The sequence below is a fragment of the Raphanus sativus genome, chromosome 4 (genome assembly GCF_000801105.2).
Source record: "Raphanus sativus cultivar WK10039 chromosome 4, ASM80110v3, whole genome shotgun sequence".
Taxonomy (NCBI): domain Eukaryota; kingdom Viridiplantae; phylum Streptophyta; class Magnoliopsida; order Brassicales; family Brassicaceae; genus Raphanus; species Raphanus sativus.
In genome coordinates this window covers 50,745,591-50,816,780 of record NC_079514.1, presented here as the reverse complement: position 1 = coordinate 50,816,780, position 71,190 = coordinate 50,745,591, and the positions used below count along the sequence as shown (strand labels likewise).

Below are 71,190 nucleotides of genomic sequence, written 5' to 3'. Positions count from 1 at the left end.
GATAAGTTACGGATGTTAACTAGAAGTGTGCATGGTTGTGTATATTTTGCTCTTCGCAGAAACTTCTGTATTCACCAATGGGGAAAGTATTTATTCTACAGCCAAGTGAGAGTGTCTCACCAACGCACCCTTGGCTACCGCCGGGAAACGCTCTCTACGTTTTAGACACGAACAAGGAAGGCTACTCTCCCACAGCGTTGCGTGGGTTTCTAAACCGCCCACACCCGCTCGAAACGCTGAGTCAACGCGCAGCATATGGCTCGGAAGGTTCGGTGTTGAGAGACCACGACTCTAAAAACTACGTCAAAGCCGTGAACGGAGTAATCAGGCAGCACACGAAGGTCATCGTTAGGAAAGTGAGGAAACAGAGGAGGAGTACTGTCTGGCCGGTGCTGACGTCAGCTGAACCGAACTCTTCGGTCAATGACTGGAATTTGACAGCGACTGAGGAGATCATGACACGTGCCTAGTAAAGGGAAATCGACGGTCATGCCTCGCTAAGTTGTGTATATAATAAATGGAATCGCTTTTGTTTATGCGTTTGTTTACATTTCTTGGGAGACACGAATAGAGTTAATAAAAATGTTGTAAAACCGTAAATACCCTTTTCGTTAGAAATATATAAAATCTAGAGCTACATGTTGTCATCTATAATCGGAAAAACTTCTTTGAATAGACAAGAGACTCATGGGGAGTCTATGGTTAATGATGTTCTAATATGATTACATAATATTAAAAAAGGAGCACAAGATGTTACCATGCATAGGCAAATACGAAACGTAGCTATTTACTCTTTTCGAATCAATCGTACAACGTCAACTAGTCACAAATAATATATACCTTGTGGACTGTTTCGACAAATCGGGCAAGAACTACGCAACTGTAACCAAGTATCGATGCATTCGACGTGGAAGCAGTGTTCACATCTGAATAAGCACGCAACGATCTCACTTCTCTCATATTCTGATAAACAAATTGAACATATGTTGTCATTTCTCCCTGGGAGCTTCATATTTTTCTCTACCATCACTTTCTTGTACGGTCCAAAGATCGGAGATCTAGCACGACCTCTAGGCGGCTTGAGAGTGGCATGCCGTGCCAATGATCGTCGTATCTGAGTAGGGAGCCTCTCGAAACTGAACGTGACATATACCACACATGTAGTTATTCCGAAGAGAAGTGTCATTAGGGAGAGGCAGATCAACTTCATCATTAGTAAAACGAAGTTGTGGATTCCTGTATTAAAATAAGAAGGGGTGAAGTAATCAGTTTGGCTTTTATATATGCTTTAATAATCAAAGTCACATATTTACAGATATTGTAAGTTTATAGATGTGTTTGATTTAATCAAAAGTCAACAACATGATCTGTTCTTAATAAATTTTATATGTTTTTTTGGTAGATAATTTTTTAAATGTTTTGTTATTATTTAATGAGTAGACAATAACCATTTCCCGGTAGCTAAATCATCTATGATTCATCTGATTAATTTTTGAAGCTTGATGATGGATCTCCTAAGAGAAAGTACTTGACATATTGAATTGGATGTGAAGGATAAAGAATGAGAGAAGTAACTTGGGTTTCGTACCAGATTTGAAGGAACTGAACCATTTGACTTCAATAGTAGTATTGTTTTCGAACCCACGTAAGGAACGATTATTCTCACAATCTCTGCCACTCGGCGAGTCCCATTTCAGCCAGAGGTCTTGATCGTTGAGGTCAACGGCGATTGGTGAAGAAACAGGAAGGAGTAATGTCTTGACCATTTGACAAGAGGATGGCATCGAACTCGCGAAATCAAAAAGAATGGCAAAGAATGAAGACGTGGAATTACCAAGACAACGGATAGGTTTGTAATGAGAGGAGGATTTGATGTCCTCGTTAGGATAGATCAAGATGGTGTGGTTGAGAAAGTGGAGAGGAGAGAAAGGAGATCCTGAAGCGTCGAAGCTGAGGAGTCGTCTGGCCATGCAGTTGTTAGGGTCGTTGAGGCGGAATCGCTGCTTATCATAGTAGATATCTCGGACAAGGAATGGTTCTGTGTCCGGAAGCTTTAAGGCTGTCTCGTGGCGATCGGTGCATAGGAGGTCGAATCCTGTGTGGCCACAGGTCGAAGATTGCTTGGGGAACAGCCAGAAAGGGAAACGAACGTCGACGTTTCTATATCCACATGAGGAACTGGAACATTGGCTTGCTTCTGAAGCATTTAGGAGAGGCAAGCAGAAAATGAACATAAAGGTGATAAGTTGTTCTGAGAATGTCATGATGTGGTTTGGCACTAAGGGACTTTGTTAGCCCTTATAGATAATAGAAAAGTCAAAGAATCAGTAGACATGTGTGTAAACATTGAGTATAATAAAGAGGATGAAACTTGGCATACCACAAACATTGATCATTGTATAGAAAATGTTCAACAGACTATTCTTGCAGAAAACTGTAAAGATGTAAGACTGTATAATAAAGAGCTAATGTAGATTTTTTTTATTTTATTTTACTGAAGAGGAAAAGAATTCTGCATACCAGAGATACTTAAAGAGGGGTCCTGTGTGAGTGGGATATATAACACATTGTGATCAGGAACTCAGAGTAGCTGCTGGGAGATTCTGATGGAAACTATGTCACCCTCAGCTCCTGCCTTCATCGTGTGATACTTCACAATGATTCCTGCAATTTTATATGTGTACAAGAACTACTGAGTATCTTTTCTTCATTTTTGTTTCAAGATGGATTGATTATACAGAGTTTATGAACAAGTATAAACCTTCGTTTTCTTGTAATCTTGTGTGAACAGCGACTGCGAGGGGTGCGACCATTGCTTTGGGTTGGGAATCATCTGGCGCTCCAGTCCAAGACTTGAGGTTGAGAATACCTGTAAAGATTCCATTTCATGAAAAGGTGTGAACTATACTCTAACAGCAACATAAAATACAGAGTGTAGTTGAGTTTAACTTACCTGAGGATGAAGAAGCTTTAAGGTGTTTGAGATCGAAAATGGCTCCACAAGCTGCAACTGCGTCTTTCTGCAACTTATGAGAAGCAATAAGATTGTACTCCCAAGTTCCATTTTTGTATCCTTCATTCAAGAACAGTTCAATATGCCTAGCATCCAGTGTTTGCATTGTTCCTACACAGTTAAACAAAAAACTCTTAGTTGCAGTTTTAGTTACTGCAGGGACTACTAATGCACTACTACTTTTACCATCACAGGTACTGAGGTCACAGACAGGGCACCGAACAAGCTGTAAATCTGTACATAAGATAAGCCAAGATTACATCTTTTTCGTTTGTGAACAAGTTCCAGAAGATAATGCTTTCTTTACCTGCAATCCAAATACCGCTTCTGATGTCTTTTACAATACATGAACCACTTGATTCCAGCATCTGTTCTATGGTACCTTCCCTTGGAACTTTCAGTGGAGAACTCAACCTCTCAGTCAGAAGTGACACTCTAGAGTCAAGAGTAAAAGCACCAAATCGCATCCAGTCTGTAAAAAACGAGAGTGACAGTGATCAGGAAAATGAAGTAACTTCAATTTCAAACATGACAGTGACTGACCAATATGATTTTGCTGCTGACGGAACAAGTAAGAGTGACTCCCATCTGCATTATTATCCAATCCATCATCTCAATTCTTTAGTTTACCATTTTTGTTTTTTGGAGACTACACAATCTTATCCGTTACTTACCAAACGCTGAAGCGTAGATCTTAATCCAGCTTGAAGAAACTGAATACGGTTTTGGCACCTGAAGATCACGCAAGCAAGCGAACCTCCAAACAGCATCATCCTCCATCACCATCTTGTTAAACCATTTGCTCGTTGCTCCCAGCTTCACCAGTGACCTCCCATCCAAAAACCTCGCAATGTGTGTCCACACATCTTGCTCATACCTGATTCCGCAGAGAAAACAATAACAAACAGATTCGTGAATCTAACGAAGAGACTTAGATCTAACCGTAACGATCCTGATTCGAAATCGGAGGCAGTTGAGTTATATAACAATCGGTTTTCAAATTCAGCAACCACCACACACAAGTCGATGTTCTCATACAATCCAATCGATTCCGAAGATGATCGATCGAGTTCTATATCCTAGATCCATATCAATCTCTATAAAATCGAAACTAGGTGCGATTCGGGGAAGAAGAAGAAGAATACCATGAGAAGGTGGAGCGGTGAGTAGAAGCAGAGCACCGAGGAGATACGCATCCATGGATTCCTCTGAGAATCGTTCTCTTCGGAGCCAATCTTCTATCTATCCGAGGAGAAGGAGAGTTCTTCCGTTCGTCGCTCTTCTGCACCGATCGTCTCTTCCCTCTGACGTTTTCGTCTCCCTCCGGAGCTTTCCTCTTGCCTCTGTTAGCTACTTGTGCTACATCACTGGATCTCGTCTTCATCCTCTCTGCTCTCTCGGTATCTCACTACTCGATCGTTTGTTAAGTTTTTTAAAAAAAGAGATTCAAATATTTTGTTTTAGCTCTGAATCGCTTCTTTGTGAGTATACTACTACTACATACACCCCCGCGGAGGAGAGAGCGAGTTTTCGAAAATTTTGAATCGAAATGACGTTTCTGCCCCTGTAACAAACTTTCTGGGACCCGCCTCTCTTACGATTTTAAAATCGTTTTTGAGTATTGGACCCGGTTTAGCATCACACGAGTCACGATCCTTAACCGATTTGGTAAGCTATTATTAATTTAGGGGGTGTTTTGTCCGTACTTAAACTATTATAGTCAAATAAATATAAATATATGAAAATAAATAAAACATTTCAATAATACTAATTATAAACTAATTTTAGTAAATTGAAAAAATATTTGTCTATGTTATTTAACTATTTTATGTAATCATCTAAGAAAATAGATAGATATATACAAATATTTCTATTATTTTAAAATAAATAATATTTATTTTCTAATATCAAGATTATCTATGTAAAATTTTCTTTTATAAAATCACATTATATACAAATATATAGTTTTCATCTAAAAAATAGATATAAATAAAGTATTTTATTACTTCAAAAGTATATTTTATGTTATTTTTTTAATGGAATGTTACTATTTTGTGAACTTTCCTTTTTCATGAAATCATATTATATATGCATATATTTTCGTTTTTAAATTTGTTTTACACTTTATAAATGTTTCTTTTTTATTATATATGTTATTTGGAAAATTTTAAAAATGAAACTAAATAAAAATCAATAAAAATATTTAACTGTAATAATTTTAATTCATTAAGGGTAGTGTAATCAACCATCATGATAGTTAACGTGAGCGCGATACATAAGAAACTGACTTTTCAAATAATATTATAGAGATCATGCATTTGCTTCCAAGTTTGTAGGAATGTGTAGTTTCAATTTGTATCAAAAAGAAAAAGTAGAGAAATTTGGCTGAAGTTAAAGTGTGTTCCAAGTATTATTTTGCTAGTGTTTCTTGATCAACAATTATAACCTTCAATAGAGGTTTATCAGATGATTGATAGATGACATGTGTAATAGGGTTTAAGGTCTCATCTTAGCTACATAAGCATTCCTATGTAACTAGAGAACTTATGGCGCAAGCAACAAACATTCTAAAGCAACATATTTGTTTTTTTTTTTTTTTGTTTACTTATCAACGAACATACTAATGCAACAGAATTTATGAAAAGTACTTCACTTATGTAACAGACTTGTAGGAGACACGAATCAATGAGAGTTGTTAGTGAAAAAGGAGATGAGAGAGAGAATAACATTTTCTTGTTTGGTGTTCATGACGACGCACTGCAAAGATGAGGACGAGGATCACCGCTATAAGTGATTAAACTGTTTTCTCGTGAGGAGAGAAGGAGTTTTTTTTTTTTTGCTCTGGTTTGTTCTTCGGTGGTTCTTCTTCTTGCCTCTCCCAAAATTCGATTTTCTTTCATCATCGTCCAACATGGCTACCAAATTTAACGGTGCTCCCCTTCCACGTTTTGAGATCAAACCTGAAGCTAAATCTCATGATGATGATGAGGTAACAGTAACACTTAAATCTAAAAATGTACATGTCGTATGGGATTGGAAGAGTGCCCGGCTTCCCTCTGGATACGACGTGTCAACTTTGTTTACCAATATCCAACAAGGATTGCAGAAGCTTGATCCTGCTCTGACCATCAACACCGTGGTGGCTTCTGGTGACCTCTACACGTTAGACATCAACGAAACAGAGGCTGAGTCAAGGTATCAGATCCTCGAGAAGGATGACCGTGTTATGACTTTCAAAGTTCCATCAAGACTCAAGAGAAGTAACCTGCAACACTTGTCTGAAAAGTTTTACGCGTTGCAACCATGAAGATGATGATGAATATACAAGAGTTCATGCGATTTTAGGGAGGGAGATGAGGATTCTTAACTTCGATCATCCACCACCTTCTTATCTTCTCATATCTGCCGATAAGAAATTTGATACTTCTTTGAGTTTCATGGCCACCCGTGGATATAAAGTTTTGCTCTCATCGCCAGATTGGCAACACTTCCCTCCGACAACATTCACACGAGTTTTGGTTGTGGCAGAAATTGATCCTAGGAGAAGGGCCTTCAGACAGAGAACAAGAGAAGATTTGAAACTCATCTGACAGCAAGGGATTACTCTATGTAGTTATCGTTTTAGTTTTCTTTTATGCTTTGATTTGTAACTGCATCTGTGACACAGCGGCAAGTCAGTAAGAGTTTCAAAAAATTATTTTTTTAGGACAAGTTTGGGATACAAGCTCCTCCTCCTCCACGAGCTTCAACACCACCTTGCTGCTGTTCTTTCCATATTCTTCCAGTGACTCGCAGTTTCAGCTCTTTCCTGTCTCCACCTGAGAAGAAGAGAGCAATGTTCCTCTGTATGATTAGCCCATCATGACTGTCTCTAACTTTCCTGTGACTGTCTCTCACGCTTCTCGGTGTTCCTTCCCAAATCAGCTTCCGACCATAACCTCCCACTTCCAAACTGTAATTGTAGCTCCGAGCTTCTGTCTCGTCCCCCATGAAACGCAGGAACGCCATGTAAACTGGAGCCGTTCCGAGCTGGAATGCCTCAAAATGAAGACAAAAGTATTCACCAAAGCAGTGAAAGACCTGAAACAAAGAAACTTTTGATAAGCATATAAGATTTTTAGCTATAAACAAATGAAAATCATATGTGTACACATACAGTTAACATCCACGTGGCGTTTTCGACTTCACGAGGATTAGACTTGACATAACGGTGGTTGAAAGTACACCCAGAATGCATATCCACCTTGTGGTCATCCCTCAAATGAGAAACTAAGAAAGGGATATCACCCATGACAGAACACTCCGAACCAGCGTACGGACAGTTATAAGGCCTGAAGTCACATACGGTCTCGTGTTCGAGTTTGCTGTAATAAGGGAATATCTCCGGACAGCCAAGTGACATGTACTTGCAAGGTAGCTCAAGAGACTCGGCTACTTTTTCGAGTGCTAAACAACGGATATCACCTAGCTCTTGTCTACATGTAGGGCAGCGATTGTGAACTCTGTTTTTACAAGATGAACATATAGTATGTCCGTTTTGACACTGCAGGAGAAGCAACATCATTGTGTAAGTAAAGAGAGAATCAAAAAGCTTAGCACCCTAAAACCAATCAACAGAGCAAAGATCCGGGAACTGTAAAGAACAGGGCAAATTCAGACAACAAGAGATTGAAACAGAGTATGTCCACAGTGTAAGTGTTTTGTCCGAAAATTCTCTAAAGAGACAATTAGAAAAAAGGCTTTTAGCTTTGGCAATGTTTCTCAAGAGACCAGACAAAAACCCTAAAACCAATCTACAGAGCAAAGATCAGGGAACTGAAAAGCAGGGAAAGTTCAGACAAGACGAGTTTGAAACAGAGTATTAAGTGTTTTGTCCGGAAATTCTCTAAAGAGAAAATAAATAAATAAACTTATAGCTTTGGCAATGTTTAGCACCCTAAAACCAATCAAGAAAGCAAAGATCCAGGCAACACGAGATTGAAATGGACCTGGTGAATCGGAGGGTACATGGAATTGGTGCAGACAGGACATTCGAGAAGCTCATGAACACTAGTGGTTGTCGGAAAAAGACCAGAAGCAGTATTCGCGTTGTTGTTATTAGTACTATGATGCTTTGAAACCGATGCGTAGGAATGGCGATCTTGATGGATCTCTTCGTCATCTGTTAAATCAATGGTTGAAGTGCAGTCCATGCTATCCAAATCCATCGAAAGGTGAAAACTTTGATCGAATCCGATTTAATTGCAACAGGTCAATTCTCGTGAAGTGTTGATTTCAAATAAAGAGAGATGCTTTTCTTCATGAGTTGCCGTCAAATGAACCGGCAACGCAATCGGACGGTTGTATTGTATATAGAGAATGTTCTGGGAAGAAGAGAGATTCAGAAGAATTTTTACAGGAAATGGAAATTATAATCATTTAATAATTAATGCTGTATATTCTTACACAATGATTTCTTTCTTTTTTTAAATTAAATGTAAAGTTTATTAGAGTTTACTAATAGAGGGCCATGGTCCAGTAAAGATGGGCCTAAACATGATTGCATTTTTGAAAATTTTATTTTTGGAAGATTCCATAATATGTTACATGGAAATGGAAGCGTAAACGCGGAAGCGGAATCGTGTGAAAACGTAGAAGCGATTTTTTTAATAAAATTAAAAAGCGGAAACGTGTCGGAAGCGTATATTTATATATGTATATATATACATATTAAAATATAAAAGATTACAAATGTGACTAACAATTATAGGATTCAAATTAAAATAAAAATATCAATTTATAATAATTTAAATGATTTCATGTTAAAACCGTGAAACTATGCATAAACTAAGTTTATAAAATATTATTATACTAATTATTTTTTAACATTTCGTAAATAATTAACACAGTATATTTAAATATAGACGATATATCTCTAATAAACTTTCAATGCATAAAAAAATATAGTATTAGCTTTAATGCTTGAATATTTATATTCTCTATTTCAGTATTATATAAAAACAATGTTTCTTCTATTTTTATTTATTTATGATATTGTATTTTAAAAAAACGGAAGCGTGATTCCAAAATGGAATCGTAAGCTTCCAAAGTGTTTTTAAAGATGTATTTTTGGAAGCGTATTGGAAACGAGATTCCGAGAGCTTCCACAAGCTTCCGATTCCGATTCCGGTTCCGAAGCAGGAAGCGGACATCCGACAAAGCTTCCGTGCAACCTAGACTCTAACTAAATTTTGTTAAACTTTTTAATAGTCAAACTTTTTTACTACATAAATACTTAAACTAATTATTTTGTTCATTTTAATATACTTAAATTTAAAATATGCTCATTTTAATACCCATCATTTTAGTAATAAGTTTCAAAAAAACTTAAAAATTTTCTAAAACTAAAAAACAAATCTAGTAAAATTTTCAAATTTTATTTTAATTTTAAAATTAAAGGAACTAAATTTTGTATGATCTTAATTTTTTTATAATATCTGTTGTAGTTTAGATTTCAAATTTAGTTTGTTTCTGAAGTTTAAAAATTATTTGTTTATTTAATTCATATTTAAGTTTTCATAAAATTTAAAATATTATACAAAATTTAGTTACTTTTAATCTTAAAAACTAAAACAAACTTTCAAATTTTAACTACTAGGGGCTGAGCCCCGCGCAAGCGCGGGGTCATTGACAGAGTTGTTTCTCTATCTCAATGTGTGCAACTGAGATACCATATTTGTGAAGTTTGTGTGTTTTGTTGTGGTCACTGATTTACTTACACGCTTGCACGCAGGTATATTTGTGTCTGTTTTAAGCCTTCTAGGTATTGTATACCATTCTTGAATTTTCCGTTTTATTATTGATTTACATTTATATATTTTTTATTATCTGAATTTCTTGTGTTTTTCTTTGTGTATTTGTATTAGGTGTATTGATTTTTGTATATGCCCATGTTATACTGAAAGTGGTAATTCATATCATATGCTTTATTGCATCCTAAGATGCATTTTGCGTGGTTTTTCAAAAAAACAAAGAATAGGTTTTACTTGGTTAATGTTATTCATAGACTGAGACTGGTTTGAAACCTAAGTTTATATGAATTCAGTTTTTACTGGATCAGCAAAAGTATGTAAATGTAAATCAATAATAAAACTATTGATTTGTTTATATGAATTCAGTTTTTACTGGATCAGTTAATCCAGATTACACGCTCCTACACAGAAATTTAGTTAACTACCAAGGACATACCTCATAAATGGTTTCTTGTTCAGTCTTGGAGAACTTTTCTTTGCAGAAAAAAAAACGGATAACCTGCAATAGAAAAGTAAGTTTATATATAAGCACACATGACAGCTACTGGGAAAAAGTTTATCAAGTAGGGGAAAGCAAGTCCTATTACTTTAGCCAAGTAGACAGCTTTCAAGCAATGAATGTGAAAGTTGCAAGCCATAGAAGAATACCATTACAGCACGACTCATGGGATTTGGGAGCTCTCGAACAAACTTCTCAAATGCATCTTATCTGACTCTACCCTTGATCTCAAGCAACATAGGCCACTCTTTCGTAGTAGTCTTTTCACCACTGTCCAAGAAAAATATCAGATTAGGAAATATGATATCAGTGAGTGTATATACTTTTACATCAAATCAAATGTCTTATAATGCGAATAAGAAGCTTATAACATCTTCCATGCAGCTCAGAAACGGTGTAATAGTATAACATCTTAGATTAGTCAGCACAACAAAAATGTTTAAATATGCAAACCCAAATTTGGAAATGTAGATGAAATAAAGTACTGAGCTAGGTTTGCTATCACTAATAGAACCATTGATTAATACAAACCTTTTCAGAATAATGACAGAGATCATAGAAGAAACACTCAAGTGGAGTGGACCTTCCCATAGACGTTCACCTGTAGGTATGCAAACAGATTACAAATCAGAATGAGGCATTAAGGATACTAATTCATCACTCTCGGCTTTAACTGGTGATGTACCAAGATCGGTATTTGCTTTTTCTTTGGGTGACATAAGAACTATAACCGCCTCTGCACCATTATTATCTGAAACAAGAGGTCTTTTTTCAATATCTGACTCAGATGGAGATTCTGAATCAGTGGATGACATGAATTTATCAAGAGAAACAATTGGAGGAAGAGATCCAGTGGCAGCCTGCAGAGCCCTCACTATAGTTGTTCCACTCATTCTCGACTCCCGAGAATTTTCTTCTTAATATTCTTTGGTCGAGGCCAGTTAAGCGAACTTGATCCAATAGAGATCTCTATGGAGCCACTATCCATCGGCTCCACTTCCAATTGGAACTCTCCTTTGTGTGTTTTCCTTACCAAGCTTCTGATATCCACCTCTGTGTCATGCAGAACAACAATTTAAGCCATCTCGAAAACAAATCAGTATAGACTAATATACAAAAGACTACAATAATGCACTAATAATACTGAATCAAACATGATCAAATTTAGAGCGCAACCACTTTCCAAGAAAATCACATAAAAATTGTAGATTAATATATACATTAAAACTATACACATATACATAAAGAATATACCTTTGTCATCTCCAATGAGCAGCTGCACGATTTGTGATAAAGAGATATCTTCATCATCAAGTTGTATGGTTATGACTAATTCTTGATAGTGTTTTAAAAGACTTGTATGCTGCCGCATTCCCCATCTCTATCTCTTTTAAAGCTTCCTGCTTCCTCTCCTTACTCTCCCTTTCTTCTCCAAATTCCGACTCAGGTTCATGCTCTAGTTTTACTTCTTCTCTACTTCAGGCTCCTTCCTTGGAGGCATAACCATCTTATCCTCCTGCTGCTTCATCTAGAATTTCAATTAAAGTTTTGAGATGAATTTCAATTAAAGTTTTGAGATTTTGACCGTGTCTATGGATCTCTTACCAAATGGATCCGAGGCGGCGTGTGGACTTGACCCAAAACCTTGAGCGTCTGCCAAACATGATTGTATTGGTACGTTGCTTGGTTCCATGTCAAGCTCCCTCGTATAAACGTTGACGACATCCTAGAGCTGATTCAATCCTTAGTGAGCATATCTGGGTAATCTGAGAATCGATGCTCTGTTATAACAACCTTTGTTGATTGGAAGAGGAGGATAAAGGAGAAATGGAGAAGAAGAACTGAAAAGGTAAAAAGGAGAAGGTTAAATACATGACCTATTTTAAAGCTTCCGATCAATGAAAGAACATATGATTCATTTTTCAAATTGGGGAAGATGAAAAGATCAAAGAAGATGTCGCTTGTAAATATTTTTTTTGGGTCAGAGTTAAGATATTTAATAGTTTTGCGGGACCCACATCATTTAAAAAATGCTGATGTGGATGCCTTAAGAAGAGAGAAAAGTGAGGCATTATATATATGATTTGTTTTTGAATTTTAAGGATTTTTTAAATTTCGTTTAAAACTTATTAATATTTTTGATGAAAATTAGTATAGTTTGAATATTAAAATGAGCATATTTTAAAATTTTCAAGTATTAAAATGAGTCAAATATTTATTTTTATATTAAACTGGATAGTAAAAGTTTTTAGATATTTAAAAACTTAATGAAATTTAGTTGGGATATTTTAATGGAAATTTCCCCCTTTTGTATGATGAGAATTTATTTTTTATGTTAAAACCATTACTATTGTTATTATTTATTTATTTTGCTAGACAATTAATGTTATCAGAATTTAAATTTATAGTATTTTCACTTGTTACCTGTACTAGGGGTTGTCCCGTCCTTCGGGCGGGGTAAATTTACATTTAAATATTAAAATATATTTTAATTTTATAAAATACTTGAATTTTACATTAAATTGAATATAACAAATATTTTTTTTTCTAATTAAATCATATATATTTATTTTGTTAACATTTGCCTTTGTTTATAAAATGTTTACATGTTTAGATTTTTATTTGTTATCAACTATATGTTATGACATTTTACTTTTTTTATTTTCAGTATATATTTCAGGCTTTCAGTTATATTTTTAATGGAAATATGTTTCTATTGTGCTGTATTTGCATGAATTATTGTTTTTTTTTTGTCATCTTGCATGAGATTATATGTATAGAATTTGTGTGTGTTTTGTGTTCATAAATAGTAGATATTTAAGTGTTGAGTTAGCACTAAAAATGTTTTTTTTTGTCATAAATTTAGGCTCAAAAGATTAAAACGACCAAAATATATTCCATTAAAAAGTAAATATACACTTGTATATCTTGTATTAACTAATCTAAATCTTAGAATTTAAAATTAAGTGATAAAGATTTGGGATTGAAGTTTAAAGTTTTATAAAATAAAAAAAAAATTATTAAAAATTTTAAAAGTAGTTTCAGAAAACATTTTTTGAATTCCGAAGAAAAATTGGAAAAAAAAATTAAAAAACAAAATTTCACAAAACATTTTTTTCAAAAAAAACTCAAATTTAAAAATATATAATCAGAAACTCATATAATTTATGAGTTTATGACACTCAAATTCAAATTTAAATATTTGTTGAATAACATTTTAGTAATATATGCCTTTTCTCAAAAAAATAAAAATATTAGTAATTTATTATTTGTAAATCAAGATTGGAAAAAAACAATTATAATGAAACCAAGAACCCGAAAAAAAAAATCAAACAATCGAGGCCATATTATTATCTTTTATCTCATCCAATGTAAAAGAGTCCTTGCAAGATTTGGTAGCTTTACATGTGTGTTTCTGCTTCTAGTCATTCATTTATTTTGCAGCAATCCCCAGCAACATAAACTTCATCGATGGCCTCTGTTTAAAAAAAAAATAATGAGGTGGATCATTTTGATAAATGTAGTTATATGTAAGAAAATATAACCACATACCATTTCCGTTTATGACATGATAATTTTTGAAAACAAAAATATACATTTTTAGCTAAAAATATAAAATATAGAACATTTTGCTTGGCGGAATTATTTCTCCTCAGCTGCATCAACGGAAAGTCGGGGCGGCGGCAGTGTAGCACTTGTGGTGGTTTGAAGAAAGGCAATGGTCCCTCGTGGAGGCTAGGATCTCTAGAAATTGCACAGTCAGGCTTACCTCCACTTTTATTCTTAAAAACATTTGATGTCCATATATAGCATCAATAGAACCATTTAAGGTAGACGAGGATGCTTCCATCTTTATACCAAAATATGACATAGATAAGATCATCAATGAAGAATCCGCTTCCCAGGTTTCTTTAAGACTTTGACAATTTCCATGTCCTTGGAAAATTAAAGCCTCTTCTAAGGAATCTTCAAACACGGTAGAGAAGCTGAAAGTAATCCTAAAACAGTTTCGTGGTATAATGGCGTGTGAGCTCGTGACTCGTTCGGATTTTGAGGAGATACTGGAGACCTCTGCGCTCTATGAGGAACTGAGATCTGCCTTGGTGAGCTATATCTCGAAGCTATCCACAGACAGAAGCCTTATAAAGGAAGGAATCAAAGCCTCTAAGCAAGTTCAACTTGCTCAGGCACGTGCCAAACTGCTCAGAGATATGTCTAACCTGCACATATAACTGTAAAATTCTGTGAGGGAAATCCCAGAAAAAAATCATGCATAACAGCTGTAGAAGAGATCACATTACGTGTTACTGCTGTAGTAGTCACCCATGGTTCTTGATACAATGATCTTTTCTTTCCCCCTTTTGGCTTGCACAATGATCTTTCCTAAAGTAAACAAAATCAAATCCAAGAAGACTCAGAAAATAACATGAAACGTTAAGCAAAGTTGATTACACTCATTTTCAAAACTTAATTACAGTTACTCTGCGGCTTGTGCACTACTATTATCATCTTCAATCAACCACTTCACAGAAAGTTTGGAAATTCATAATTAGATTACAGAAGCTAAAATTGACACGTTTTTGCTTTAGGAAGATGATTATGGTATACATTTTGGTTTGAGCACACACTTGAGTGAGTTAATGAGAGATAATAAGCTACGAAATGCAGGAATGAGAACGTATTGGGAACAACTCGCAAATAATCGTGATAGGAGCGACGCCTTACAGTAATTTTGGGTTGATTCTTGGAACATCAAAAGCACTCAGATCATGTAGGGAGAATAATAACGAATCAGTTATAGCAAATGTTAGAGAGAACTCTAAATCGAAAACTAAAAATTGAAATAATGTTCCGGCTAACCTTCGCATTAATAAGCAGCATGTCAATCACCATCAGCTCACCGTCTTTTCACATAAAGGGCCTCAGTAGTCTCATTCGAACAGTCCCTCTGAGGCGGACGGACAGCCTTCAGCTCCTATAAGTGAATTTGAGAAGTCGCAATGGAGGGGCTTCAGTGATAGTGGACACAAATTCTGGAGTTGCCATCGGAATCGGTTTATAGTATATTTACAGGTTCACAGGTAGGATACAAATTAAAAAAAAAAGTTGGAGATTTATATAGGATCTCAGACGGAGATATCAAAAATAATCCATTAATGAGATTAAACTTGCACAGGAGTGGGGAGGGAATTGATTGTAAGAATGTAAAAGATTAGTGAAACGGAGGAAACAAAGTAGAGGAAGAGGAAGGGTTTGTCTGTGGATTTTGCACAATGCCGGGCCAAGACGTTGAAGCCCAAACGAAGTACTGAAGCTTGTCTAACTTGGCGAATCTCTCTTCTCCTATTGGTTGATTTAAATTGAGGACGTGACCAGGCTATCTATGAAGTATATTCTTCTTTTAGTATTGTTTTGATTTTTGAGTTATGACCTTTTGATAATTTTTTGTGTATTCGATATATTTTGTCTTTGCAAAAAAGTTTAAGCATGAAGAACATTTTTTCCATGTATGGAGTAATGCTTTTTTATTTTTTCATGATTTTTTATTTGTTCATAACTATATTCTCCACTTTATTTTGCAGTAAATTTTATCGTGAGGTTGGAGATTTTCTAAAATATAGCAACTTTTTCTATCAACATATATAGCAATCTTTTATCAGGAAATTTTTTGATTTAATTAATATCTGAGTTGTTAACAATTTTTTTTGAAAAAAATGCATAATCTCTTTAAAATAGTATAGCTAGTAGTAAATTTTAATTGTCAAAACTCAAAACTACGTAGAATTAGATGGACCACTAAATAAACTCTGATGGCTTATGAAAAAACATTACTTTTTACTTTAATAAGAACTTAAAAGAAATCGATCAGTTTACGTAACTTTTTTGACGTTAAGGAGATCACTACAAGAAAACACGCTGATACTGAGGGACATTTTCCTCGGTATGTCGTCGGAATAACCGTATTCCGACGACATACCGAGGAAAAAGTCTCTCGAAAAAAATTCCTCGAAATTTTATTTTCCCTCGAAATTTCTTCGAAATTTTGTGATGGAATTTCGAGGAACAACAATTCCGAGGAGATTTAGAGGACATGCATTCGTCGAAGTGGTCGTCGATATATATTGAGGACGGCTATTCCTTGGAATATATTGAAAGTAGTTTTTTTTTTTTTAAAATTATTTTTGAAAAAAAAAATATTTTTAAAATTTAAATTCGAAAATATAAAATTAAAATTTAAATTTAAAACATATTATATAAATTCAAAGTCATACAAATCAAAATAAAACATTTCGAGTTTTTGAAAGAAATTAAACTACGGGTTTTGGACGTTCGGGTCTGGCATGGTCGGGAGGTCCACGTTGGCGTTCGGGTTCATGCTCCTCATCATCGCCATCATTTGCTCGTTCAGCTTCCTCTGTGCCTCCCAGCCCGCCTCTTGACTAGCCACCATGGACTCCAGCGCAGATATGCGAGCATCCTTGTCCCTCATCTGACTCAGAAGGACTTCTTGATCAACAAAGGACGGTGGTGCGGAAGCAGACGAAACCGAGCTGGACCGACGAGCCAAACCGACGAGCCAAACCGAACAAACCGCCCTTTTTCTTTGGAACCGACTGAAAAAGAAAGTGTCAAATTTAAATAATATAAAAATGAATTGAACTTTAAAAAATGAACTTACCGCTTCAACGATTTGGTTGATCCGAACCCGAGGCAAGCCGGTCGATCCTGTCGAATCGTCATCCTCGGTTTGAAGCTGAGACACTTCCTGTTTCATCTGACTGTCGATGAGGGTGACCACAAATTCTGAGGCGGACAGCCTTCAGCTCCTATAAGTGAATTTGAGAAGTCGCAATGGAGGGGCTTCAGTGATAGTGGACACAAATTCTGGAGTTGCCATCGGAATCGGTTTATAGTATCTTTACAGGTTCACAGGTAGGATACAAATTAAAAAAAAAAGTTGGAGATTTATATAGGATCTCAGACGGAGATATCGAAAATAATCCATTAATGAGATTAAACTTGCACAGGAGTGGGGAGGGAATTGATTGTAAGAATGTAAAAGATTAGTGAAACGGAGGAAACGAAGTAGAGGAAGAGGAAGGGTTTGTCTGTGGATTTTGCAGGAGTAGGTTTTGTTCTTCGCGGAAAGGGGAACGATGGGCTTAAAGGGCTTCGGGGATATGAACAATGCCGGGCCAAGACGTTGAAGCCCAAACGAAGTACTGAAGCTTGTCTAACGTGACGAATCTCTCTTCTCCTATTGGTTGATTTAAATTGAGGACGTGACCAGGCTATCTATGGAGTATATTCTTCATTTAGTATTGTTTTGATTTTTGAGTTATGACCTTTTGATAATTTTTTGTCTATTCGATATATTTTGTCTTTGCAAAAAAGTTTAAGCACGAAGAACATTTTTTCCATGTATGGAGTAATGCCTTTTATTTTTTCATGATTTTTTATTTGTTCATGACTATATTCCCCACTTTATTTTGTAGTAAATTTTATCGTGAGGTTGGAGATCTTCTAAATATAGCAACTTTTTCTATCAACATATATAGCAATCTTTTATCGGGAAATTTTTTGATTTAATTAATATCTGAGTTGTTAACAATTTTTTTTTGAAAAAATGCATAATCTCTTTAAAAATAGTATAGCTAGTAGTAAATTTTAATTGTCAAAACTCAAAACTACGTAGAATTAGATGGACCACTAAATAAACTCTGATGGCTTATGAAAAAACATTACTTTTTACTTTAATAAGAACTTAAAAGAAATCGATCAGTTTACGTAACTTTTTTGACGTTAAGGAGATGAGGAACAAATTCACAGTGATTAGGCGAAGGGAAGATAATAAATATGAAGGTGGAATAGCTACATGGTTTAGCACAAGATAGGAAGTCGTAAGAGTAAAAAGTGTGAAGCAACTGATTGAGAAAGTTCAGTAAGAGTGAGAGCTAATGTCCAGTAGGAGTGAGTGATGGCTGCCTAGTAGAAGTGAGAGATAGATAGTTATGAGAAGAAGACAAGATGATTTGATGAAGGAATCAGTAGGAGTGAGAGCTGATTATCCAGTAGGAGTGAGTGCTGGCTGTCTAATAGGAGTGAGAGCTAGGTAGATTTGAGAGGAATGATGATTTAGAAAGTGAAAGAAGAGTTTGGATCCAAGAGTTTTCAATTTTTCGTTTTAATCTTGTTTAGAAATTTTGAAAAGGACACACATATTTGTAACAAGATTTTTTTCTTTTGAATTAAATTTAATATTCAATTCAAAAAATAAAAAAGGATATGACATGAGAAATGAGTAACGAAATGTAGCTTGGGTTCAAAGCCATTTAAAAGACTAAGTATAATGTAAAGGAACAATTTATTCTTCTTCATCTCAAGCAAACTCAGACCTTCTTTAAAGAATAAATGAAAATTATCCACAAAGAATTCGATCTAATGATAGTGATCATCTTTACCACCACGGCACCACGTAAAAGAACATCTTTACCACCACGGCACCACGTAAAAGAAAAAGCGAGAACAACAACGATCCAGCTTTCATGTTTCATCATTACTTTTTCAAATAGAACATGTCATTGTACAATCTTCTTCCATGTTGGGATTTGGTCTGAGAAAAGAAAAGGCTTCACAGAATCAGAGATTTGACTCTTTTTTTTTATAACACATAAATCAGAGATTTGACTTAACAACTGTTTCTATATGAGTTAAGTTAAGTAGATCAATCACTGGTTAACTGATGTCTATATGAGTTAAGTAGTTAAATCACTGGTTAACTGATGTTTTATAGGCCTTTGTGTTTGTTATGTGTCTTTGTTTTTATGGACTGTATTACAACATGTTAGCCCACCGGGCTTTTCGTTGACAAAATAAACAAAGTTAAGAAATAGATAAGTGGAGAGATATTTGAGTGATTGGGACAATATTTTCTTCCTTTGTCCGATATGTCACGTGCAAATATGACATAGATTCCTCGACTTCGAGTCATTTTTCTACTAATATCTAACAAGACATTTGTCCTCGAACATGTTTTTCTACTTTTTTACTCTTAGATTATCCAAATACAAAAAGGTCTTGCCAGTATGGCTCTGAAATTTGATATTACAATGCAATGTCAATATTCAGATTTTAGATCATTGTAAATATCTTATATTTGTGGGAATCAATCATTGTTTAGATAAAAAATTCGACTGCTTCTTGTTTGTACGAAAGGTCCTTTCATTATACCAGGCGATGTTTTAACCAAAGAATCAATAATACTGTCATTTAACTATAGAAGGGTGAACAAAAAAACACTATAAAATAAACAAACAAGAAGATAACAGATTAATGATTTGCATGAATATGAACGTGATCTAAACCAAGATAGGATCATAATCGCATTTGATATGTTATTTAGCAAATGAAAATATTTAATGATAGAACAGTTTGGGTGAACTTAATCATGAGAATCTAATCTCATAACCAACTCAAAATTACAGATATGTTTTCTAACTTTTTCTGGTAGGTACTTTGTGTTTGTATGCTGTGCATGAGAAGTCAAAGTTGTATATTATGAGGGGGTGATTAAATTCTTGTTAATCATGTTGGTTTTTAAGTCTTAACCTAATCATTGTATCGTAATGATTGGAAATGATTGAATGTTGAGATTTTATTTTGGCATTTGGCAATTAGCACCAACTATATTAACTAATCCATATTCCTTCCCTTTGTTCTTCAACTTCTCACTGAGTTACAACATGATTGAATGTAGAGCATATAGTAAACATATAAATCAAAGTTCAGAAATAATATTTAAAATGTTTCAGATCTTCCAGATTAATCATGAGATCATATAGAAAGATCCGGATAGTCTTTAACCTCCTTAATTTTTAAATATCATATCAAATATGTCTGCACAAAAGATGTTCCGAATCCATCACCATAACATGCATAAAGAGATGAAAACACGTTAGATGTCAGAGTCGTTAAAACACAGAAGACAAAACTTGTTAATAAACTATTACAAAGATTCTCTCTACTCTTAACTTTAGAGTATATAACAGTGTATTACCGTTAATACTACCCATCATATCAAACGATAAAGGAACCGAACCACGCATAAACACCTTAAAATGTTTCTTATAATTACAGATTAGTCAATGTATGTCATGGCTTGGTGTAGCCTTCTCACATTTTTTACTTGATAGTGTAACTTTGTGTGATGCTAATGAGTTATGAGATCTATATAAAAAACATTAAAGAAAACCATCAAAGGTTTCAATTATACATTTGAAAGAAAATCAATACACAGATAAACCTAGCACTGTGACATTCTTTACGAGAGTCCAATATTGCGCAAATTGCAAATTAAACTATCCAAATGCAAAGATAGGTATGAAAAATAACAAATAATATGGATCGAACACTCCTGCTTACAATCCAAAAAATGGACGTACCATACTGCTACAAGAGCTTTAGGGTTTGACTGGTTCAAATTCATCGGTTGTGGTTGCGGGTGCATGAATTTACGGATGTGAATAGTTGCATTTTCAAGCGTTATATAGAATTTTATATAACTGGTATAACGTTTGAAAATTATTGCATTTGCGGAATATTTGTGACTAGTTGATTATGAGATATTGCAACGGTTTAATAATAAATTACCAATATAAACATATTATAACATTATAAAAATATAAAAACATACTATTATATAAAATATAATAATTATTAATATAATATAATTACTAATAAGATTATGTTTATTTATTTAATTTTTTAATTAGTTGAAACTTATAATTTTCATATTTTTTGAAGATTTATATTAAAAACTTTTAAAAAATATTTTATATATATATATATATATGTATTTTTTTTTTTTAGAATCTAACGAATAGCTAGTTTAAAGTTTTTATAAAAAAAATTACGATACTGTTTGTGAATTTAAATTCATATATAAAATGTATATATATTTTGATTTATGATATTTGCATTTTTAATATTTCCATTTTTAATTTTAAATTTTAAAATGTTTAGAAAAATATCTTTTAATTTTTTATCCATCCGCAAACGCAAGATAGAACCAGTTTTTGATTTGAAGAGATTCTAAGTGGTTTGAACCGATTTGTAACAGTTTGTATGATTGTTTTAAAACGCTGTCAACCGCTATCAACCATAATAGTTACGTTTGCGGGTGTTAACGGAAAAACCAGTAAGGCCTTTGAGGTTCCTACAGAACATAAAAGTTGGAGAAAATCCAACAATGTTATTAATCTAAGAGGGACAAAATGAAACTTTAGAACAAAAAGGAGAAGCAATAGACACCTGAAAAAGGATAGATAATGGTCCTTATGGACTTTAAATGACTCCACTAGTGTATTAAGCCCATTTTTAAAAACTGGCTTGTATTTTCGGCCCGGTTCTTTTACTTCTTTTTTCAGACAATCAATCTAGAAGAGGCTAATCAATTACGACTTTTTTCCAACAATGTTACTAATCCTAAGAGGGACAAAAGAAATTTAAAAAGAAATTTAAGAACAAAAAGGAGAAGCAATCCCCTATATATTAATCCTGAAGCATTTTTTAAGTGACAACCTTTATAAGCATGCTTACGTGTCATACTGACAGCTCTCCTCAGCCTTTCTATTTTAATACGACGGTCCAACTAAAATTATTACAAGAGTACAAGTCGATACTTTAGTATATAACCATAAGCATTTATAACCCATTGATAATTTAATATAGGCTAACTCTTTAATGGACCTTTCCATATATTAAAGTTTTCATTTACTAAATGCAACGTAAAAAACAAAGGTATTATCCCGGTTAACTTAAAAACAGTACGATAATAATCATTTAAATTGTACCAGGTAACTAATTATACCGGCTTATTTTCTCTACTACTCGAAATGGCTTGATTTCCAATACAGTTATCACTGAGCAACGAACAAATAGAGTATCAGTTGCATACTCAAAATAAATATTAACCATTATCACTTTCATTGAAAATTTTGTTACAATAAAAATATAGGATTGGGCAAAATCTAAATTCAAAAAAATGAACCAAATCCAATCTGAAAAGTAGTATTGAATTTTAACCAACATTAGTTAGATATCCAAATGGGTTCAAAATTTTGGTATTTAAAGAACCGGAACCGAATCTAATCCGAACCAAAATATTTTGTATATCAAAGTATATTCGAACCAGATTTGTATACTTAAATATATTAATTAATAATATTTAAAGAATGTAGAAATATATAAGATATTTTTAAGTCGTCCATAATATTTGAAAATATATATGTAAATAAAGTACATGTTTAAAACAGCTAAATGATACTCAAAACACCAAAATACTTAAAATTTCTATTGATTTTCTATCCAAATATTTAAGCTAAACCAATTTTATGTTACGTTTAAGTATTTTGGCATATATTATTAAAATTTATATGTTATATATCATTTTATTTTTAGATTTTTAGAAATTAAAAGTATATATATAGAACTTAAGTTTTTTTAAAAAGTTAAACTGGTTATCAGAACACAAACCGAACCTGCGGACGGAAAATTCAAAGGCGGATCATCTAACGCGCAGTGTCAAACAGCAATCGTCTTTCGTCGTTCACATGGATGCAGAGTTCCCAGCTTGGTCCGCAGAATCTATATGAATCTATGTGTTTGATGACAAAAAAAAACAAACTGAACCTGCAAAAGTCCGAACCGAACCGAATCCGCAAAGATCCGAACTAAGCATAACCAAACCGAACCAAATGATACTCGAATGCCTATCTTTAGTTAAATGTAGAAACAATTATCAAAAAAAAAATAGTATTACTTATACTATTTAAATACATCATAATTAAAAAAAATTACTCCGCATAAGGCGCGGATTATCATCTAGTAGACATTAAAAAAGAGAGATAATGGTCGTATGGACTTTAAAGGACTAATCTATTTATATAAAGTAGACTTCACTCTCTTCTGGTGAAAACACTTCAGAATCCATGTCACTAATTCGATCAACGTGGTGATGACACCTGTCCAGCTTAATAAAACTAACGCGAAGCTTCATTAATGTTTATGGACTAGCCCGACTTTCTTTTGAACGTGTTAATGTTAAGGACTTACCGAGTTTCTTTTGTTATAGGCTTTGAATAATGTTTTATGGGCTGAAACCAAAACAAAAGCTTGCTCCGTCGTAGCCTTCAACTTCTTTGAGGATGAAGACTTCTATCTAGGGTTCTTTATCGAACTCCAATTAGGTCAATTGACAATTGAGGTTGTAGAGTCGTGTGAGACGCATCTTCGTGAGAAATCTCTGGGTGGAGCTCCGTGTTGGTCCGTCTGCAATTCATCTCCTTGAACCGTTACGGGAATAAGTAATACAACGCCATTTATGACCCAAGGCTGTTTAGAGTCCCTATTAACTCTCTCCACCTCTACACCTTCCCAACACAGGATTGCAAAACCTTAACTTTTAACAAGCAACTTCTCAGGTACTCCTCCACCTCCATATAATCTCTCTCTCTCTCTCTCTCTCTCTCTCTCTCTCTCTCTCTCTCTCTCTCTCTCTCTCTCTCTCTCTCTCTCTCTCTCTCTCTCTCTTCATTTAGATCAATGTTACTGCTTTGCTTTGATATTCGTTTGACCCAGATCAATATTTTGTTATTTTATGTTTTGCATCTCACTTTTACTTACCTTAACAAATTCGCAGGTCAGTGTTTTCAATGGGCTAAGTGATCATCGCAACCTACCGGCTCTCTACGCTTACTAAATTTTTACGTCTCCATGGCAAACCGATGAAAATCAACCAACCTAGGAGAGACGAAACACAAGAGCTCATTGTTGTTGCTTTGGGATCTCTGGCAAACATCGCACTGGTTAGACTTTCTCATTCCCATTTGTTGGGTCTCATCTCTATCTCTATCTCACTATCTTATTGAAGATTTTATTATCTTTACATGCAGATGTTCAGCTTGAACCTGAGTTTAAAAAAAAATGTCGGACAGATTGTTCTTCTTGGTGGACCATTCACAGTAAACGGAAAGGTAAATCCAGCTTCAGAAGCTAATGTAAGTTCTTTCACACTCATTAAAGTAATGTGAATTTGTGATCTTTTCGGGCACCAGCTAATATCAACTGTGAATATAAAATCTTCTTAATGTATAGTTTATTTCTTCACATCTCCCCGTATCTTCGTATCCAAGTTGTAGGCTAGGGTATTTTTTGGTAATCCAAAAGCTGCAGAAATTGTGTTCCCATGTTGGGTCTACATAATTGCTGGGGAAATCAACGTGATCCATCAAGTTATTATGACATGCTCTTTGGAATATAATTTTGCCTCATTTGTTGTTTTCCATTTGTACGCAAAAGTCGTTTTCATAATCGTACATTATTTTATCACATGTTATCTTAATAGGAAATGGTAGCCATTAGTGCTTTCTCCGGTAGATTGTAATTGGCTTTGTAATGTTTTTTTTTTAATTATTTTCTTATGTTCAGTACGCTGACAATAACGTATAGGGTGCATTTCTGTAGAGCTCTTACAAGGAAACTTCTTTTCCCGGGTGAACATGTGGTCCAGCAATTAGATTTGATGACTGATATGTTGGAAACTCAAATCTGCGGAAGCCATTGGAAGGTCCACGTCCCTTTCCAGATTCCACAGCTGCATTAAACAAATAACTCGAAAAGATACAAAGTAAACAAAAGCGAAACAAGATAATTTAAACTAAAACAAACATATTAAGAGATCCGCAAAGAAAAATACAAGTCTTTGTCAAATAATTGCAACGATTGCATTAGTTACCAAAATTGGTCAACTGCGACGAAACTGAAGACAAATCTTTTTATAACAAATAAATCAATGGAAAAAAAGATAAAATACAAGAAAAGTAACAAATACGTAACGCAAAACTAATGTTAAAACAAATTAAGATAGAAAAATTATCAAACACCAAACAAAAAAAACTAAAAAAAAAACAGGGCTGATGTAGCATTCAACAAAACTAAATCTAAAAAAAATGCCAAACCAACTCAATTTCAAACTGCCTCAAATTCTTATTGAGTTGTGTCAACACCATAACATGAAAATCTATTTAAAAGAACAGATAAAGCAATTATTTATAGCCCAAACAAAATAAACAACAAGTTATTCCCACAATTATGATTTAATTTTCTTTAAAAAAAATTTAACCGAACACTAAAATAGAACCACCATGACTCCATCAGTAAACTAAATAATTCAACCCGTATATTATCCCTATCCGATCAAACCATTCATACCACTTTAATTCACCATCTTGACACACAAACAACAAGATCAAATAATAATTATACAAACTAAAATAACAAAAATTAAAATCAAATCCCGTCCGTAGGACGGGCCGACCCTAGTCTATATTTATACAAGAAATGTTCACTCTCTCCAGGGCCCTCCACGTCATCAATTCGTGCGTCCACAGCGTGACACCTGTCCTTTTTATTTAAACTCTGCGTTCCATTTATTCACATTTTAACTTTTTTTGGGCTTTTGATTCTTCATGGTTTCTGTGTTAAGCTTTGTTAAGTCATCATGACAAAAAGTAAGTCGACAAGCCCGAAACGTGATGTTACTATTGTATGAGAAGTCAACACGTGTATTAGTGAAAACCTCGCAAGTTAAGTTTTGTTTTTTTTGGTTTATGAATTAGCCTGCGTTTAAATTATTTAGTTTTTAGAAGATAAATTTAGGGTTCATCCTCCTCTTCGTTATCTGAAAAGCTCAAGCAACAATGGGGTTTTCTGGAAGTTTTCTATGACGGATTTTAATGCCGAATCTCTTGCTGGGGCTCCGTTTATTCCGTTTCGTATTCTTTTCTTCTTAACCGGTACAAACTGCATTGAATCATCATAATTGACGATTGCCTTAACTCTTCCACTCACTCCTACAATGATTTCCTCATTCATTGCATCTCTCTACAAATCAGTGGATCTCAGGCATAAAAAAGGTTAGCTTTCATCTGTAAACATCATCTTCAGAAATCTTAAAAACATTAGAAAGTTCTATTTCCCTTGAATGGCTAACTCATATATCTTACTCGCTGATTTCAAGTCCGGCCAGAGTACCTCAACCATCAATGTGCGACTTCTGATTTTTCTGGAAAGCTAGAAACGTTTAAACATGGTGGAGAGCTTATGGGTGTTGACATGGCCAAGGTTATTCCGTTCTTTCAACTCATTCTGTTCTGTAAAAAAAAATCAAACTTTATATATTTCTAAAACAAAGCCGGCTCAAAACACAGCTAGGTTGTGTTCTTGGCCTGTAGGGGGATCAGCAATCGATGTCAAGGAAACACTGGATGATGACATATGTGTGCTTATCTCCAGCTTTAGTTACCAATGCTTATACCTTCGTCTATGTACAAAACGCAGACGCTTTAGACAAGAAACCAGGAGTTTACTGTAACTGCCAGATCATTGGTACTGTTCTTTTTGAGTTACATTTTCTTAGCTTACTAAACTCTTATATATATATATATATATATATATATATATATTACTCTGCGTAAGTTGACATCTTTATATGTTAAAAGATGTAACGATTCTCTGTTTTCGTTTGATATGCTTCAGAAAGTCTCAAGAGCTTAATTGATGCCCTTATGTGTTCATATGATTAGATTATATGTGTGGGGCTATAGGAAAATGGAAAGCTCTCAACCGAAAAGGATCCAAAGATGTGTATGAGTTTACTGAATATCCTAACTGTTACCCTCTGCCTCTCCCTCTCACATTATGTGTAATGTAGTTTGGTTTGGTAACCCCTGTTTTATTTGGTGACTCCTGTTTGTAAACAGGTTGAGGCAAACTTGTGTATCCGGTCTGTTACAGGTTTATCAAACAACAAAGGACTCCTTAGAAGGCTTGGTGCTCATGAGCTACTCGATACAATGTACAATGGTCGTCTTCTTCTCAATTCACGAGCAGGTATAGTACATGTCCTCATGTCCTCATTTCATCTCCACATAAAAATTATTGGTCTGTTTTGACTGGGAAAATGTGTTAATTTTACTCGCAGCAGAGGCAATAGAAGAGGAAGAAAAGTAATACATTGGGGATGGCATGGGAAGCTATAGGAGAATGGGATGCGAGAACATGTTTTTGTAATATGCTGCTAGCTAGCTTTGTATTGTTAATTCTTTATAAACCAAAGAGTTCTTTTTCCTTATACAGTCTTGACGACTCAATTTCACGTTTCCTACATTAATTATTTGTCTCTAGGCAAATGAGGGATACTTATAAATTCCTGTTGATTATTTTACGTAAATTAAAACAGCTTTTTCTTCGAAAATTCTACTAAGTAATTAATTTATTTTTTTCCTAATATTACTAATATTTGTTAACTTCAGTTTAATATATAATATTACATATAAGATTCTGTATAATGAAAATAAAAAAGATTTTTAATAATAAATTAGTGTAAAGATTATAAATTATAAGTTATATTTATTTCAAACCTTCTAATTAATTATATTGATGACATGTTAACTTTGTTTTCATGTAAAATATTACAAGATTCTAACAAACACGTGTATGTATAAACAACAACAATAATTTCATATTATTTATTTTTATGTCTTCAAATTTTTCGACTTATAATGAAAAGGTTATTTCCTTTTCATCATCTACATAGTTAGTTCTCAAAAAAGTATAAAAATAAAAGTTCAGTTCATGAAACAAAAATATATCTAAGAGAGAAAATAAGCTCACTCGACGGTAATTTTTTTTAAAATTGTTAGTCATTGTTTTTTCTTTTACGACAATAACATAGAAATAAGAAAGAGAGTAAAGTTGCATGGTCTGATGAGTAGATGGTTCGCAGCTCATGTTTAAGTTTACAGTTTTCTTTTAACATTCAAACTCTAAACTCCTTATAGCTGTACATATATTCTTTTGCGATGATCAATAAATTTAAAATTTCATCAAAAAAAAAAAAGAAAGAGAGTAAACCTACCGATGCAAAAACCAAATCAAAAATACAAATCGACATAGAATATAATTATATAATTGAAGGAGAACTTCTAATACCACATATAAGTTATTGGCATAGTTAAACTAAAATAAATATTGAGAGAAAGTAAATAATTAAATACTTTTAAGAATTATTATAGTTAAAATAATATATACCTGTTAGAATAAATAGTAAAACTGATAGGTAAGATTATTGCAAAAGATTATGAAAGTTAATACTGCTTTTAGTACTGACAGAAAAAATAATATTATTTTTAGTTAAAATAAATTTTACATTTTAAATAATAATTATTATTAGTTTATTTATTCGTCCGCCCGTAGGGCGGGTTTACCCTAGTCAATTATAATCGAGTCTTCTTGAATCACTAAAACAAAAAGATGGTACAAACAAAGTCATTAAAGGACGTCCCTATAATTTGTTTTCTACTTCCAAATATAGGCCGAATATTTGGAAATTTATGCCTCTACCTAATTGCTTAATTTATACTAGTTTTTACCCGCCCTTGAAAGGACGGATATTATTTTTACTTTTATAAATATATTATCTGTTTGTAATTATTGAATGTATTTATCTTAGTAAAATATTATTTATAATAAGTTCGACATATAGAGTCTCTCTGGTAAATTATGTATTTTTTGGCTTTGTTTTATTTTCTCTTTAATAAATATATTTATTTGACTTGTTGTTAAAATAAATAATTTTAGAACGCAAATGTATAATACTTTTATATTGATATTTTGTTTAAACAATGTGACATATTTTTATATTAATTAAATATTTACATTGTAATTTATTTTTTTATACAAATAAACATATTTGTGTAGTTTGTTGTTAAAAAATGATTTTGAATGCAAATGTACAGTATTTTATATTGATTTTTTGTTATGTGCAGCCATTATTTTTTGTTCAGATATAAATCATTTTCAAATACTTTCGTTATTTGAATATTTTTAGTTTCCTATAGATCAGAACAAAATTCATACAGACCCGGGGGATTCAATTTGAAACTCACACATAAATTTATATCCAAACATGGTCTAATATCAAAATCAAAAAAATCTATTCCCGAAAAAATTGACCAGTACCTAAATGGGTACCCAAATATTTATTTCTAACGGATTCCGTAAACAAATAAAGATGTTTTATGTGTTTGGCTAAATTAAGTAAAATATAAAATTTTATTCAGTAATATTTGTAAAATATTAATAATGATCAATATATGAATATCGATTTGTTTCAATAAGTTCTGGAATTGTAATTAATGAATTTAAATTGATTTGAAATGCAGTGGTAGAATCTGTAAATAAAAAAAAATACAAAAGGAAGTACAAAGAGTAAACTTAAAATTTATGATTGTCATGCTTGAAAACATACAAATACTGATACACATTTACTGTTAAATAAAAATCAAAGCTGCATGTTATCTCATTGTAATTCACTTTTCATTCTTGAATGTTTTTTTTTGAGAAATTCATTCTTGAATGTTACGATACTTTTAAATAAAAATCAAAGCTGCACTTTTTATAATTTTTCTTAAACAAAAGCAAATAAAATTTTAGGAAATATTGGGGCCCGCGGACCCACATCTTACCGTTTGTCTCCACCTCTTGTAACGATATATAACAACTAAACATAATATTAAAAAAAAAAAAAACTTAGTTTAGACAACAACATTCACGTCAAAAAGAGAGTATCACATGTTCACATATAATGATATAAAAATAGACAAATATATGTCAAGTTAAATGGACTTTATCAATTGGTGATAAGATGATTGATTTATCTATATCTTATATACTGCTTAGGTTTCCTTCCAACTATCGACATAAGATATTTTGCATCCAATACATTTTATTGAAATGATGGTTTTTGAACGTTAATTTCGAAATATTCAGATAAAGATCGATAGACCTAACTTTAGACCAGATCAATGTGGATTGGATTAGACTACATGGATCTGATTTTGATACTATATTAAATTAGATGGAATTCCAACTTAAAATTAATTGGTGATAAAAAATTGGACTATAATATTCACCATACCACAACATACAAACTGCAATATTTAATGAAGTACAAACTGCAACCACACACACGTATATTGTATATATAATGCATTCTCCTAGACATTAAACATTTGTGCGACGTTTTGACCGTACATGGATTAAACCTAAAACCAAATAGCATGTTTAACACTAGAATGATGCAAGAATCAAATTCTACGAAACACTAGTTTACTAGGATAAGACCCGCGCTTTGCGCGGGATGAAGTTGTTATTTTTATTATGTTTTGAAGAATGAAACAATAATTCGGTTTCATTTAGATTAGGAGTGTTCAATCCGGATATCAGGTTGGTTTCGGTTATGTTCGGTTTTTACTGTATTTCGGTTAGTAAAATATAACTACTATTCTAAATCCATATTTACTTCGGTTCGATTTCGCTTATATACCGTCGGTTTTCAGTTTATTCGGTTTTATACCAAAAAATAATTGTTTAGTTTGAGATCATATTATATATTATACGAATTTTAGAGTCATGTTGTCAAAAAGTCATTTATTAAAAAATATTATATATTTAAATAAAATAATAAAAAAAAAAAATATTTCTATCATCTAATAAAATAATCAAATCTAGAATTAATATCAAAGCTCTAAATTTTGAAAATAAAAATAAAAGACAAAACTGAAGCATGAAATAAAAGCTTTTATATTCTTCCATATTTAGTGTTCATCAAATTAATATGTTTTCGATTGAACACAGACACAATTCTGTTTGTTTAAGATAAAAAAAAGTTGTAAAGAATTTCAACTAATTGTTGATCAAATTTATAATCTTTATTTCAATTTAGTTATTGTTAAAATAAAGCAAAATATCGAAAAAGAAAGACTAAGAAAATAAGAAGCCTCAGTTGCAGTAAATTGTTACTTAATTATAATTCAAGTGATTCAAGTGATTTACAAATTATAATTATGGTTCAACTCATATAACAAATAGATATTCATGCGTCGTTATAAATATATACATATTAACATGTTTCAGTTTAATCAGTTGTAAATCAAACCATATTCAAATCCTACGGTTTTTATAAAATTACATCCATTTGGTTACGACGGAATATACCAAAACAAAACCATATTATCAATTTCTGTTCCGTTCGATACTCTTCGGTTTAGCATATTGAACAGCTCTAATTTGAATATTAGTTGGTTTTGGATTGTTTTCTTATCATATATTAATATCTTATCTTAGAATTGGATTTTCAATTCATATTTTTTGGAACCTTACATGTGAATTTTATATTAAAAATAAAACATAAAATACATAGTTTGAACACATTTCTGTAGAGTGTGAAAAAATTTATTAGAGTGTGAATGTTCATTCTTAAATAATTGTGAGACTGTCACATTCCATTATAGTGTGAATAAATTTCTTAAAATGTTTCTCCTTTAATATATATATACAATGAAACCTCTATAAATTAATAATTTTGGGACTACACCAAAATTATAAATTTTTATTAATTTATAGAGATTATTAATTTATCGATATACTAATTGAACCAAAAACTCAATTTGGGATTATAAAATTATATTAATTTATATAGATTTTTAGTGTATATTAATTTATTGATTATTAATTTAAAGATGTTATACTGTATATAGGAGATATATTGGGCGGAACATTTGTAATTGTAATTGTGTACTCAAATCTATTTTGAATTTATGATGAGTCTGATCAATTTGGGCTTAAATTTTTTATCACCATGTTTATATCTATAAAAACTGTAATATGGCCAATAAGTCATTTTTATTACAAAAACCTGTTTTATAATTTTTTAATATTTAACTTTCACATCATTAAAAACTATTTTAATGATTTTAGAACCATCATCTTATTATTTCCAAAATTGAATTACTTTGACTTTAGTCTTCCACATAGTTTTGAAAGCTTTCAACTGAACGAATAAAATTGATATATCCAATATATATATATATATATATATATATATATATTATTTAATTTGAATATTTATAAAATAAAAAATTAATGTTAATACAATTTATAGTTATTTGTATCTTATTATAACAAAACAAATTAAGCTATTGATCACAAAATTTTCAAAGTGATATATTCAAATTTCTAATAATTTATAAACGTTTTGAAATATTCAAAAAATAACATATAAGAAAAAATCTAAATGTTTTTATTATATAGTTAATGTGATTTTTAATATCTTTTAATAATATAAAAAACTAAGATACAAAAATGCTATCAAATATTCACTATTCATAATAATTAATTTTCATATATACGTTAATTATATTAGGTAATTTCATAGCTTTTATTTAAGGAAAGTGCGAGATTGTTTTTGTACATTATTTATCAATTCGATAGTTAGTTTAATAAAAAGTGTAATATAAGTTAAGATGGACCAATTTACTTTTCTAAGAATAATATATTTTATATATTATATTTAATATAGTTATTTATTAAATGAAACTTCACAATCATACGGTTCTATGATCATTTATATCGTTTATAACAAAATATTTAAATCATTGATAACAAAATTTTCAATGTGAAAATTTAATAAGTTTATAATTTATAAATGTTAAACTCATTGAAAGTTTTGAAATTAAAATATTTATGTAATCTTATATGGTATATAGTTTAATCTATATATTTATTTGTTTTATTATTAAATGATACTTTTTACTCATATGGTTTTTAAAATCATGTGTATCTTTTTATAATAAAAGTATTTAACCATTGATCATTAATTTTTAACATAATAGTTTAATAGTTTTAGTTATTTATTGTCATTTAAAAAAATTTGAAATATAACATATACGAAAAATCTAAATTTTAATTTTATAGCTAATTCAATTGTTTAATTTATTTTAATAATATAAAATTAAACAAAAAAATGATGGAGGAGATATAAATTGTTGTCAAATATATATTATTAGATACATTAACATATATATATATATATATATATATATATTAGTCATTATGGTAATTCCGTAGGTTTTATTTAAGGAAATAAAATAAAATAGTAATTATATCTAGCGGAACAATCATAAAGGCTTCTATTATAAATATCATATCATATCATCATATCATATAGTTTGACCAACAAATGTATCTAGCAACATATAAAATCGAACGTGGACCTACTTATTTTTCAATTGAATGTAATAGACTATCTAATTGAGTGACACCTAAGTATTGAGATCTTTTTTAATTATTACAAAATTGAGGTTACAATTTTTCAAATGTTTCTCAATTAATATATAGGGGATAATGAGTTCAAACTTTTTCGTAGTAAATCCTAATAGGTGATCATATGTAATATACTTAAACTGGGAGTCTCATTATTGTTATCGACAACCATCTACGTAATAGCTACTAGGCTTAGACATTCAGGTCTTCGGATTGTGTTTGGGTTGGTTCTTTTCTGATCTGGATTTTTGAGTTTTAGACATTTGGATTCAGTTGGTATTTTGAAATTTTGGATATGGGTTTGGATCGATTCTTCTCGAGTCCAGAAAGATTCGGGTATATAACTGTGTTTGATGTTTAGGATGCATTTTGTTTCCAAGCCTACACCGATGTTTCAAATGCTCATAAACTATGTTGAACTAAAAAACTTTAGAAAGGAGAGATTGTTTCAACTAGGGAAAATTGTTTTTTTGGGCCAAAAAAACAGTAACTATGTCCCATTAGTCTAATCTTATATTGGTTATGTCCTATTAGACTAATTTTTTTTAAATGGCAATACTGCCCCTAATTTCAATTAAAATACGAAATAATAATGAAAAAAAATATTAAGTATTAAATTATATTTTCAAACGAAAATGATTAAAAGAATATATTAAAATCCAAGAAAAAAAGAAAAACGACGAAGACATTTTTGCATCGGGACCGATCGATCCCATAATCACCCGATCGATCTGAATCAGTCGATCCCGATAAATGTCCAGAACAAAAAAAAATTGCGGACCATATTCTGATCGAGCGAAGCCTAGGTTAGCCGATCTGCTATAGCTCGATCGACAGTAGATCGATCGGTCGTATATTGGAGACCGATCGATCCCGTGTCCAGGTTAGTCGAAAAATGATTTTTTCGTTTTACTCGGTTAAGTCCGGTTGGATTCCCACTTGATTTGAACCGAACAAGCACGAATCTACACTATTAAAACTCGATTTCTAATCTATCAAACCTATTTTTCTCTGCTCCTTGGAGAACAAGGGGTAGAATATCATATTCCCAAGTTTATAAACCCTAACTCATTCAATTTCACTCTGATTTCGACGATTCTTGAACCTAGCTGAGAAGATATTGTGATCTCTTTCTGAATTTATCACTATTTCAGTCGATTTACAAAGGTATGAAATTCTATCACCAGTATTAGAATTCGAAAATATATCTATAAAAGAGGCAATTTTTGAATTTGTTAAATTGTCTGTTAGGATGATGATTAACGAAGATTTTCACACACAATCTATTATTTTAATGATTCATATTAGTTATTGATAGCTATTATATTTTAATTATGTTTAATTTTCAGGTATGGAGTTGGAATTGCCGAGTCGTCAATACGGTGAAGGCTTGGAACCTCAGGTTAAAAAGATTAATAACAGCTGTCGTTTGAAACTGCTCGAGTTGCTGAGAAAAAAAATGGAACCAGAATATGATGAAGTGATGAAAGATCCCCTTTTCTCGCATATTATGAATATCGAGAAAAATAATCTGAAGTTTTCGGCGAGGCTAGTACACTCTTTCTTGTGTAAGGAGTTGATAACAAGCAAGAAACATGAGAAGTGGTTCATCTTTGCTAAGAGACCTATGCGTTTCGGATTGCAAGAGTATCATGCTGTAACTGGTCTCAAAGTAATGGAAGAAAAGAAACGTAGGTTGGTTAAATGGAAAGATGATGATGGTTTTTGGAGCAACCAGATAAAGACAAGAGGGAAAAGCAACTATAAAAACCCAGTATTTGGAAGAAAGCAGTACCTGGACTTGGGTTGATAGGGTGAGGCTGGTCTATCTTTGCGTTGTTATGGGTGTGGTAATGGGGAGGGATGAGAAGGTGAATTTCCCACTTCTTTACATGAAGTTGGCAATGGATTTGGACAAGTTTTGGAACTACCCATGGGGTTTGTATTCGTTCAATTTTCTGTTGAAGCAGATTGATAAAACAAAGGCTAAATTGGAGAATAAAGAGGGGTACCTGATGGAAGGATTTTTGGTTGGTTTCCAGATTTGGATAATGGAAGCTATTTCTGCTTTAGGAGAGATTTATGGTACAAAAGTCAGCGACAATTACACAGGTCCTTTGTGTGGTAATTGGAAAGGATGTGCAAAATGTTCTTATGAAGATATCATTGGTGTTGAGACTTTATTTCCAGAGAATGTATGCTAATATATTTTTTTTAATAATAATGTTTTCATTGCCTTGTTCACTTTGTTAAAGATTTGATCATTTTGTAGGGAATTATGCATTCACTCATAGAATTCCAAGGAGATGGAAAGATCTTTTTGGCAACAGATTTTGTAAGAAAAGATGAGAAGAAAGATGAAAGAGTGGATCGCATCCTCGATATGATTGAAAGAAAACATGATTGGAGTAATCATGTTTGGAGAGTACAAAAAACTACAAGCTCCGAATTTGAGGAAGCTGACGAAGAGGAAGAGGAAGGAAACGAAGAAGAGGAAGGGGAAGAAGGAGAGGAAGGAGAAGAACAAGTAGGTCATACTGAGATTGTTAAGAGTAGTATATTTCAGGAAGAAACAAAAGAAAGTATGTGGATCGAGGAGCAGAGTCAAGGAAGAAGAAGGTCTTGTGTGAACTAGCTGCTTCATCGAAAGTCAACATTGATACAGATATGAAAAAGTTTTTGGAGGGTCTACTACAAGCTTCTTTTACTACTTTTGAGAAGAAAATCAGTAACCAGTTCTCGGATATAGTTGACAAGTTTCAGAAAGTGGTAACTGACAGATTGACGAAAATTGAGACTGAGATTACACAGCTCAAGACAGCTTCAAGTAGAACAGAGCAGCTTGAGACAGATGTAACTGGCAGATTGGTGAAGATTGAGAGTGAAGTTACACAGATGAGGACATCTTTACTGATTACTGAATTGGCGGGGAAGAGTGATCAACCAAGCGGTCCTAAAAAGATAAAAATCGACACTATATCTACCACGAGCAAAAAAGACACAGCTCCATCCAAGAAAAAGGTAACGATTTTATAATATTCTACTCAAATGTTTATGTGAGTATTTTATTTAGAATTTGATGTGAGTATGTGTAATTTGTTTTTGGAACTTGACGTTTATAATATTCAACTCTCTAATATACTTTTATGTTTCTCAACAGGGTATGAATAAAAAAGAGTTAAAGACTGATGATTTGAATGTTAAGTTACCTAGTGGTAATTTGACTCAATCATCAGCTAGTGATCTTCATATGGATACAAACGAGTTATTCAAAAATTGCATGAAGAAACTTTCACAAGACACATTTGTTAAAGATTTGGATACATCTAAGCCTACAATCGAAGATTCATTGGATTGGTTGGAACTTCCACCATCATTGAAGGTATCATCACCACGAATAGATGACCAAAAGATAGGGGTAGCAGGCAGCAAAGACCCAGATAATTGGTTGGTGTTTGTGCATCCAGATAAATTTGAGAAGATGACAGAATGGCAAAATACACGAACGTAAGTAATTTCTTTGTATAAATCATTTCGATGATGTTGTTAGTATTTGATAACTATAGTATTATATTTTGATTACAAAGCTATACAGATTGGTCCTTCAATATTAGATGGAGAATTAGCCGCACGTGTTATGTCTGTAAGCACATGGCTTAAAAACTATGTAATGACACGTCTCATAACATTGGTGAAGCCTCTAATCGATTGACCAAATGCTATAAATAGATATTTAAATCTTCCATTGACGTCAGTCACGTAAGAGGAATGGGTACCTGGATTGGCCTCTTCCAGCATGTGCAAATATTTTGGTATTTTTCCATAACTTTCGTCTGGAATACCTCTGACGGCATTGATTGCATATTCACGGGAATCCCATGCTAAAGAATCAGAGATCTCACATCCATAATCATTACGCATAATCTGAACAATATCTTTTGCTTTAGGTCCTTCTTTGACACCTTCGTACTTATGCATGATGAGACTGCCTATTGTTTTCGCTGAAGCTGTCTTACCGCCACTGGATTTGTTTGAAGGTGCGCATGAATGTCATGAATGTTCACCAACATACTTATTAATAATAAAATATGTAGAGCCCTTCAAACACCCTGCTCGGGCACCCCAATAGCACACCTTTTCAGCACATCTAATACACCAAACTGATTTATTGGATTTGGTAACTGTGTAGTGAAAGTTATGCTTCATTGCACATAACTCAAACCTTGCCTTTAACACTGTTTTGTTGAGGAAAAGATCTCCTTTCTTAACCAAATCGAGCAAAGAACTCTTTGCTAAAGTTTCTCTGTTTTCTTTTTCAGAAATGATTTTGTCAGCATCATCATCATCATCTCCATCAACCTCCTCTTGCTTCATCTTTCCTTTCTTCTTCTTGTTATGCTTGTCAGCATCATAATCATCTCCATCAACCTGACCTTGCTTCATCTTCCCTTTCTTCTTCTCATTATCTTGCTTGGATTTATAGGTAACACACAATTGAGTTGACGGATGCTTCTTACAAAACCCTAGAAAGTTTTGAACTTGGCTTGAGTTTGCAATGATCACTGGTGGACATTCTGATGAATTGATCAATCCAATAGGTAGATAACTCAATTCCAAATCTGCATCCGTTACCTTTAAACCAAAATCCTCAATTACAATTTTCTGAAACTCTTCAATAGAGGAGCTCAATTGGAAACCATGTAACCTTCCTCCAATCTTTGCATCAACAGAAAAACTCCAACCTGAAGGTACAACCAATTCCCAAACACCACATGAACCATAGACATGAATCATGGTAGAATGAATGTGAAATTTTTGTGAAAATTTGGTGATCAATCAATGGAATATAGAAGATGACGTGAGATGTTTTTATTTGGGTAATCACATTTTTTTTTATTAAAACGATTTTACTTTTTTTTTATTTTTTTTTACGATTTTGTTTTTAAAAAAATATTATTTCTATTTTTTTGTAAATCGATTTTAATAAATAAATAAGGAAACATAATATTCCCAAAATATTCTCTTCTAATATTATCCTTATCCGTAGAACCTGTATTCTAAAATAGGTAGAATAGAGTAAATATGTTAGAAATCAATTTCTACTAGTTTTAGATTTATAGCAATATGTAGATTCTGATTTCTACAGGTTTTAGAATTTTAGTAAAGTGTAGATTTCGATTTCTACGGATTTTAGAATTATATGTTAAGCGTAGAATGTGTTTTTTAAAGATTTTTAGATTACTATTATTTAAGTAGAACACGTATTCTAAACAAAGTAGATTCAATGAAAAAAGTAGAATACGTTTTCTACTATGTAGAATGTCAATTCTACCTTTTTTAGAACAAAATATGAATTTATGATTTAAACATTTTTTGAACTTAAAAAATATATCTATAAGTTGATATAAGTATTTCATCAGCATTTACTATTTTCTGATTTTTTTTTTGTTTGCTAAACTATTTATTTGATTTATTTTATAAAATATTAAAGGATATTAGAGGAAAAAATGGTACAAAAAAAAAATTAGACTAATGGGACATAGTTGCTGTTTTTTTAGCCCAAAAAAACAATTTTCCCTTTCAACTATAAGTTTAAGATCATAAATTGAAAAACGAATATAAAAAAAAATCTGAGTGTATGTGGAAAGTAAATGATAATACAGTGAGAGATTTAAATAGAGTTACAAGAGTATGCCGGTTTGAAAATTCTAGTGAGATCCTTGGCCCACTACAGTAGTCATCAACAGAATTTCAAAAAAAAAGGCATGTGTTCGATTCTTACAAAATCAAGCTAACAGAACAAGAGTTTCTATCGAAAAAGACCAAACTTAAAAAGAGATCGTTTCTCTCTTGTATGTATGTTATGTATAGAGAGAGAGATGATTGATTGGGGTCAATCCTTTTCTTTTTTTGTAACAACATTGGGGTCAATCCTTTTCAACCGTTCAGATTATAGGTCAGCTATCTTTACCTTTTTGTTTTCTCGGGTTTTTTTTGTTTCGTTTTCGATTTTGTTACCATATGGTTTTTGTTTGATAAAGTTGATGAAAAAGGAAAGATTTACATAACACTTTTTATCTATATTATTAAAACTGTAGTACATAATTGTAATGTTTCGATGCAGAGATAGTATTAGAAGGGATATTTGTTTGGAAACAGGTTTAGTTTAAACTTTTTTTTAAATCGCCTGGCCCATTTAACTTATAAACCATCAGTTTAAATAAATTCAAAATTTATAAAGTCACCTTCGTTTTCTCCTACACACGTTCCTTTATACTCAATTACTTCTTAAACCTATATTATCACCTCCCTATATAACCTCCCTTTCGTCTACACCTCATAGTAAACAAAAACACGGATTGCATATTTCCTTTCTTTAATTGGATTTTTTACTAAAAATATCCCTTTCTTTAATAACATTGCATATTTCATTAAGGGCAATCAAGTAATATTAATAACACATCTATATTGGGTTACTTTTTTTAAATTCAGTCCATTGCCCACATCATCTCTTTTGGGTCATTGGGGCCGATTAACAAATCAGATTCAATTATTATTTTTTTCGGATCGGATTCGAGTCAGATCTTTCCGGGTCCGGGTGGATTCGGTTCTCATGCATAAGAACCTGAAAAATAACCAAAAAACCAAAATATCTAAAACGGGTTCGGTTATTTATACTCAGAGTAACCAAAGTATCCGATTCGGTTCAAATTTTTGTATCCGAATTACTCAAAAGTAACCAAAAGTAACCAAAAATATCCATTATATACAGTTTTTTTGGGTAAAATTTTATCCAAACTATCATATTTTATCCAAAAATACTCAAAAGTACTAAAAATGACTACTATAGTTAACTTATGATATTAATTTAAAATATTAAAATAATTATAAATATAATTATAACATATTTTAGATATATATTCACATTTCGGGTATTTTCGGGTACTCATTTGGCTCTCGGTTAGGATCGGGTTCGGATTGGTTCTTCGGATATAGCAATTTAGAATTCATTCGGATATTTACCCCGGGTCTGATCGGGTTTGGGACCCTGATTTTTGGATCGGTTTTGGGTTGGTTCTTCGGGTCCGGATATTGTGATCATGCCTATACTCATTTAAAATGAAACACGATAAAGAAAGATAAAAAGCGTAAGTCTTTTATAAAAAAACAAATATATGAAAATATGACATTTATTAAATATTTGTCAATTTAAAAAAAGATAAAGGAAAATAAACCCGCGCTTTAAAAGCGCGGATCAAAATCTAGTTACTTCTTAAACCTATATTATCACCTCCCTATATAACCTCCCTTTCGTCTACACCTCATAGTAAACAAAAACACTACTATGGCTATGGTGCCCTCATCTAGCGCAATCACTTTTTTGAACAATATCAAACCATATAAGAATTCTTGGAAGGTTGAAGTGAAAGTTCTTCATTCGAATTCGATATCCGAGATTTTGGAGGTATTTGTGTTCCAATCCATTTTGTCTGAATAATCAATTATTTGATTCGATTCATAGCCATCCGGATATATGGTGTCCCGAATATCCGAAAAATTAGTTTTAAACCGGTTTCGATCCGTAAAATAAATAATTTAACTAAAATTAAATAAAAATCTATAACAATATAAAATGATAAAATTTTATTACAAAATTAAAAAAAAAACTTTTTGAATACTAATACCTAATTTAATAAATTTTAGTAAATAAAAATATTGTAAACTTATATAGAATCTATTATTTATATGACTTATATACATAATTCATTAAATTAATGTATATATAAGCATATAACGGATCAGATAGAATATCCCTTTTAAAAAATATTATTATTTATGATTTACTTCATTTTTTACGGATATTGCATATTAGTATTTGCTTTTCTTCGTAGAGTTTTGGATATCCAGATTTTTTGTTTGAATTGAAAAGAATAACGAATCAAATCAAAATTTTACGGATATTTTGACCAGCCCTATATACATGTGCACATTGACGTGAGCACCTATATAACTAAATATTCACTACAAGTGTTCTAATTCTCTTGAAATCTGAAATATTCTTTTTTCAATGTTTCCATTCACCATAAACCAAATTGTAATGAAATAATTTGTCTTTATAATTTTTTTTCTTTTTCTTCAACTATTATCTAAATTTGATTTGATTTTCTATGCATTTAGAAATTATAATATGAAACCATTGGTTTGACATCATGACTGACTGTCTAAAATTCATATAACATGAAACCAAACAAATAATAATAATTTTTGTTTATCACTGAAAAATCTAAAATTCTCAAGCATTTTAACCAAATAAATAGAATAAATATTGATTTAGAATGGTTGTTATATTTTAATAGATTAAAAACCAAAAAAACAAACCTAAAACTAGGGATGTTCAATCCGGTAAAACCAAGCCAACTAGAACCGAACCCAATCGAAATAGAGAAAGTGGTTTGGATTTGGTAGTACCGAATATACCAAATGGATTTTATTTTTAAGAAACCGAGGTATATGGATATGGTTTAGTATATAAACCGATTAAACCGAATAAAACAATCAATTAAAATATAGTAATATGATTATATGTAAATTATATAATATAAGAAATAATATATATATTATTTATTTTATTGATATGATCTTATCAAACTAAACATAGCATATTAATATTTGTGCTAGTATTTACTTATTTAATAATATTATAGATTTATAATTTTCTTATTTCATTCTAAAAAACTATTTTAATTAATTTAATATGTTTACTATTATTTAAATAGTAAAATAAAATATTAAAAACTATATTTTAAATCTGAAATACTTTCATGTTATATTAAAGCCGATATCTATTCATATAAAGTAAAATTTCTGAAATATTAAAGTTTAAAGATAAATATATTTGTGGGTCTTTGGTATAAAACCAAATAAACCGAAAACCGACGGTATATATACCGAACCAAACCAAAGTAAATATGGTTTAAATTATTTATAAACCAAAATACCAAAAAACGAAAAAAACAAACCAAAATCGAAATAAAACCGAACTGCTATCCGGCTTGAACATCCCTACCCGAAACTAAAAAGATATCCAGATTAAACATACCTAATATATTCTTATCATAAAAATAATGAAATTCATAATCTCATTTCGCGCATGGCGCGGATTAGGTTATTACCTAGTATATAAGATATGTGACAAGGCGTGTAAGAAATGTCTCTGCTTTTCATCCAAAAAACAATGTAAAGAAAATAAATTAAACATGAGGATCAGATACAAACAAAATTTATTTTCGAGAGCAAATACCAAACATGAAACATCAAACACAATCTTATTTACATCCAAAAAGGATGTAGAAACAAATTAAACATAAGGATCATATACAAACAAAATTTACTTTCGAGAGTACATGCCAAACATGAAACACCAAATACAATCTTATTAAACATCCTAAAAGGATGTACAAAAAAAAGGAAATTAAACATGAGGATTAGATAAGAGGGGTAAAAGACAAAGAGGCGAATTGAGAGGCATATATGAAGGAAAATGATGGAATATTCCCGAACCGATATGGTAAACACCAAGGCCATATCCTATGTAATATATTGAGTTAGGCTTAAGTCTATGATACTTGCTTGCCTCCACACAAAACGTTTCATTAGTACCAAAAAATATGCAGAGATCTCCAATGTCTTTAGTGTATCTAGCAGTAATTTCTCCATCTTTCACCTTTTTATCTAGCAGAAACACCATGAATCTCTTGGTTTTTTTTAATATAGTCTCGTTGTCGTCATATGTCTCCACGTACCTGCACGAATGTTGTTAGTTATTGTCTTTAATTAGTTAATTTAGTTATTCAAACTATAAGCAGTACCGTCTCACTATGAAACATTTGCCACAAGACGACTCAACCATGTGCTCACTCTTGCAGCACAAAGCCAACAACTCCCACTCGGATTGTGGTATTTTTGGCAGGTTTCTCAGGTTCAAAATCGTATACCTTCTCTTCATGTTGACGTCAAAAGAAAGCAAGTAACTTGCTCCTGTTATAACAAGGAACAACATTTGGTTTCTTGGGGAATATATGGCATCACATAAGTCTACATGGTATCCTTCAATATCCATTTGTGTCCATTGTGAGACCCAATTAGGCCTACAGTAGTAGAGGTCATTGCCTAAGAACTTGACGAACACTACATAACCATCATCTTGGTCAGGAGGAGAAGATATAGAGACATTTACGATTGCAGTGGATCGAAGACGCAAAGGATCAGAAAGTGAAGGAAGAGAAATGACTCTACATGTCGCTAGATTGAACACATTGCTTAGATAGACAGTTCCATCATGTTTGCTCATAAAAGCTGTCCAGCCACATGAGCTTCCGATTACTCGTGACCCTTCATACAACAACTTTGGAAATGTCTTGTGTGTAACGTCGATGATCTCTTCCTTTCTCAGATCAAGTAACTTGAAGTTCATAACGATTTTTTCCGCTTCTAAAGAAGACTCTCCCACTTCGTCACCTTCAAGTATCATAAAAGGGGTTTGCTTCTGTGGAGATGAAGAAAAGACGAAGCGAGTCTTGTGATCTTCTTCTCCTTCTTCTTCAACCTGAAACTAGAGAATCATCACAAGGAAACATAGCACAACACTTTGGATTCTATCAATAGTGACAAGTAAAAATCTTACAAAGAGTTCTGCAAAGTGATTGAAAAGAAGAGACATTGTTGTCCAAGAAGCAACTCCAAACTCGTCCAAGTTCCAACCCATTGTAATCTCATATATATATACGTGTTCTCCAAGCAAAATATCAAATAATAGCAAAAAAATCTACATAAAACTTAAAAAGTGAAAAAAATCTTTATATTTCGATTTTCTTACCATTTGACTAAACAAAACAGCAACTCATATATTTTTAATGATTGTGTCATAAATAATTTAGCTAATCAGTATATTTGTAACCATTTTTTTAGAAATAGGTATATTAAAAATAAAGATTTGCAAATCATTAATACATAATTTCCCATTTATTATCTGGCTGTTAGCAAAATAGATATATTCATTATTAAAATGTTGTAACTGAAAATATGAAGATTGCAATTGAAAATTTGAGATAGAAGCTCGAATAAAATTAAACTGATGTGAATCTAATGCGATGATTTTTGTACTGTATTATATATCAAATAAAAGATGAATAAGAAATGATGAATGAGAACATCACATATATTTGTTTTTCCATGATAAAGCTGAAACATATATAAAACAAAAGTTAGTTATCCCCTTCTTATTAATCGAGGAGCATCTTTTGAGACTAACATTTGGTTTGTAAGTTATTTACGGGTGTGCCATGCTGACGTGTCGGTACCATATTTATTCTTAGCCCTTTTATATACTCACCCTCAATTCACTAGAATAATTACATATGAATGCCATTGTGATACATGTGAATAATCGACTTATATTATATACTCTTATCGTCGAACATAAACGATTTATTCGCATTCAATTTCTGATGTATCCGTTTATAGCAACCTTAATTTACTGCATTTAATTTTGTGTATTAATTAAATGCATTTAATTTATTGTGTTTAGTTTCGTGTGTACATATATAGCAACATTTCTTGAGCGACTTTAATTTGGTGTCGATTTTGGTAACTACTATGATTGTTATTTATGATCCGTCCATAATAATTAAACAATCATTTTTATCATTCATTCATTTTCAAAATAGGTAATTATGCTGTCATTCTAGGATTGTCAATTATGAGTCAAAAAATATCGGGTATTAATTGCATCGGAAAAAAAAACTTCGTGCCCAAGATATAAACCTATATATAATGATTATGGTCATTCCGAACAAAACAAGTCGCATAGAGCAAATGTAAGTGTGATTATATAAGGTTTCCATTACTTTTATTGCCTTATAATTCGTTTAAATGTTGCTCCTTTTTATTGTCTGAAACATATCCGTCTAATGGTTTCCAGGGTTTTAACCGTAGCATTTTCAAGCGAGAGACATGAATAGTAGTGGAGCTTTATCTTTCGAATTCACAGGTTTTTTTAAGTCACAGTTTTTTTTTAACTTTTAAGTATATTACTTTGAGCTTCACCTTTCTAAATAACAGGTTTTCGGCGAAAGACTAAGAATCCAAGATCAACGAAAGACTAAGGATCTTGCAATTAACTATGGTTGATTTTTCATCTGTAAGTTACCAAAATCCGATTTGATTGTGGTTTTTTATGAAGTTTGAGAACTCTGAGCATTTTTAGTAACTAATGCAGGCTACCGAAAGATGATTTGAAATTAACTATGGTTGATTCGGAGAGCTGGTGTATAACCAATACACCACATATTTTCGGATTTCGAATATAAGCCAAGAATATTTAGTTCAATCATTCAATTTCTGTAACTTTAGATAATTGATTTGGTTTAACGTATTGAGATATCTACTAAATTAATACGGATCGGAGGATAGTCATCCATGATCTACGGGATATGATATACATATGATTCGTATATGAAAGGGAAAAAAGGAACCTGTATAAATGTAAAAGAATTGGTTACATAGTTGACCCGATATGTAATTAATTTTCTCTTAATTTGAAATATTCAAAAATTTAAATAAAAGGAATGCAAAAGGACAATAATGATCACGCATTATAGGGGATTCGTTAGTTTCACAGTAAAAGGAAAGTCAACAATAAGGACAAAACTTGGTTCCCATTTCATCTATTTTTATTGAACAAAATTTAGGTTCACCCCCTAAGGTGAATCTCTACATTTACCCACCAATAGGATTTAGTTATTTAAGATTTGATATCTTTTAAAAAAAGAAACTAAATAATAAGAATTTAATGAAATAAAATTATGTTTTTAGATAAATAAAAAATAGTATTAATTATCAAAAAATATTCTTTTATTTAATATTGATAAATCTGTCGACAAATACTAAACCCTAAACCCTAAATTATAAATACTAAACCCTAACCCCTTGGGAAAAGCCTCAACCCTTGGGCAAATCTTATATCCTAAACCCTTAAATTTAAACCAAACCCTAAATCATAAACTAAATCCTAAACCCTAAATCCTAAACCATAATATTAAACCCTAAATTCTAAACACGAAACCCTAAACCCTAAACTCATGGACTAATATTAAATCCTAAATCCTTAATCCTAAACCATAAATCATTTTGAAATTTAGGATTTCGAGTTTACTATTAGAGGTCATGATTTAGGGTTTTAAGGTTTAGGATTTAGTTTATGATTTAGGGTTTGGTTTAAATTTGTGGGTTTAGGATATAGGATTTGTCCAAGGGTTCAGGCTTTTTCCAAGGGTTCAGGCTTTCCCCAAGGGTTCAGGCTTTCCCCGAGGGTCTAGGGTTTAGTATTTAAAATTTAGGGTTTAGGGTTTAGTATTTATCGACAAATTTATTAATATTAAACAAAAAACTTTTTTCTATAATTACTACTATTTTTTATTTATCTAAAAGCATAATTTTATTTCACTAAATTCTTATTATTTAGTTTCCTTTTTTGAAATATATCAAATCTTAAATAACTAAATCTTATTGATGAATGAATGTAGAGGTTCACCCTAAGGGGTGAACCTAAGTTTTGTTCATTTTTATTCATGAGCTAAAGTAAATGTGGGATGTATCGTAACGATCTAATTGCATCCTCGATAGATATTATTATTGACTAAATGAAAGTTTCCTATAATGCAAGAGTGAATAATTAATCATTTAAGCCGAAATTTTCTCATTTTTATATTTAGCTTTTGCATCACGGCTTAGGAGTACTATATAAACACTTTGATCTCAGCCAATAAGAAGCATAAACTACCAGAAACCTATAAACGTTGCAACCTAAAAAAAAAGACCCAAAAGGCGACGGCTACTTTCCTAACATTCTACGTGGACTGTTGTTTGAACGAAGCACATATTGCCGTTTGATGTTGCCTTTTGTTGTTTTTTCAAACTTTCCTGACATCCTACGTGGTTTAGTTCCTCCTAAGTTCTCTATCAGTATGTTAAGTCAGTCTTTTCTATTACTATACATAATTCGAATAGCTAAGTATGCTCACTAGACTTTTGTTTATATTTTTTTTAATTTTAAACTGATGTTACAATGTTTGTAAATTGTGGTAGGTGTTAGAGATATTGAACTAATTGAACAACAGAGAATGGAGTTTTCTTAAATTATTATACGATATGTTCTCATTTTTTGTTAACTTTGTAAAGTTATAAATGAACATACTAAATACTTGACTATATTCAAATAATAACAGGTTCTTAGAAATTAAGTGTACTGCATATAGAAATCTAGCTTAAGACATGGAAGTGAAAGTGTTTACCTTTACAAGTTCGGCACAGTTGTTACTTCTTATTATCCTCTTATTATTAAAAGAGAAGGATGACAAAAAAAAAATTAAAAGAGAAGCAATTTAAAAAATAATTTAGTTAAATTTCTGCTATTTTACTTCTACTTGCAAACCCTTAATTTTTGTCATGTAACTTTTTTATTACGAAATTAACATAAATGATGATAGACATTAAAAACATGGAAATCAATATATTTTTTTCTGATAAAGTTTAAGGAGAATATCATTTTAATACCGAAATGTAACCTCTTATATCGTGTTTTCTCTACATTTTTTTAGTAAAAACTCACTTTTAAAAATAAAAGATAAATTAAAAAAAAATCATATGTATTTTAAGTCATATTAGATATTAATATTCAGTAATGGGTCTCTTTTACAAATATGAGTCTACTCAACCCACTAAATTTCAAAATTCATATTATTTATTTCTTTTTTTTTATATTTCCAACCTAATATTATTTACTTCAATTCATTTTTGTTCTTTTACTATTTTTATATATTCCGGAGCCTGTATAATTTTAATAAAATATAACGATACAACTTCGATAATAATATAATTATTTTTTGTCAATTATAATAATATTATCGTTACTCGAATATTCCAATAAAAAGTTTTATTGAAAACTTCAGTAAAAATACAATCCCAAATTATTTTTCTTTGCATTAATATGTATATCAAACATTATTTCTGCTAACCTAAACTATGTATAATATGCCATTTTTCTTTTACTCTTTCAGTATTTGTAGATTAAAATTTATAATCTCTTTTAGTACATTCACCCTGCGCAAGGCGCAGGTCATCACCTAGTTTACATTATTTGTAGGTTTGTTGTGGGACTGTATTTGTCCATGTACATAAGGTGGTTGTCAAATTGCCTGCCTGAGAATTTTGGATTTGGAAATCATTATTTTTCCCGTAAAATAGACGACATTTATTAATTAAGGTTTGATCGAATCGTTCTGTTCAAAATTTACTGGACTTTTCAGCTTTGCAACAAGCAAGGCTAGTCATTTTTTGTTCCTATCAGATCAGCTTGTTTTTCTGGTCAGCTGATTTTTTTATATCAGTAACTTCTTCTCAGTTCCGGACGTTGATGTAAAGAATTCTAACCTTTCTGAGTTTGGATGAGATTAAGATCTTGGATGATGAGATAAGGAAACACGGTTATGTCCCGTAATACTTCGCGGTCCATGAATGTGAGTTAGTCTCACAGAGATTGGTGAGGCTTAGGTTCTAGATCATAATATCAGTCGCTTTCCTTTCAGTGTAGTGGCTCTGTCGCAGACTCTGTTTTGTGCGGACCATATTATAAAAATAGTTTGTATATATCGTTCATTTTATGATTGTAAAAGTTTGGCGACCAGCGTCTAGATGAAATGAAAATATCAAAACTAATTACATTTTTTTGAACACTCAAAAACTAGTTACATTAAATTAGAGAATTAGAGGGATAATATAAGTGTAGACGATATACCTGTTTGTATGAACTTGTTGAGGTCTGTTTTCAAAGTTCTGGAACATGAAAGTTGATAATTAAGAGGAAGAAGAGCTTAAGTAAATAGAATGAAAATTCTTATTACAAATCTTGGTTATTTTAGAGTATATTATAACTTTTTCGATTTTTTACTTCTACATAAAATAGATACATAGAAACAAAAAAAAAGAACATGGACTCGTAATTCATAAGAACATGAACATAAAAAAATATAAATTTTATCTTCTTATTGAACAGGAACTTAAAAAAATGATTAAAAGAAATTAAGAAATACCCAGATAATTACTACACCTTATTATCTCAAGTTTGGTTTGACGATCATTCATGGTTTGACAATTTTATGCTCGTTAACATGTGATGTCTTTATTTCCTAATTCACAAGCTCTTAAAACTCGGTTCATAAGATTATTTTCTATTGGATTTTTCCTTACACTACATAAACACGCTAAGTACTCTGGTGGTATAGGCCCCTTAAAAATTGGACAACATATTGTCTTCCACTGGTTATTTTTAGGCTCTAGGCGCAGGCAGGTGTGAATAGTTTTAGTGCAATCAGCACCCTTGATCGTAGCAGGGAATGATGTTAACATCATGACAAAGACGATGCACATCAATGGAATTAACTTCATTTTAGAGATTAATTAGTAGCGTTCGTGATAATTAGCCTCAGAATAAAATATTTTCTGTTGAGAAATGTGAAACAACTTAATGTTAGGAAAAAGTAGTATGTTTAGAGGTCTTTAAATAGCAATCTGAAATGAGCAAGAAGTGGGAATATTGAAGGTGGAAATCGAGTCTTCAACATAAAGGAGGATACGTACATTAATTTCTATTTTTTACTGTCAAAATTTTCTGTGACTTGATCAAATGACCGATTCAGTAGGAAGTGGTTAAAATAAAAGTTATTTATGTTATCTTAGGGTAGGTCCACGCTTCGTACGGAATGTGATGTATTGACTTTAAATAAATTTAATTATTTTATAGTTTAATTATCTTGTATTATTAACTAAAAATGATTTATAGAAGGGAAATTGTATTACATATACATAACAATGAACAAAAAAAAGTTTATGACCATATCAACAAAGGGGCTATGATATTCTGTGTATTTTTGTATTAATTGCTTTTTTACCCTTCGTACTACACGCGCTGCACATTTTCTTCTCTCTTTCATTATAATTTTGTATGCTCCATCTCTGATCATTTTACTTTCTTCTACTTCAATCACCTTTTTGTAACATCACCACAATAACCGTTGTCAATTGTTTTAGTCTTCTGCATCATTGCTTCTATTATTTTTGACATCATCTCTACTGTTTTTGCTTCCACCACTGCCGTTGTGGATTGTATGATTTTTCACCATCATCATCGCTTCTACCGTCTCTACTGTTTTCTCTTCCACCGCCGCTGCTACTCTGTGATCTCTTTACCTTCCCCACTTTGTCTTTCGAATTAATAGTTGTAGTGGATATATCATCAGTGTCAAAGCAACCCGATCTGTCAGTGTGTTATATGAAATCAAAACTACTGTTTATTTTTTTAGATTTGGTTAGAAAGGATTAACGGCGAAACGACGAGAAAAGTACTTTCTGGAAAAATTTAGAGTAAAAGTTCTATCCCCTATACTATATGAGAACAGTAAACAGTATAGTCACACGGGTGTGCTTGAACTAGTTCACATGTTTCATTTGCATGGGCACTATATAACCATTTAGACTCGCATGCATGTGCTGTTTGTGTGTGTGGCTTCTTTATAATATATGAAAATGGTTCTACCCTTCATACTAAAGTAAAGATATGTCATACGAGATGAGAAAAGTACTTAGTATAGTCACCATGATTTTTTGTATTGACACTTTATACATGTAGACGTGCATTCATATGCTAGGTTGAGTGGGTGGCTGCGGTATAAAATCTGAAAAATGGTTGGATAATAATCTACAAGCTAAGGGTGTGTCTTAGCATATTTTACTATACTATATGATATATGTGCATAGTATAGTATAGAAATATATACTGAATTGAACATGTCATGATATATATGACCATACTATATGCCATATATAATAGTTGAAATAGTCATTAGATTGGCTTGTATGTTTAACGTACAATGTTTCCTTTTCACAGGTTGACCGTTGGTTGCAACGCTTGTTCTCATGGAACTCAATGACACACAGTGCATGAAATAGTGTGCGACCTTAACGGAAGAAGCACTTGAAACTGTAGCTAGGACATATGCAGTTGAAGCTTTCTCCACATTTGATCCATACCAACTCTCGTAGTACTTAGTAGCTGATTTTCCCTCTAATTAATTTTGTTCAGTTGAGATTTGGAACTTTTCATATTTCTTGAACTTTTCCTTAAACGCCTACTTTAAACTTCTATGTCATGTGCATCTCTTGTATTACTTCATATTGTATCTTATTTTAAGTTTAACGCAACATACTTATTTATCTTTCGTCGTTATCAAATATTGATGATCTTATATGTCTGTACAACTTAACTTAAATGCGGAGACTATTATATTACCAATGTTGTATAATATCGGTTCAGCTTGTTTGGATAAAAAATGCTCAAATCTGATGTTACCATACTATACTGAATATAGTATAGTAGCATTCCAAACATGGACATGCATACATATGGTTTGGGTTTAGGGTATATGATTTGGGTATAGGGTTTAGGATTAGGGTTTGGGTTTAGAGTATATGATTTGGGTATAAAGTTTGGGTTTAGAGAATATGGTTTGGGTTTAGAGTATATGGTTTGGGTTTAGGGTTCAGAGTTTGGGTTTAGGGTTTATGGTTTATGGTTTATGATATATGGTTTGGGTTTAGGGTTTAGGGTTTGGGTTTAAGGTATATGGTTTGGATTTAGGGTACATGGTTTGGGTTTATGATTTGGGTTTAGGGTTTAGGATTTGGGTTTAGGGTTTAGGATTTGGTTTAGGGTATATAGATTTGTGTTTGTTTGTTTGTATTTGCCTATAATATATGATATTTAGTATTTACTCTCTCTCTTCTCTCTTTTCTCTCTCTCTCTCTCTCCCTATCTCTCTCTCTATCTCTCTCTCTCTCTCTCTCTCTCTCTCTCTCTCTCTCTCTCTCTCTCTCTCTCTCTCTCTCTCTTCTCTCTCCCTCTCTCTCTCTCTATCTCTCTCTCTCTCTCTCTCTCTCTCTCTCTCGTATTTCATACCATAATATGTATAGAATAGTCACGTAATAGATAAGGGTTTGGGTTTAGGGTTTAGGGTTTTAGGATTAGTGTTTGGGTTTAGGGTATATGATTTGGGTTTAGGATATATGGTTTGGGCATATGGTTTAGGGTTTAGGGTTTAGGGTTTAGGGTATATGATTTGTTAACTTTGTAAAGTTATAAAGGAACATACTAAATACTTGACTATATTCAAATAATAACAGGTTCTTAGAAATTAAGTGTGCTGCATATGGAAATCTAGCTTAAGACATGGAAGTGAAAGTGTTTACCTTTACAAGTTCGGCACAGTTGTTACTTCTTATTATCCTCTTATTATTAAAAGAGAAGGATGACAAAAAAAAAATTAAAAGAGAAGCAGTTTAAAAAATAATTTAGTTAAATTTCTGCTATTTTACTTCTACTTGCAAACCCTTAATTTTTGTCATGTAACTTTTTATTACGAAATTAACATAAATGATGATAGACATTAAAAACATGGAAATCAATATATTTTTTTCTGATAAAGTTTAAGGAGAATATCATTTTAATACCGAAATGTAACCCCTTATATCGTGTTTTCTCTACATTTGTTTAGTAAAAACTCACTTTTAAAAATAAAAGATAAATTAAAAAAAAATCATATGTATTTTAAGTCATAACAGATATTAATATTTAGTAATGGGTCTCTTTTACAAATATGAGTCTACTAAACCCACTAAATTTCAAAATTCATATTATTTATTTCTTTTTTTTATATTTCCAACCTAATATTATTTACTTCAATTCATTTTTGTTCTTTTACTATTTTTATATATTTCGGAGCCTGTATAATTTTAATAAAATATAATAATACAACTTCGATAATAATATAATTATTTTTGTCAATTATAATAATATTATCATTACTCGAATATTCCAATAAAAATTTTTATTGAAAACTTCAGTAAAAATACAATCACAAATTATTTTTCTTTGCATTAATATGTATATCAAACATTATTTCTGCTAACCTAAACTATGTATAATATGCCATTTTTCTTTTACTCTTTCAGTATTTATAGATTAAAATTTATAATCTCTTTTAGTACATTCACCATGCGCAAGGCGCAGGTCATCACCTAGTTTATAATAAAACTGATTAAATTTAGTGGATCGTATATTCTTGTTAGAGTTTTTGCTTTTAATCATTACTGTCTTCGGTTGGTTAGAGAAATAACCGACACATCAGCAATTGTACCTTTCGAGAATTTTCTTTTACTACATCAGGGATGATTTGTTAACAAACATAACAATTTTTTACCTACAAAGATATACGCATATATGCACTACTATCTATATAGTGGAAATAAATATCCAAGTTTAGAAAATAAAAGATATGTTTGTAGTTTATTTTTTTCAATATCACTAGTTGTACAAAGATTTATTGGTTATTTTGTTAATTGCTTTTAGAGATATAATTATCTGTTTCTCATTTTGTTCTCTTTGGATGTATATTCTACAGTATATCTAAATTCCTTAGGTAGTATATATACATTTTTATTTTTGTAAATATAATTTGTATATATATATATATGTCACAATACCATAAAACAAGCACATAGTATTTCAATTCATAGTCCAAGGTTTTCAAAATTACATGACAAGGAAGTATATACTTCTTCATAAGATTATATAAGATATACACAGTGGGGCTTATAAGCAAAGCGTCAGAGTAAAAAATGTCTCTGCTTTTCAACCTAGTTGCAAAACACTTCGTAAGTTTAGCTATAAATCAAACTCAATTGAAGTGGTCTTTCTACCTTTCTATCTGTAAGTTTGGCTAACCAACTTAGTTGAAATGACAATATTATTTTTTTTGTTACAATCATTCACAGGTTCGAGAAGAGGACAAGGAATGTTTCTCCACATGTCCACGAGAAACCCCCTACCTGCTGGGTGGCTTTAGTTTTGAAGAAGACGAATCTTCAAACGATGAAGAAAACAAAATTATAGATTATTGGGTATTTAATCCAAGGAGTGAAAAATTCATCAATATTACTGGCAAGAAATTCCCAAAAGTGTTGTCGGAAGGATGCAGTCTTCTTGGAACCTCACGTGGCTGGGCTGTGTTCATGAGCCACACCGATTCCACCATACATCTTACCCAAGTCCTTAATCCTTGGTCCTCAGAGTCATCTCCCAAAACCATTACTCTGCCCCCATTTACTGATCACCTTGTTCTGCATGCCGAAATGGTTGAAAATGTTTCCTTGTCCACTTATCTTCCCAACCAAGACGATGATTATATAGTGAGTTTCACCTTCTTTGGATCCAAACTTTGTTACTGTATGCCTAATCGAGATTCAAACTGGACGATTGTCGACATTTCTTTCTCCTACGAAATCCACTCTGGTATTACTTATTCTCGGAAAGACCAGATATTCTACCTCCTTACTACAGGATGTTCCTACATGGCTGCCTTAGATCTCAAAAAGAATAAGAAGAATCCAAAATTTATGAGGTTTCAGTTTGGGAGCTTCCCTCTGATACCACAATATGAGTGGGAGATACTGGCGTCATGTTTACGTATTAATTATATTGCGGAGGCGTCTTCTGGCGAGCGTTTCATTGTTCAATGGTAACTCCCAAAACTGATCCACATAATAACTAGATAGGGTTCATTAGCTAAATAACAAAAATATTTCTATATCACTATGTTCTGCAGGTATGTCAAAACAAGTAGAGACTTGTACACAGATGGTTTACAAGGAGAACCCAAACGATTCATGGTGTTTAGGATAGAAGATGAGGGTAAATTATACCAAGGAACAAGAATAATCGCTAAGTACACAGAAGACATTGGAGATCTTTGCATTTTCATTGACAAAAATGAAGCATTCTGTTTAGAGGCAAGCAAGTTTCCTGGACTCAGGTCTAACTCTATATATTACGTTTTCCATGGCTTTGGTGTTTACAATATTAGTAAGAAAAGCAGCCGCGAGTATGATCTAAGTGGTTATCCTGATACTGAAGGACTGGATTTTTTTATCTCTCCTTCACTCCATTAGCTAATTAAAATGTCAATCTTCCAAAACTAGTTATGTCATTATCTTAATTAATGAAACTGTGTTTGATGTTTAGGATGCATTTTGTTTCCAAGCCTACACCGATGTTTCAAATGCTCATAAACTATGTTGAACTAAAAAACATTAGAAAGGAGAGATTTGTTTCAACTATAAGTTTAAGATCATAAATTGAAAAACAAATATAAAAAAAATCTGAGTGTATGTGGAAAGTAAATGATAATACAGTGAGAGATTTAAATAGAGTTACAAGAGTATGCCGGTTCGAAAATTCTAGCGAGATCCTTGGTCCACTACAGTAGTCATCAACAGAATTTCAAAAAAAGGCATATGTTCGATTCTTACAAAATCAAGCTAACAGAACAAGAGTTTTTATAGAAAAAGACCAAACTTAAAAAGAGATCGTCTCTCTCTTGTATGTATGTTATGTATAGAGAGAGAGATGATTGATTAAGTAGTTCTATTATTTTTTTTCAATATCACTAGTTGTACAAAGATTTATTGGTTATTTTGTTAATTGCTTTTAGAGATATAATTATCTGTTTCTCATTTTGTTCTCTTTGGATGTATATTCTAAAGTATATCTAAATTCCTTAGGTAGTATATATCCCCTTCTTATTAATCAAGAAGCATTTTTAAAGAGTAACCTTAAATGTGTAAGTTATTTACATGAGTGCCATGCTGACGTGTCAGCACCATATTCACTCTCAGCCCATATATAGAATCGCCCTTGATTCACTAGAGAAATTACAAAGAAATGCCATTGTGGTACCACTCGAATTTCCTCATATACATTATAGTTCAAAATGAATAATTGGACGATTTCGTGTAAAAAGGAAAGTCAAAGATATGTCCAATTTCATCATTTCATGTTTAAGGAAAGTCAAAGATTATTACTATTTCTCTTAATTCTATTTCCCATTAACTCATTCCATGATTTCTTTTTCTATCAAAATATATTGTCATATATAAGGTTACCATAGATCATTGCCATATAATGTATTACGCAATTATGTAGTATAATGTTGTAAAATCTAATATTTGTTTTTTTTTCAATGCAAGATGTATCAGAAGCCATTTGATTAAAAGTAAATTAAACATTTTTTATAATGTATCAGAAGCCATTTTATTATAACCGTATTTAATATATGAAAACTGCAATAAATTTTAAACTAATTTAGTATGTTATTTAATATAACCGTAATTTATGCCAAATCCTCCACAGAAATGGTTATCATTTTAAGTCTATACTATACACTTAATATTTGGTCAAATATCGTATTGAATATTGTTTCCTATATTAGGTTCGAAAATATAGTACTAACCAAATTTTGGAAGGCGATAATGCGTGTAGTTAAATATAGTAATAGCGTAAATTTTGGGTAAACTACTGAATATTTGTTTCTGGTAATTCTTGTGTGCCTAAACCCTAAGTTGCCTGACTATATATGACCTTCTAAACTCATTTACTCAGCATCATTACCAACCAAGTTCGAACCGGTATGCAATCTAACAAAAAATGAGTTCTATGCACTCAATATCAGAGTTGAAAGTTGAACATTTCAAAGGTGAAAAAGAGATGTAAAAAGTTTTTGGAAGCAATACTAGGCTAAAGGTGTAGAAACTTTTATAATATTTTTTCATGGATGCAAAAATAAGTTTTTTTTTAGTTTATTGCAATATGCTCTATATCAACTTAGCCCTGTCTAACCAAACAACTAACACTTTCATATGGTAAATTTTTGCAGGAGGACAAAATGCGACATTTAAAAAGGTTTTGGTTTCTTAGTTTGATCCTTTTCTGAAACAAGGATAAAAAGGATTTGATTTCTCTTTTTGATTCAAATATATAAGCAGGTGACTTCAAATAGACGAGAAGCTTCATGTTCTCACATTTTGTTTGACCCTGAACTCCTAGAAATAGAAGCCTTCAAAAACAAGTAAGCATATATGAACATTTTCATCTGTTAATTATTTTACTTCTATGTTTGCTTACACAAACTACATTGACAGGATTTGTTTTTCAGGATACCAAGAAGAGCCTTTTCATGTGAGTTGCATATTAATTCGAATTTTATTTTGGTTTTCAGTTTCTGAATAATAAAGCCTTTGCAACGTATCGTTCATATTTTGATTTGTACCATTGTTGTTTTTAGCATTTGATCTTAAGATTCTAATTGATGAACTATGTACCGTTTAAATTATCTTGCCAGGACTAAACTATTGAAAGCATTCTTTTTAGTTATTTATTGTCCATTGTTTAGTTTGTTTTATTTTGTTGCTAAATATTTCATTGAAATGAAATAATCGATTAGTTTATAAATATTATAAAAACTACAAAAGAGATTTCACAGGTATAATTTTGGAAACAAAAGAAGGTAAGAAATATTGAAAGAGTAATAAACTCCATAGTTTTGGGACATATTTAACAACCATTGAAGGTTCGTCTTCTGGATTTTATATGTACTGGTATAAACTAATGAAATAATCGATTAGTTACGTTAGTTCATCATTATTATTAGTTCAAAAAAAAAAAAGTAAACCCATGTTATAATATTTTTTGTACCTGCAAAATCTCTTTTGTAGTTTTTGTATATGTATTTTCTTATAGTGATTTTTATTTTAAAATGCAAACAAAAATTAAATTACAGAAAATAGAATATTAATTTCCAACATTAAAAATATAAGAACAATTTAAGTTGAAATGTTTTCACAGATAAACTAATTTATTTGAAATCAAATTTCTATATATTTAAATGTAAATGATACACTTTATGGTATCAATTCATAATCGTGATTTGCAAGTTATGATCTTTAATTTAATGCATTTATGATTTAGAATATAAGTGAATGATATTTTTTATCAATATATTAATCTCCACTCAAATTTAGATTATTATTTAGGTCAATATTGTATTGTATATGGAAAGTCTTGATTGCAATCTCAAAATTTTATGTGGAGATAAAATTAGTGCTGATTGCCGTTATTTATACTACCTTCTTAATCTTTACATCACAAACGAAATCCTTGATTCAAATGTTTAATATTAACCTAAAACAGTATTCAGCCGTATTTATCAACTTCCGAAAACAAAAACATTTGAAGAAATCTTAACTTGCAATTTGCCAATCAGTATCATCGAGCGTATATTTGATATATTGATCTCATTTAATAAAGAAATAATTTGAAACTTATATAAATATAAGTGATGGAAGTGCTTCAACGATATCATCTTCTCTCTATTCTTTTGTCTCTAACTTTTTTTGAGATCCAGTACTTAAATAAATGGCAGGTTTAGATTTAATTTGTTGGCGATTTGAAGTCTGTCTACACAATATGCCCCTCACATAGAAGACCCACATTTAACATTTACTAGATCTTGACCCGTAGGACCGCACATGTATTAATTTTCAGTTTTAGTTTTCATTTATTTATACTTAATTATATATTTGTAATATTTGATCATTTTATATTGACTAAGCTAGGGGTGGGTATTTGGGTACCCATTCGACTTTCGTTAAAATTTATTCAAGTTTGAGATTTTTGAGTTTAAAGATTCTAGCTCTATTCGGCTATTTATAAATTTTGATTCCGGTTTAATTCAGATCTTTGCGGGTCCGGATAACCCGTTTAAACTATTTTTAAATTTTTAAAATTTATATACTTTAAATTTCCCTAAATCTAAAAATAAAAATACTATAACATGTAAATTTGAGTAATGTAAGCCAAATTACCTAAATTAAAAATATGTTTAATTTGAATATTTGGATGGAGAAGAAATATATATTTTAAGTATTTTTGGTGTTTTTTTATATTTCAAATATTTTAGTCAACTTTAAGATAGCTTATATCTTGGATATTAACTATAAAAATAGATAACATATTCAAGTATATATGATTCAAATACATTCGAATATCCGAAATATTTCGATCAGATCATGTTTGGTTCTGGTTATTTAGATACCAGAATGATAATTTTTTTTGGATATTTATCCACTTTTGATTCAAATTTAATAATATTTTTTTGAGATATACGCTTAAGTCAAATTTTAGTTGTTTCCATATCTAAAATGACTTTCTGTACACGATGTTTTTTTAATTGTTTAGTTAAACAAACCAGTTGGTTAGCAGATAAACATGGTAAGTTAACTGATAATGTATATCTTATTGATTTCGATTTTGGTTAAAGCCGTGTGATACTGAAATTACGAAAAATGACATTAGCGAATGAAGCAAAAAAACGACCGAATGCTATACCTATTTCCAAACATAATTAATTTTTTTAAATATTACTATCTATGTTTCTAAACAAAACTGAAATATAATTCAGTTTTAATAATATAGATATTTGGTTATCCTTTTATGGTATAATATTTTACATTCACGAACCTAATAAATGATATACTATAGAACCACAAAATCATATTATTTAATCATATTTGCCAATTAACCTAAAACTCAATATCATGATCTCAGTTATGCATAATGTTCCTCTCTTTATACTATAGAACCTATAGAATCGTATCATGTAACTATTTTCGATGGTAGTCTATCTATAGTTTAACTATTTTCAATACAAAATACACGTAACCTAATGTTACCTATCAAAGATTTGATTGATTCCAGTCAGTGCTTCAGATTGTCTTGGGATTTGTATTTGATTTTTTTTACTGATTTGTTCAAAGCTCCCTCAGATAGATCTACACAAACCAAAATTAAATAGAACAAAGACACTGGTCAGAAGACCAAACCGGAATGAAAGTTTGGTTTATTATTTCATTAACGAACAAAAATCACTCAAGTAGTGTAATGTATACAAAAGGTCGCTACGTACCTTTCGAACGAAGAGATAGATGAAAATTAAAAATATATGTCTATCATCCGTAGTTAAAAATAAATGTCTATCATCTGTAGTGAATAATTATGAACAAAAATATGTTGAGAATGTTATTACATAACCGATCCATAAACTATGTTTACAAATTTAGAACATATGTTAAAATTAAATTAAAATTTTAGAAACCAATCTCACCATGTGCAAGGCGCAGGTCCTACCTAGTACATTTTTATTTTTGTAAATATTTTGTATATATATATATATATATATATATATATTATATATATATGTCACAATACCATAAAACAAGCACATAGTATTTCAATTCATAGTCCAAGGTTTTCAAAATTACGTGACAAGGAAGTATATACTTCTTCATAAGATTATATAAGATATACACAGTGGGGCTTATAAGCAAAGCGTCAGAGTAAAAAATGTCTCTGCTTTTCAACCTAGTTGCAAAACACTTCGTAAGTTTGGCTATAAATCAAACTCAATTGAAGTGGTCTTTCTACCTTTCTATCTCTAAGTTTGGCTAACCAACTTAGTTGAAATGACATTTTTTTTGTCACAATCATTCACAGATTCGAGAAGAGGGCATGTCCACGAGAAACCCCCTACCTGCTGGGTGGCTTTAGTTTTGAAGAAGACGAATCTTCAAACGATGAAGAAAACATAATTATAGATTATTGGGTATTTAATCCAAGGAGTGAAAAATTCATCAATATTACTGGCAAGAAATTCCCAAAAGTGTTGTCGGAAGGATGCAGTCTTCTTGGAACCTCACGTGGCTGGGCTGTGTTCATGAGCCACACCGATTCCACCATACATCTTACCCAAGTCCTTAATCCTTGGTCCTCAGAGTCATCTCCCAAAACCATTACTCTGCCCCCATTTACTGATCACCTTGTTCTGCATGCCGAAATGGTTGAAAATGTTTCCTTGTCCACTTATCTTCCCAACCAAGACGATGATTATATAGTGAGTTTCACCTTCTTTGGATCCAAACTTTGTTACTGTATGCCTAATCGAGATTCAAACTGGACGATTGTCGACATTTCTTTCTCCTACGAAATCCACTCTGGTATTACTTATTCTCGGAAAGACCAGATATTCTACCTCCTTACTACAGGATGTTCCTACATGGCTGCCTTAGATCTCAAAAAGAATAAGAAGAATCCAAAATTTATGAGGTTTCAGTTTGGGAGCTTCCCTCTGATACCACAATATGAGTGGGAGATACTGGCGTCATGTTTACGTATTAATTATATTGCGGAGGCGTCTTCTGGCGAGCGTTTCATTGTTCAATGGTAACTCCCAAAACTGATCCACATAATAACTAGATAGGGTTCATTAGCTAAATAACAAAAATATTTCTATATCACTATGCTCTGTAGGTATGTCAAAACAAGTAGAGACTTGAACATAGATGGTTTACGAGGAGAAACCAAACGATTCATGGTGTTTAGGATAGAAGATGAGGGTAAATTATACCAAGGAACAAGAATAATCTCTAAGTACACAGAAGACATTGGAGATCTTTGCATTTTCATCGACAAAAATGAAGCATTCTGTTTAGAGGCAAGCAAGTTTCCTGGACTCAGGTCTAACTCTATATATTATGTTTTCTATGGCTTTGGTGTTTACAACATTAGTAAGAAAAGCAGCCGCGAGTATGATCTAAGTGGTTATCCTGATACTGAAGGACTGGATTTTTTTATCTCTCCTTCACTCCATTAGATAATTAAAATGTTAATCTTCCAAAACTAGTTATGTCATTATCTTAATTAATAAAACTGTCTTCTTTGATATTGATCTGTGGTTTTATTATCTAGTTTGCTTCCCGCAAAAAGGGATGAATTTATGGAGTGGGTAATCTGTAGTATCCACTTCTGCTTCATTTCCTTCTAGGGGTTCTGATGACAATACTATGAGGAAGATCATCAAGCAACAAGCTAAGCAGCTTGAGAGCCATATATACCGTGCCAAAAAAGCTAAAGACCCATATATACCGTGCATCCCAAGGTTTTATACTTTTATCTGTCGTCCCTAAAAGCCTCTCTCGATCACTGTAAACGAAACAAACCCCCGATAGGATCGATCTTCCCCTTTGGTTTCCGAGGTTCGTATTCTTCAAATTTGGAATACTATTAGGGTTTTCCCTACTGCTAGATCAAATTTATTCGGTTTATTTATTAGAAATGTTTTATTTATTTTTGGCCAAAATTGTATTATATTAATTTACGTTCAATTATCAAATCTAATAGATAAACATAAAATTATAAAAATAAATTTTTAATTATAGTACATATTATATATAACTATTTATTATATACATGATCATTATCTCTATTCATCAATACTATTATTAAATAATAATATTTACATCTCATTGCCACTGATTTATTTAAAACCTATGCTTTTAATTTAATTCTGTATTTTTCTAAATTCCTTTTATTTAAACAGCAACACTTATCATTATTTTCCAACAAACTCTGATTTTTATTTCCCTTTTACAAGCACGATATTAAATATTTTGAGGTGCCTATCTATGTTTTCAAAATTGTTATTGACACGATTCTTTTAAAAATATGCAACATCATTATTGTAAACGTTTGAACCTTTCTTATTTTTGGTATTATACAAAGTGAATTAAACCCAGCTGGTTTTCATTGCTTATAAACTATATAACTATATGATATATATATATATATATATATATATATTTCTCAAACACCTTCAGCCTCTAATCCTTTGAAACTAAAAGTATCCATTAACACTCACGATTCAACAATAACAAATCCATAACAGAACCTGCAGAAAGACATGTAATTACACTTTATATATTATCTTTCATATATACAAAACCATAAATTTTTTATTTTAGTTTATATTAGCCACTTAACAATCTATGCATGTATTATAGAGTTCATTTGCAAACTCATTAGAGAATCATCCAGGAAATAATCTCTGCCTTTTAAACTAAAAAAAAAATTAAAAGCTTCTTATCTCCATTATGAAACTTCAAATATTTAAATCAAACTAACTCCACGATTTGAGTTTGAAATATATTATATTTAGTTTCAAATCTAATATTTTCCTGCCTAAAGGCATATAGTTACCACCAATCAGGTGCAAAAATAACTAGAGTATTAATGATCTGATGTATAAATGCGAATATATAGCTACCTTTTTTTGAAAAAAGAATATATAGCTACCTGAAACAGGAAAACTACTAAATTTGTAATTTTTAACTAAAAATCAGAAAAAAAAACTCAAAAAGGTATAAATAATATTTTAAATGGTAGATTTTTTTTTTGATGAAATATTTAATTTATTGATCATCGCAAAAGAATGTTATGTACAAAAGTAATGAGTGCTTTAAACTGCAAAATTAAAAGATCTCGAAAAATTTAATCTATGTGAGCCCCAAACCAACGTTGCTTTTAAATGGTAGATTTCCTTCACTTTCAAACTTAATACATTAAGGGGGATGTATTCAACTGAGAGTTTCAGGTGATTTGTATTAAAATGACAAATCCACTGTTATTCAAACATGAATTTTAAAAACTCGTTTAAAATCCACTGTTATTGAACTTGACATTTCGTAAAGTACTCTGAAATCCACTGTTATTGAAAATATTTTAAGTTGTGGGATTTTAAAGTTTTGAGGTGATTTTAGGGTGTTTGGGTAGAGTTTCTTAGCTAAAATAAATAAAACTCAAATCCCATTGTTTTAGGTGATATCCTAGAGTAGTTTAACAAAAATCACCTAAATCTCTGCAATTTATTAAAATCATCTAAAACTCCATTAAAAATCAAATCACATCAAATGCTAAATTGAATACATCCCCCTAAAATTTCAACCACCTCAACGATTTAGAGAAGAAGATTTACCCGATATCTTATTTAATTTTAGATCTTCTATTTTCCTAACTAACTTAACAAATATTCGCAAGCATATTCTTATTACTTATGTTACCTACTTATCCTTTCCTATATATACTAACGTAGGAAATGAAGCAATGTCTACCACCATTATTAGCTTTAAACAGCGAAGGAAACACTTACGTTTTTGACGTGAAACCATTCAAATCCAGTTTGTGTATTCAGGTGAAAGTAGCCCCACCTTGCAGACAAAAATGTAAGCATAGATGGCTTCTTTATCAACCAGTATTGTTCATTCTTTAGATTATCAATCAAATACATATCTAGCTAGAAATATGTAAGCCTTTGAATTATCACTTACGTTTTGTTTTAGCTTTTGTTACTGCCATTTGTAGTAGACTATAGTACTTTGTATCTGATCATTATTGCAGACGCTTCACTTCAACTATGATTATATTTCTATTCGACCTTACAAAAGTCAAACTTTTCTTTCTTCATAGGTGCTTAAGACACATCAGGTAGCTAATACTTCAACCGATTGGCTAAGATCTACAATAGGATTAAACGCATAAGTAGTCTGAACCAAATGATTACAAAAAATAATTTCAATATTGAAAATAGTTATATTAGAAATATTTATTTTTATTTTTATTCCTTCTTACTTCTTTTGTGTTCAATAAATGTTTTGACAGGAAAAAAACAAAGAACAATATTTGATTTCACTGGAGATTATTCAAACCCATCATAGCAAAAAAGTAATATAAAATTTCAGAGCCAAACTTTAAACAGTTTGCATTTTATATACATATTAATTATTTTAGTTTTATTGTATATAAAAACATCTAAAATATATATGATACTTTTAGGTTTGTTTAAATACTTGAAAATATATAAAATAGTCAAATATAAATATCTAACATAGTTGAAGTAGACTCAAAACACCAAAAATATTTAAAATAAGTATTGATTTTTGATCTAAAATTTAAACCAAACCAGTTTATATGTTAAGTTTAGATATTATGACATATGTTATTAAGATTTATATACAATATATTATTTTCTTTATAGATTTTAAGAAATTCAAAATATATAATGAATTTTAAAAAAATAATTTAAAAGGGTTATCCGAACCTGAACTGAACCCGTAAAGATCCGAATATAATTCAAACTGAAATTTAGAAATATCTGAATGGGGCTGAAATCTTTGACCCCGGAAACCCGAAACCTAAACCCAAACAGATCTAAAACGAACTCGAATGGATACCTGAACGCCCAACCCTATTCATAATTCGAACTGAAATTTAGAAATATATGAATGGGGCTGAAATTGACCCTGGAAACTCGAAACCCAAACATATCTGAAACGAACCAAAATGGATACCTGAACGCCCAGCCCTGGTCACTATTATGTATGATATATATGTCATCATATAATTAATTGTATTGGTCCATCATATAAATAATCATATAATTAATAGTATTTTATATGTATCATCTTATAAACAATCACATATATTATATTCTTAAAGTTTAATGTGAAATATAAAAACCATAATTTAAGTTGGTATATGAAATTAATCTTTTTGTTGTATTTTTCTTATATATATTAAAAACATTTTTAATAATGGTTATTGGAAAATTTTTTAGTAAAAATAAATTTTGAATATATGCATATTTTAAATCAATTTTTGATATAAATCAACTTTAAATTATTATTTTTATTTTAAATATGTATATAACATTTAAATTTTATTTTATGATTATTTTATAAAAACAATGTTTTTAGTTAATTATAATAGTAAATTTTGTATAATTTAAAACTGATATACTTTTATCCATGTTTCAAAATTTTAATTTTTTGCATTAGTTTTTATGAAATATTATATTTTTATGATATTTTTAAAAAAATTGAACTCTTGAAATTTTTATATTTGACTAAACTAAATAAGGTAACAATACTGTTTTTAAAAATTGTTTTATATAATATACTTTTTATATTTCAGTTTGTGTTTTTAGCATAAAGAATTGTAAATAAAAAGAATTGTAAATATAGTGACGGAATTGTAAATAAAAAGAAATATAGAATGAAGGTTTATTTATTGTTGAAACAATGACTAAATGTTTAAATAAAAAGAGTATTAAATATGTTATTCATGTTTCTAAACAATTCTCATTTGTTATTAATTTATTGAAAATACAATGACTAAATGTGTAAATAAAAAAAGTACACATCTCTACTATCTATGTTTCTAAAGATATCTCATTTATTATACTATCTATATTTCCAAACATATCTCATTAATAATTGGTTTGAGATTATACTTATGATTATTATCGTAAGTCCAGACTACAGAACAACGAAAGTGTCAGCTCCGTTTGCTAGGCTAACTGAAATCGCAAAACAAAATAATTTCCAACTAAACTTTGGATAGGCTCATGCAATAATTTTGCATTTTTTTATCTGTATAAGAATTAAAATAGTTAATATCAAACAGTAACAATTAAAACGCTAGGATTCCAGGTCACAAATTCGAGTTTTCTGGCGCTGACACGTGTCCGCGTTAATGAAACGATGCGTGGTGAGTCTGTGATTGCATTTTGGGCTTAATGTGGGCTTTCACTCTGTTTTGTGATACGCCCGGCGTGTTTTGTGTTCTTCGCGACTCTTTCTTCGTCTGAGACGGCGAACGATCGAGTTTCTCTTTCTGTAACTGATATCGGATCTGAATCGTTTCGTTTCGTTTTGTTTCACTACTGTCTAGACTTCAATGCAATTTTCTCTTCTGTTAGACGGTGTATCTGCGATTGCGAGTATAAATAGGTCAGCCTTTTTCTTCTCAAAACCATCTCCTCAATCTGTTTCGGAGGAATAAACTCATTCTTCTTTATGATTTGATAGGTGTTCTTTCACTGTACAGGTTAGCTTGCTGTAATTCTGTGACGCCGGGAATGTCAAACGCGGCAGGGACATCTTTCTCGCCGATAAAAAGGTACATCATCTCCCACAAAAATTATCTGTCCAATCCTCTTCATCATAATCTTCTCAAAAAATCAAGAGAAAACTAATTTTGATTTCCTCCACGGCATTGAATCGGCACTGTTGTAGCTCCTCCATCGCGGTTCGACTCCCTCTTGCGATGTTCATTGGAACCTGTCGCAACCTCCCTCCTGTGACGATCATTGAATCTACACAATGATAGATCTTCTTTGAAGCAAGTTTTATAAATCGATTATATAGATCTACACAATTGATTTCCATTTGATGATTATATAGAACCTGTGTTGAATCGAAATGAGGCAAATTGATTATACCGAATCTGGGTTTAATTCAATTGATTCAATTTCGTAGCTGGGCTGAATCAAATTAATGCAAAGATTCTCATCTTTATAACATTCTTTTGTTACTGTCAGACTATAATTTTTTTGTTTGTTTGATAGATTTGAGAAGAAGAAGAAAGGAACAACAATGAGCTCTGAGCAAAACAACAGTACAAGCTTCCACCAATAGATGCGGTTTCTTCGGGTCTTCCAACATGAACCTCTGTTCCAAATGCTACAGAAGTATCCGAGCCGAGGAAGATCTAACCGCTGTAGCAAAATCTGCTGTCAAGAACTCACTTAAGCTTCCATCTTTCAGTCTCATTGTCACACCAGAGCAAAAACAGCCTCTTGAAACCAGACCAGCCTCTGTTGTTGTAACCGCTGAGCCGTCATCAGCTCCTATAGCCACGGGACATGAGGAGGCAGAGCCGTCGAAACCTGCACGGACGAACATGTGTTTCAGCTCTAACAAGAAGGTTGGGGTTATGGGGTTTAAGTGCAAATGCGGTAGCTGATGGTGGAAGTTTTCAAGGCTCCCAAGTCAAATGATAGTATAGAAAGGTTGTCGAACTACAGAGAACTAGAGACTTATGCACCAAGAATACACAAACTCTCTTAATCTAAGCAAACAGGAGATGAATGATTTGTGACAAGCTAATGATGCGGGCATCAAATCCACTGCTCATAAAGTAGACAAGACTTTCCATGTTTGGACTCGGATGAACCTAGACGACATCAAGCCTATGGTTCGTTTTATTCAGCTGACTGTCCCCAAACAAAGGCCACCACTTAAGCCTCCTTATCAGCTCCAAAAGATCAGTCCAAAGGTATTAAAGACGTGGTCAACACTCATTAATAAGCAGATTTCAATTCATTGAGATCAGTCTTTTGACCAGCCTATTTGATTCTTTTCTTAATGATGATTTATCTTAAAAATCATCCTTTCATTTATGTCTTTTGATTCTGAAACCTTTGTCCAAGAGCTATATATAAACCTCCTCTCATTTCATTGTAAAAGCAGACTTAAGTATTGAATAAAAAGTGAGATTTTCTCATGAGAGCTTTTATGCTTGTTCTTGTTATTTCTAAGTTATGTGAGATTCTTTCTTAGGATGCAAGTGTGGAGCCTTTATCTTTGTGTGAGATTCACTTAGGTGCTGGTTCTTGATCTTATCTCAAAGCCTTTCACATCTTTGAGTGGCGATCTTCATTTCATTTAAGCCGTAGGTTTTGATTTCTTGTGAGAAAAGCTAGAGTGAGATTCTCAGCCTGTATCATTTGGTATCAGAGCCAAAAGCTCCTATCATCTATCCTTTTGTTTTGTTTTTTTTTCTCTATTCTCCAAAGAAAACCCAGAAAAAAAAATCAATTTCCTCTTTCTTTCTTTTCTGTTTTTTTTTTTTCTAAGTTTTTGTCAAAAAAAAAAAATATAAAGAGATATGGAAAACCAGTCCAACAACGGCAACATGGCAAACCATCCTTGGAGTCTTTTGAAGCAAGAAGATTATTATTTTGCAGGGAGATCAGACCCTGATGAGTACTTTGAATGGGAGCACAAGATGAACGAGTTCTTCCATTCTTGCGGCTGCCCAGATTTTGAGAAAGTGTACATTGCAGCCGATCAGCTCGTCAACCAAGCTCAACACTGGTGGAGCCAATCTACTGCAAAAGAAAATCGTCGCCGGTGTTCTCGAGAATCAACTTGGGATGAGATGAAAAATATGATGAGGAAGCAATACATCCCATGCGATCAATATCAAGAAATCCGGAGGCAGTTTCGTACACTTTGCCAAGAAGATAAGACGGTCATGGAGTATCACAAGCAATTCAACCATCTTCGCATTCGGCTCAATCCAGGAGTAAGCAATGAGAATGTCATGGACCAGTTTGTTTATGGGCTAAGAGATGAGATTCGTTTTCACCTACAAAGGTACTCATGCGATGGTTTGGACGGGTTGGTCCAACAAGCGGCCCAAATTGAGTATGAGAACAAAGAGCCTGAGCCGCTTGATCTGTCAGAAGAGGTCCAGCAAAATTCGAGGTACATCCTTATACCACATGAGCAAGTTTTGAGGACAAAACTTTTTCAAGGAGGAGGGTATGATGCGGGCATCAAATCCACTGCTCATAAAGTAGACAAGACTTTCCATGTTTGGACTCGGATGAACCTAGACGACATCAAGCCTATGGTTCGTTTTATTCAGCTGACTGTCCCCAAACAAAGGCCACCACTTAAGCCTCCTTATCAGCTCCAAAAGATCAGTCCAAAGGTATTAAAGACGTGGTCAACACTCATTAATAAGCAGATTTCAATTCCTTGAGATCAGTCTTTTGACTAGCCTATTTGATTATTTTCTTAATGATGATTTATCTTAAAAATCATCCTTTCATTTATGTCTTTTGATTCTGAAAATTTTGTCCAAGAGCTATATATAAACCTCCTCTCATTTCATTGTAAAAGCAGACTTAAGTATTGAATAAAAAGTGAGATTTTCTCATGAGAGCTTTTATGCTTGTTCTTGTTATTTCTAAGTTATGTGAGATTCTTTCTTAGGATGCAAGTGTGGAGCCTTTATCTTTGTGTGAGATTCACTTAGGTGCTGGTTCTTGATCTTATCTCAAAGCCTTTCACATCTTTGAGTGGCGATCTTCATTTCATTTAAGCCGTAGGTTTTGATTTCTTGTGAGAAAAGCTAGAGTGAGATTCTCAGCCTGTATCATTTGCTCCTAAAAATATAAACAAGGTGATCTCAAATCCAATCAAGAAACAAGTGCGAGAACTCAATCAAATGCTAAGGATGGATCCATGGGACTAAGGATTTGATCTTGGGTGATCAAGATTCAATCTAAAGGTGGCAAACACACAATCAATCTATTACCTTATGCCTAGACACAACACGAAGCAAGCTCTATCTCTAGATAAATGCTCATTTGCTAAAATAACTCAAACATCAAATATCTTTGGTTGAATATTATTAAAGCAATCATTAGGAATGAGTCTACTAACAATCTTAGCTTCTTTAACAACAAGTGTCCTTGGTAAAGTAAACTAAAAGCTTTGAAGATTTGGTTCAGACATTTCAACATACACCTTGTGGGTGGGAAATGCCTAAAGCTCTATTTTAGTATGATCAAGACTAAAATAGCATTAAGATCAATCAACAAGCAAGGAACAAGATAGATCTACCATAAAACACCTTAAATCTACACTTAATCACCCTTAATCACCCTAACCCATGAATCCAAAATGTGTCTACTCTCCAATCTTCATGAAAAAGAGAAACAAGATATAAGATGATGAAATAACTCCTTAGATTGATCAAAGATTCAAGTTTTACAAGATGAAACAAAATTCTAGAGAGAAAACGAGATCCCCCTAGGTTTTTGGAGGCTAAGACTATATAAAGAAGTTCCCAAACTCGAGCTGGTTTGATAAAAGTAAACCGGGTCAAACCGGATTAAACCGGTTAACTATTCATAACCGTG

The 71,190-nt window shown here is 31.7% G+C and overlaps 8 protein-coding genes and 2 long non-coding RNA genes across 11 annotated transcripts in view; 4 read left to right on the top strand and 6 right to left on the bottom strand.

The window, feature by feature from the left end:
- LOC108833867 (phospholipase A1 PLIP1, chloroplastic-like) overlaps positions 1–637 on the top strand; it is a 3,974-nt gene extending 3,337 nt beyond the window's left edge. The window contains exon 6 of the mRNA XM_057008452.1: positions 60–637. Coding sequence (XP_056864432.1) covers positions 60–470 — 411 coding nt within the window. The 3' untranslated portion in view covers positions 471–637. The remainder of the gene's footprint in view (positions 1–59) is intronic.
- A 146-nt stretch (positions 638–783) lies between these two features.
- On the bottom strand, positions 784–2,264 carry LOC108833864 (RING-H2 finger protein ATL22-like). The gene is made up of 4 exons (XM_057008426.1): positions 1,589–2,264; positions 1,025–1,236; positions 841–963; positions 784–792 (listed from the first exon to the last, which is right to left on the bottom strand). Exons 1-4 carry the CDS (start codon positions 2,262–2,264, stop codon positions 784–786), a joined length of 1,020 nt encoding a protein of 339 aa, XP_056864406.1.
- A 317-nt stretch (positions 2,265–2,581) lies between these two features.
- On the bottom strand, positions 2,582–4,397 carry LOC108833868 (probable F-box protein At3g61730). The gene is made up of 8 exons (XM_018607263.1): positions 4,159–4,397; positions 3,688–3,890; positions 3,557–3,601; positions 3,321–3,485; positions 3,200–3,247; positions 2,954–3,124; positions 2,762–2,869; positions 2,582–2,664 (listed from the first exon to the last, which is right to left on the bottom strand). The coding sequence occupies exons 1-8, from the start codon at positions 4,395–4,397 to the stop codon at positions 2,582–2,584; spliced, it is 1,062 nt and encodes a 353-aa protein (XP_018462765.1).
- A 2,187-nt stretch (positions 4,398–6,584) lies between these two features.
- Positions 6,585–8,424, bottom strand: LOC108833866 (E3 ubiquitin-protein ligase SINAT3-like). The gene is made up of 3 exons (XM_057009490.1): positions 8,002–8,424; positions 7,170–7,556; positions 6,585–7,093 (listed from the first exon to the last, which is right to left on the bottom strand). Exons 1-3 carry the CDS (start codon positions 8,218–8,220, stop codon positions 6,716–6,718), a joined length of 984 nt encoding a protein of 327 aa, XP_056865470.1. The 5' UTR covers positions 8,221–8,424; the 3' UTR covers positions 6,585–6,715.
- A 1,270-nt stretch (positions 8,425–9,694) lies between these two features.
- Positions 9,695–12,282, bottom strand: LOC108808593 (uncharacterized). Of its 2 annotated transcripts, XR_008945316.1 has the most exons (6): positions 11,909–12,282; positions 11,558–11,831; positions 10,989–11,356; positions 10,835–10,904; positions 10,453–10,573; positions 9,695–10,303 (listed from the first exon to the last, which is right to left on the bottom strand). XR_008945316.1 is itself a non-coding variant. In XM_057009491.1 (5 exons), exons 3-5 carry the CDS (start codon positions 11,194–11,196, stop codon positions 10,510–10,512), a joined length of 342 nt encoding a protein of 113 aa, XP_056865471.1. In that variant the 5' UTR covers positions 11,197–11,356; positions 11,558–11,831; positions 11,909–12,282; the 3' UTR covers positions 9,695–10,509. The 2 variants fall into 2 exon arrangements, 1 of the variants encoding a protein (XP_056865471.1); XM_057009491.1 differs by having other exon boundaries at positions 9,695–10,573.
- Positions 12,283–13,762: 1,480 nt separating this feature from the next.
- LOC108836243 (uncharacterized) lies at positions 13,763–15,578 on the bottom strand. Its single transcript, XR_001947097.2, has 3 exons — positions 15,029–15,578; positions 14,605–14,686; positions 13,763–14,523 (listed from the first exon to the last, which is right to left on the bottom strand). It is a non-coding gene; the product is annotated as an uncharacterized LOC108836243 (long non-coding RNA).
- A 27,420-nt stretch (positions 15,579–42,998) lies between these two features.
- LOC130511437 (uncharacterized) lies at positions 42,999–44,291 on the bottom strand. Its single transcript, XM_057008425.1, has 3 exons — positions 44,211–44,291; positions 43,396–44,132; positions 42,999–43,329 (listed from the first exon to the last, which is right to left on the bottom strand). The coding sequence occupies exons 1-3, from the start codon at positions 44,289–44,291 to the stop codon at positions 42,999–43,001; spliced, it is 1,149 nt and encodes a 382-aa protein (XP_056864405.1).
- A 9,996-nt stretch (positions 44,292–54,287) lies between these two features.
- LOC130510886 (uncharacterized) lies at positions 54,288–55,753 on the top strand. The gene is made up of 3 exons (XM_057007582.1): positions 54,288–54,349; positions 54,470–55,212; positions 55,300–55,753. The coding sequence occupies exons 1-3, from the start codon at positions 54,314–54,316 to the stop codon at positions 55,640–55,642; spliced, it is 1,122 nt and encodes a 373-aa protein (XP_056863562.1). The 5' UTR covers positions 54,288–54,313; the 3' UTR covers positions 55,643–55,753.
- A 5,176-nt stretch (positions 55,754–60,929) lies between these two features.
- LOC130511436 (uncharacterized) lies at positions 60,930–62,278 on the top strand. The gene is made up of 3 exons (XM_057008424.1): positions 60,930–61,024; positions 61,080–61,805; positions 61,893–62,278. Exons 1-3 carry the CDS (start codon positions 60,930–60,932, stop codon positions 62,233–62,235), a joined length of 1,164 nt encoding a protein of 387 aa, XP_056864404.1. The 3' UTR covers positions 62,236–62,278.
- Positions 62,279–64,505: 2,227 nt separating this feature from the next.
- On the top strand, positions 64,506–68,539 carry LOC130511800 (uncharacterized). The gene is made up of 4 exons (XR_008945312.1): positions 64,506–65,138; positions 67,146–67,204; positions 67,302–67,373; positions 67,490–68,539. It is a non-coding gene; the product is annotated as an uncharacterized LOC130511800 (long non-coding RNA).
- Positions 68,540–71,190: the final 2,651 nt, after the last annotated feature.

Excerpts from the sequence above, each read along its gene's own strand:
- LOC108833864 (XM_057008426.1), bottom strand. The coding sequence starts at position 2,264 with ATGACATTCTCAGAACAACTTATCACCTTTATGTTCATTTTCTGCTTG. Across the intron at positions 1,237-1,588 it reads GTTCAGTTCCTTCAAATCTG|GAATCCACAACTTCGTTTTA; the intron begins GTACGAAACCCA and ends ATTTTAATACAG. Across the intron at positions 964-1,024 it reads GACCGTACAAGAAAGTGATG|AATATGAGAGAAGTGAGATC; the intron begins GTAGAGAAAAAT and ends TTTGTTTATCAG.
- LOC108833868 (XM_018607263.1), bottom strand. The coding sequence starts at position 4,397 with ATGAAGACGAGATCCAGTGATGTAGCACAAGTAGCTAACAGAGGCAAG. Across the intron at positions 3,891-4,158 it reads CACCGCTCCACCTTCTCATG|GTATGAGCAAGATGTGTGGA; the intron begins GTATTCTTCTTC and ends CTGCGGAATCAG. Across the intron at positions 3,248-3,320 it reads AAGCGGTATTTGGATTGCAG|ATTTACAGCTTGTTCGGTGC; the intron begins GTAAAGAAAGCA and ends TCTTATGTACAG.
- LOC108833866 (XM_057009490.1), bottom strand. The coding sequence starts at position 8,220 with ATGGATTTGGATAGCATGGACTGCACTTCAACCATTGATTTAACAGAT. Across the intron at positions 7,557-8,001 it reads TGTACCCTCCGATTCACCAG|TGTCAAAACGGACATACTAT; the intron begins GTCCATTTCAAT and ends CTTCTCCTGCAG. Across the intron at positions 7,094-7,169 it reads ACGCCACGTGGATGTTAACT|GTCTTTCACTGCTTTGGTGA; the intron begins GTATGTGTACAC and ends TCTTTGTTTCAG.
- LOC108808593 (XM_057009491.1), bottom strand. The coding sequence starts at position 11,196 with ATGAGTGGAACAACTATAGTGAGGGCTCTGCAGGCTGCCACTGGATCT. Across the intron at positions 10,905-10,988 it reads AAAAGCAAATACCGATCTTG|GTGAACGTCTATGGGAAGGT; the intron begins GTACATCACCAG and ends GCATACCTACAG. Across the intron at positions 10,574-10,834 it reads TCTGTCATTATTCTGAAAAG|TGGTGAAAAGACTACTACGA; the intron begins GTTTGTATTAAT and ends TTTCTTGGACAG.
- LOC130511437 (XM_057008425.1), bottom strand. The coding sequence starts at position 44,291 with ATGGGTTGGAACTTGGACGAGTTTGGAGTTGCTTCTTGGACAACAATG. Across the intron at positions 44,133-44,210 it reads ATCACTTTGCAGAACTCTTT|GTTGAAGAAGAAGGAGAAGA; the intron begins GTAAGATTTTTA and ends CTCTAGTTTCAG. Across the intron at positions 43,330-43,395 it reads AAATGTTTCATAGTGAGACG|GTACGTGGAGACATATGACG; the intron begins GTACTGCTTATA and ends ACATTCGTGCAG.
- LOC130510886 (XM_057007582.1), top strand. The coding sequence starts at position 54,314 with ATGTCTCTGCTTTTCAACCTAGTTGCAAAACACTTC. Across the intron at positions 54,350-54,469 it reads ACCTAGTTGCAAAACACTTC|GTTCGAGAAGAGGACAAGGA; the intron begins GTAAGTTTAGCT and ends AATCATTCACAG. Across the intron at positions 55,213-55,299 it reads GAGCGTTTCATTGTTCAATG|GTATGTCAAAACAAGTAGAG; the intron begins GTAACTCCCAAA and ends TATGTTCTGCAG.
- LOC130511436 (XM_057008424.1), top strand. The coding sequence starts at position 60,930 with ATGTCTCTGCTTTTCAACCTAGTTGCAAAACACTTCGTAAGTTTGGCT. Across the intron at positions 61,025-61,079 it reads TTCTACCTTTCTATCTCTAA|ATTCGAGAAGAGGGCATGTC; the intron begins GTTTGGCTAACC and ends AATCATTCACAG. Across the intron at positions 61,806-61,892 it reads GAGCGTTTCATTGTTCAATG|GTATGTCAAAACAAGTAGAG; the intron begins GTAACTCCCAAA and ends TATGCTCTGTAG.